The sequence below is a fragment of the Homalodisca vitripennis genome, chromosome X, assembly GCF_021130785.1.
Source record: "Homalodisca vitripennis isolate AUS2020 chromosome X, UT_GWSS_2.1, whole genome shotgun sequence".
Classification (NCBI taxonomy): Eukaryota; Metazoa; Arthropoda; class Insecta; order Hemiptera; family Cicadellidae; genus Homalodisca; species Homalodisca vitripennis.
In genome coordinates, this window is record NC_060215.1 from 110,231,792 (window position 1) to 110,301,391 (window position 69,600).

The following is a 69,600-nucleotide window of genomic DNA, read 5'->3' on the forward strand; positions in this document are numbered from 1 at the left end:
AAGATTTGATTTGTATTTTGCAAACTAATATTTGCATTACAGTGCGTTTTCCTGCTTCTCTTCTATCAAGAGTAGTTTCCTCTGTTATGACTAATTTGAGACTTATACGGCATTTTACCTTTGTGATGAAAATGTGTACCAAGCTGCAGTGAATACAAAATTTCACCAGTAAAATTATTATATTCAGATCTCTAATTTTTCTGTCCTTAATGTCAGATTTTGAGTCAATATTTTTTATAATATTTTTCTTCAATCGGTGACTTTGGAGCTAGCAGCTATTCATCTTGTTGCGTCAGCTATTCCTCCTTCATTATTGTTTAATGGTACTTCTTTTTATGTTTCCATTGTAAACAATTATTGAAAAATCCATAAATAATCATAAAATGAATCAAATAACACACTATAAGTGAAACATGAACTTTACCTACAAATAGTTTTCAACTTAAATGCAAATTGATGAAATGAAAAATAATTTTAAGCAAATACGATTTTCCTAAGTTACTAATTTTTAAGCAAAATCCAGAAAAATGTCATTTTGAGCAAAATAGTTTTGGTTATGATCCATGCTAAAACAGTTTTGGGAAACAATTTTAAAAATTGGCGAACAGCCATAGGGTTAAGATGAGAATATTTTTAAGACCACTTGATTTGAGATGATAGACTGACATCAAGAGTGTAAGGTTTTTTTGAAGCTTTTTTGTAATGTAATAAGAGTCCACCCGTGTAGGGGTTGTCATGGAATATTTTTAATATTTCTTGTGTTTGTTTTTGGGGCATAGCCAATAAGTTTCTAGTTTCTCGTCCGTTGAAAGTTTTGAAATATAACAATCCATCTATTTCTTCGTAATGTCTTGAAGCCCGTCTGATTTTTTTATTTACCGCCTCAGGTGAGGTCATCGCAAGGCGTATTTGTTTCAAATAACTGTCTTGAGCTTGTAGTAGGGGTAGATTTGTCTGTATTAAAGTATTGACAGTTAAACACACGTCTGTAAATTCTTCATCCAAAGGTTGTTCTAAAGGATTTCTGCTTAAGGCGTCTGCTAACACGTTTGTAGCGCCACGTTTATGTTTTACTACAATGTCGTAGTCTGTTAATGACAGTGCTAATCTGTTTAATCTAGTGGAAGTGTGCTTAAAATTTTTATAAAACTGTAATGCGGCACAGTCCGTATAAACTGTTGTTTGTCTACCAAGCGTGAATTCTCTGAAGTAGTTCACAGCATAGGTTAGCGCTAGCATTTCACGTTCAGCATTGCTGTAACGCATTTGGGTATTTGAATATATTTTTTGCATGTAATAAATTGGGTACATTCTATTATTTTCTTCATCTAACTGTACTAACGCTGCTCCGCATCCAATCAAACTGCCATCTACATAAATGTGTGCTTCCCTGTTGTCCTTCCAATGTGATAGTAATGGTGGGTTTGTCAAAATTTGTTTGATTTTTATAAAAGCCTGTTCACATAGGTCCGTCCATTTAAATGCTATGTTTTTATTTGAATCTTTTATTATCTCAGTAAGGGGTTGTGCTATTTTGGCATAATTTTGGATGAATCTGCGGAAGAATCCTGAGCATCCAAAAAATTGTCTCACTTGCCTTACACAAGTTGGTCTTTTAAATTCGGTGATAGCTTCTACTGACTGTTTTTGGGGTAAAATGCCTTCCCCTGATACCTCGTGTCCTAAAATGTTTACACTTTTGTAGAGAAAGTTACACTTTTTTGTATTTAGTTTCAAATTAGCTTTTTCTAGTTCCTCTAATATAGTTTCTAGATTATGTAAGTCATTTTCAAATGAGTCACCATAACAAATTAGGTCATCCACGTAACAGATGACTTTATTATAAGGGTGACGGTTTAATATCGCATTCAAGGCTTTACTAAATAATGTGGTTGAAGTTGAAAGTCCCATCGGCAGTCGGCAAAACTGTAGAAGTCTATCGGGTGTTTTTATGGCTATCTTCTTTCCTAACCTCCATGGAATAAAATGCATTTTTAAGGTCTAATTTTGTAAATGTGTGCGCTTTGTTCAAAGAGCTTAAAACCAGGTTTACTGAAGGAATGGGGTGGGCATCTGTTTTCAACTGTGCATTAACCTTCCTGAGATCCGCTACCATTCTGTCGCTTCCATCTTTATTTTTCACTAAAAATACTGGGCTTGGATATTCTGTGTAATCCTGACATTCCTCTAATATTTTGGCTTGTACTAAATCGTCCAATAATTTGTTTAATTTTTCCCTTTCTGTTTTACTCTGTCTATACGGTGGTGAGTTTACAGGTTTCGTATTCGGTTTTAATTCGAGTTTAACAGGAGGTATGTTTGCAGGAGTTAAATCGATTACCTTTGTTGTAAATATGTGTCTGTATTTTTGTAAAACGTCAAGGACTTTTTTGTGTTCTTGGAGGGTTAAATGTGGTGAGATATCAAATACTATGCCGTCCTTATCTGTCAATATTGTTTTTCCTGTGTCACTAGTAGTGGGATGGTGTTCCAGGGTAGGCTGTGCTTCAAGAGTTGGGTAATGTATATGTCCTATCGTAGTATGTGCGGGTATCCTTTTTGGGAAATTTGATGCATTATAAATATTTACAATTGTATCTGTACCATCTTCCCCTTCTGAAAGATATGCATGACATTTCTTTTTCATTCTTAGATTCCTATCTGTTTCGATGGCTGTTCGAGACTCTATACCTTTTAAGGAGCTAATCCTAATATGCTGATGTGGTGCTATAATTATGTCTTGTGGGGCTGTTATTTGCTGTACTTCTAACTCCTGTGTGTTTTTAAAATTCTTGATGTCTAACTGCCACTGTTCATTCATAGGTATTATATGTTCAATCTGATATTTGGTAATTTTTATTGTTTTATTTTTATAGTTTAACTCCACGCAGTTCTGAAATAGGAATATGTTTCCTACCAATAATGGGCTGTTTAGATCAGGTGTCACATAAAACGTGTCTTCAAGTATTACTTTGCCAATTTTTATGGCGATCTTTGTTGAACCCAAAACTGTTAATGGTATACCGTTAGCCGATATCAACGAGGGTTTTTTGGTAGTATTTAATTTTGTTTCACAAACTAGGTCTGCTCTAATAATGTTTATGTTACATCCTGTATCTATAATGCAGGGTACTGGATGTCGAGGGTTTGTGGTCAAGGCTACGTCTATTGTTAGGACAGGTATCTTCTTCGTGGTTTTATTTTCACAATTAAATATGAGTTCAAAAATATCCTCTAATAATAATGTTTTATTTTTCCTCGGTCTGTGTATCCTGTCGCGTTATTTCTTGCAAGTTAGTACAATCTATCATATTCTGTTTCTTCTGTTGCTCTATGTGATTTAAAATCTGTATAGTGTCTATGTCAATGGTTTCTTCCAATCCAGTATGTGTCTTTACCTCCCCCATTGTACTACAATCTGGGTCCTGTTTTACGTGCGCTACTCCCTTTAATATGCTAGGTTGTATCTGTCGTGTGACATTTTCTGAGACTGCAAGGTTTCTTGTAAAGCTGGGTTTATTTATTTTTGTTGCCCCCGTGGGGTTTGGTTCGCTTAGGGTTGAGGTTGGATTGAACACAGATTGAAGTTTTATGGTGTGTATAGGCTTTTGCATAATAGGTTGTTCAATTTCTTCCATCTTCTTTAAGGGTGGAAATTTTTGATTATAATCTATGGCTTTAAATATCACTTCTGAACTGGTCTTTCCAGGGGTTGATAGTGGTAGTACTTTGGGGTTAGTTGGAGTAAATGTCATAGATTTTATAGATTTGTAAGTTTGTCGATTCCTTTGGTTAAGATCTATGGCGTTATTTGTTTTCGCTTTTGGTAAGGGGGAAGTTCGGTAAGGGATAGTGTGACCTCCCCCTATTTCCCGTTTTTTTGTTGATTCTGTTTATAATAATTAGACTTGTAACATGATTCGATATTGTGGTTTGTTCGCTTGCAGTACCTGCAGAACAGCTCTTGTGTATTGTTGGTTTTAGGTGCCAAGCGGTTACTTTGGGGTTAAGAAGTTAATGAACGTTGCTTGAACCAGCATTGTTCAGTGTTACGGTTGTCTTTACGGCAAATAGTGCAATACCTATTTTGTCTAGCAGGTTGTGTTTGGGAATGATTTTGTCTTCTCCTATCACGGAAGGTAACGTGTTTAACCATAGGTGGCCTTTGGGTTTGTTTGGGGTAGTTTGGGCTTTCCATATATCTATTCTGGTGAGGACTAGGTGTTCTATCATATCTTGGCTTATATTTTGAGTTTTCATACGGGGATGTAGACCTTTCGTACTTGTGGTTATGATTTGAAATTTGGTTTGTACTTAGGGTAGCTACTAAATTGGTTAGGGTGTTAACTTCTGTTTGTAGTTTATGGATGATGTTTAGTTCATATAAGGGTGTACTATAGGGTCTGTTTGCTGCAACCCTATTGTACTTTTCTTTGTTTTTCATTTGTGTTAGAACTAGCTGTTCTGTAATTTTTAAATTAGTCTCTAGATCACTTAAGGTGTCGTTTTTCAGGCCTATAACTCGTTCACAGATTTCTGGTTTTAGTCCCTGTATGATAAAATGTATAATTTGCTTTTCCTGTATTGTAGGGTCATATTTTCGGCATGTTGTTAATATATCTAAAAAATAGGTTAGTGTTGGCTCGTTCTCTCCCTGTATTTTGTGTTCTAAAATAATTTGTAGACTCTGGTTTTGTGTTAATGGAGTGAAAGCCTCTATGAAATTTTTAGCAAGTTGATCCCATTGTATGGCTTCCCCTCGTTGTTTTTGCTTGTAGTGTTTGAACCAAGTTAGTGCTGTGCCTGATAAATGCGCTGGGAATAAATTAACTTTAGTGTTATCTGCCCAACTGTTTGAAGTTGCTGCCACTAGGAATTTGTCTAAAAAATCTTGTGGATTTTCGCTCTGGAGACCTGTGTAAGTCCCAGCTGATATTAGCGGTATGTTTTCCCCCATGGTTGCTGTGTTAGTTCTGTCAGGTAGTGTGAGTGGCTCGTAATGTTGTGCTAAGGTTGGGGGTGCTTGTGTCTTGATGTCCGCCTCAGGGTTATGTACTGTGTCATATAAATTAGTTCTCTGCGCTAGAAAATCCTCGATTGTAGCTAGATCCTTATAGTTTTCCCTGTCCTCTTCACTAAGGTGAGTCTTTCGTGTAGTTAAATTATTAAAGATGGTTTTAATATTAGGGTGACTTGCGCTTATACGTGTTAAGTTCTTAAGTGCCGCTAGGATAGGTCTGAGGTCCGCTACAGTGTTTGTGTCTCTAGATTGTATTCCATTTTTATTTAATATTTTTACTATGTCACTTTTGGAAGTTCTGTATGTGTCTAATAGTATTAAATCTTCATGTAGTATGGTTTCCATTTAATTATACATGTCCATTGACGTATCTAGTTAGTTTACTTGGCGTTACTCTCATTACGGGTTTGAAAATATTTTAGAGTTATTGGAAATTTAATTTGTCTTTTAGGTAAATGAGTGGTTTGTCACTGAAGTAGGCTATTTTAGTTAAATACTTTCTTAAGAATATTATTTAGTTCTAATTTATACCTAGCCTATGAAACTATGTGCTTGCCCATGTGAGGAATTTGAATGCCAATCGAGTTTTAGCGCCTCCACCATATAATGTTTTTGAGTTTGGTTTAGTTTAAGATTAAGGTTGTGACATATTATGAGCAAGGGTTGCTGTGAGAGGATTTAATAATAGGTTAGATTGACAGTACAATACCCTCAAATGAACCAACACATATTTTATTTGTGACAACATCTCATTAAATTGATTAAACATTTTAATTAACAACTGATTGCGTCAACCGACATATTAAGCACAAATTTTAATACCTTAATACTTTGAAGACATATTTAATATTAAATTATTCATTACAATTTATTTTTAATGTAATTCATTATAACATTTACTAGTAATTTTGTAGTGTTGCAATAATTATGAGTTCATGGACTAACGTGAGAAACTTCCTTTTAAAACTCGTAGCTAAACATTTACATGAATTTACATTTTCGAAATTGTGAACATTTAAATAGATATGGAATTGTAAATGATTAATGAACCCTAATATATACTAAGTTCCTAAAATTACTTACATTTTATTCCACTACACACTTATTACGCCTAGAGATATTTTTCCGCACACGAACACAAGCACTAGCACTCCCGAACGTCGCTTTTCGAATTCCCGTCCTCGACTTCCTCCTCTCCTTCTTGTTCTTCAGTTTTGATGTTATTCTCCCGCCAGGTCATGACCACGCCTCTGTCAAATCTCTCCATCATAATTGGTGAGTACCAATTTTTCATATCAGCATGGCTGCCCCTTACATCGTCGCACGGTTTTTTTATATATAAGCATTTCCTGTTTGTTCATCATCGGTGTCTGGGCGGATGTGCGTATCCACTTACATCCGGAGGATGTTTGTATCGAATTGTAATACAAGACTTCCTTTCCAGCAACTATCTGTCCATTGGTTCTATGAATTTTATTTTACTAATAATTACATATGTCTTACAAGAGCTACATACACAGCATTAATTGAATACAGTATTATACCAAAAATTGCAAATTTGATTACTTGAAAACAGTTTGACACCACCAACACGATTGTTATTTGTTGCAGGTGAACTGGCTATGGAGAAGATGAGATACAACTGGGATCAGCCATCTACTAGGTGGTGCATGGTCCAACTACCCCTATAATGAAGATCACCGTAAAATGCCAATTTAAACAGTATCACATATAAAAGTTTTGGTCTAGACAAGAAAGAAAATAACATTGTTTCCTTTAATGATATATCAACATTTGTGTTATGACTACACACAATACAATATGTATTTGTATATAAGTACCAAATATATGGAAGTGAGGTGAATTGTTTTGTTTAGTAAGCCCTACTATTTTACAAATAAATTCATATTTATACATTTTATGAGTACTGCCATTTAATAATAATGTCGGGAAAGTGTTTGGAATGTAATGTGGAGTTTGGGTCCGGCGATATAGTAGCTAAATGCGACGAGTGTGGTGCGTCATTTCATATGGCGTGCACGCAGGCTGGCTCTGCACAAAACTTTACAAAGCTTAAATGGAGGTCGTGGAGGTGTGATGTGTGTAAGGACGAGTCATCGTCGCAGCGGAGCACCGAGGATTCTTCAGATATCAAACGCTTTTTTACCGAGGCGCTAACTTCAATAAAGGATTAAATAAATTCTGTTTTAAATAAGAAACTCGGTGAAGTTCAGAGTGCCGTAACGTCACTAACTGCTGAATTTAAGACACTGTCGAAGAAGTTGGTTGCTTTGGAGAATGAGCAGCAAGAGTTGAATAAACGCTGCGACAGCCTAGACAAGGCGACACTAAGCGGCGAGGTGCGGGAGCTGAGGCAGCAACTGCGTGACGCTGACCAGCAATCGCGGGCCGCCAACCTGGAGATCGTGGAGTTGCCTGTCACACACCCCGAGGTGCGGGAGCTGAGGCAACAACTGCGTGACTCTGACCAGCAATCGCGAGCCGCCAACCTGGAGATCGTGGGGTTGCCTGTCACGTATGGCGAGAACATCTACGACCGTCTACAGAAGGTCGCCGCCATTGTCCAGGTTCCATTCAAGAGGGAGGATATCTCCAAAGCACACCGCCTGCGACTCTTCTCCAAGAAACACGCTCATCGTTCAGTTTGTTTCACCAAGCATCAAGGAGTCGTGGCTTGCGGGTGCCCGGACCAAGAGGAATCTCGACCCCAGGGATATCTCTCCATCTCTTCAGCCGAGCCGAGTTTACATCATCGATCATCTGACGAGCTTAATTAAATAAGACGCTACTGGGACGTGCACGCAGACTGGTCCGCAGAGGAGAGAATACACTTTGCACGCTACTTTAATGGCTAGGTGTTGATCAGGCCTAAGGAGGGTAAGAGTATTGGAGATGGATGACCTGGACCAGTTTGACCGCCAGGGTTGAGGTGGAATGCACTATCAGTATGTATTAATATATCGGAGTTACATAGGCTTTTATAAATTTCATTCTTTTTTTATATATACGACCATTATTTTTGTTACATTCTTGCATCAGAAAGTTAAATGTTATTTTAACTTTGTTTTAATTGGCCAGAAATGTTATGTTTCATTAAAAAGTGTTTTAATTTCATATTAATAGAATTACAGTAAAATATAAATAAAAATACATTTATTTTATTATACTCATTTAAATTCATACTGCAAGAATCCATGAATACATGCTAAAGTATCTAAATGACCAGAAATTTTACGTTTTTATTAAAAAAGTGTTTTAAATTTATATTGATATTGTAGAGTAAAATACAGATATAAATACATTATTTTATAGAACTCATTTAAAGGCATATAGATTAACAACTTAGTTGGTCCAGGAAAGGAAGAAAAATAACACTGTGAAACATTTCGAAGTTTTAAGTGCATTTAATATTTAGTATCCCATATTGTATTTTTGGTCTAGACAGGTAAGATAATAAACATTATATAATGCTTTTACACTTGAACTTCATTAATTATATGTTTTAAATAGTATCTAAAACTGGCCAGTGACATTAACAGAAATGCTGGAGCAAACATTATCATTTATTAAAGCTTTAGCGTAGAAAAATAACTTTAGTATATAGAAAAAGTGTACAAGAGAACAATCGTACTGTATATGAAGTAACTAATTATATATTGTGAAGTCAACAGTGTTACCCTTATAAAATTCTACCAGTTTGTAAATTCTGTTTACAATTGTATAATGTACATGAAAGTGGTACAAGAAAATGAAGGGTTGGACGGTAAATGTGAGCAATACTACGTATTGTATATTTGGACCTGAACAGAAAGAAAATTAAAATTTTTTGTGGTCTGGTTAAATGCCTTGCAACAATAACTATAATGCAATGAAAATTGGGATATTACACTTAAAATTATGTAATGAATGCGCAAAGGCTATGGAAACTGTATATCTTTTATCACTTAGACGTAGTTTTCAGTTTTACAATACATTTAGAAGTAAACAGTTAAATATTTTACCTGTCAAGACTAATTCTATTTTAAAAGCAAAACAAGCAATTTCGATAATACCATATGTGGGTAAACAGCATTTAAAGTAACATTGGTGTAAAAATATTTAATTTTGAAATCTGTTTAAAACTTGCTTTGCAGTGATTTCTCTCTGGGAAGATATAACTGCAAATACTTTCTCAGTTGTGGTTAAGAGATGTAGAGAGCAATCTGAAGCAATTAGACATTTCACATTCAAAAATGTATTTCTTTATAACACAGCAATAAAAAAGATTATAGAAAGCATGAAGTTTATTTTGTAAACTATAATAATATATAGATTTCAATGAAAAATATAACTTCTCTCCTTCAAAATGGATATAACTGTAGCCTAGTAATGATTTTAAAATCGTATATCCATTGTTAACTGCATTTTGGTAAAATTCACGATTTTACTAATATGTTGTTTTATTTTTATCAATGATTTTATGATGATTTTTAAGGCAAACCCCTATTTAATTCATGGTTTTTTAAAACATCTTTTTCAAAATAAAAAATAAATTAGATTATTCACAACATGTGATGCTAACATGGTTGTTAACTTTTAAAACTGGAAGCAGCTTTAGTGTACATTTTGCTGGTAATATGTTGTTACGCCTCATTATAAAAATAAGTGCATTTGTAAAGATATATTAAGTGCTATTGTGCCTTGTAAAAAATTTTTATATTGATATTTTATTGTGCTAAATCTAAATATAAACTTGAAGGAAGTGTTATTGTATAGAATAATACACAGTTATTTTATTATAAATGTCAAAAGAATAAATGAGAACGATGTAGTTTGAATGGAAAGCTAATTTGCTCTCTGTTCTATGTAAAACAATTTTGCAGTTGCTTCTGTGGCGTGAAACTAGACATATTAACAACATTCACTATAATTGGACAAAATTTGTTATAGAAATGAAATTCTATATGTATTATTTTGTTATAGATAACGAAATATAATTCATTTGTACATGTTATAGACTGTGTAACCCACGTTATAACATTCTTCTGTAAGTAACAAGCTTCCAACTTAAACTGTACATAAAGTTAATAATAATGTAATGTAATGTAATAAATACTCAATAGAAATGTACTAGAATCATTAAATTTTATCATCTTGAGTACAAGTACGCGTATATAGATGAAATAAGAGAGGATTTATATGCTTGCCATCTAATTATAAACGCGTGCGTGCGTGCGTGCGTGCGTGCGTGTGTGTGTGTGTGTGTGTGTGTGTGTGTGTGTGTGTGTGTGTGTGTGTGTGTATTCTTTCTGTTGCTGTCTTCTTCTGAAGTCTACTGTACATATTTAGCAGATATAGAGTAGATATATAAAAATATTCCCTCAAGTGCTGCAGAGTGATTGCAACGATCCCCTGTTACCCCTCGTTAAAAGAAACCCGTGAGTCGGACAGTGGGTCCCAGGCCGGGACCGTGGACCCACTGTCCACCCCTTAAGAAGTAGGTAATAAATGGTCCCGACAGTTTTATTATGTGGACCTACAGTCTATTTACGTACCATGTAAAACATGTATTCTTCCCATCACAACTAAGTAATAATGCTCATTGTTAGAAAACGCTCTCTCTGTAAAAGTTTCTGGCTGGCTGCTCAACAGATCTCAGGCAACTTCAAACAGGAAGCATTATATTGGGGCGTGAATTATATTACGATAAGAGAAATATCGATGTATTTCATCTTATTACGTACAGTATTATTCGTCAATCTTTGCGCCAATCTTTCCATGGATAATTTAGAGGCCGGTTTAGTGCCCATAATAAAGATGAAAGTCCCTATGAATATATATATATATATATATATATATATATATATATATATATATATATATATATATATAGATCAGTTATTAGAGTATCTAACTGTTATATATGTTTTAATAATGGTGTATTCAATTGTTAAAAATAATACAACATTGATTGGTGTTTAAACTGTACTTTAAAAAGACTTTGGCTTTGTTGAGCAAAACATACTGATAAAAAACTAAACCATTATGGTATAGCAGGTAATGAGATATAGTTTGTTATACCATTTCTGTGATTGTAGAAAACAAGTTGTCAAAATTAATGATTGCATATGTAAGATATATAACATGTAAGAATGAAAATGTTCAGTAGCGAATAGTGGAGTTATGTTGCTGTAGTGGGTATATTTTATGGTTATGATCTATTGAAATCTAATTTTAATTTTAGTACTTATCTATGAATATTATAATACGTTATTATGTGAGGAAGCCCGCAGCGATAGTGGTAGGATTCTTAAAAAGATTTATTTGAGTGGACAACTCATTCTAATATTGGCTGGAATCGCTACAGAGTTTAAAACGACTATAAAGCACTGGACGAGGTCTTGGATTTTATTTTATTTTAAAATGTCTACTCTGTAACCAAAGTGACTTTCTATGGGAGTGTATTTCCATCATAGCACTAAAAAGGAAGGTAAGAGAGAGATTTTTATTGGAATAAATGTAGTACTATTCAAAACGCTGGTGATTTCTACTTCATAAAGACGATAATATCAGTAACACTGACAAAAGGCTGTCTGGATTCAAATTCAAAACAACAACTAAATAACTATTCGGAATGTCAAGTGTTATTTTGACCTACAAACGATAATTGTAGTCAACAGCTGTTAGTTTAAAAATGAATAATAAAGTACATATTTCGATGCTACCTTTATTACGAAATTATAAACTCAATCTCTTTCGTCCTAATTACATATCAACAATTTAAACGCTATTGATATGTGTAAAATAATATTACTTAATTATTTAACTAATTGTTTTGTTCTATATTTTGTTTTTTAAGGAGAGGCCGATCCCCTTTTAAGCCTTATTCTGTCCGCCCTCATGGGCCACTGGTCTGTGCGAGGATTTTATCAATCATAATAAGGGGGAGAGTCGATATAGTATAAGGTCAATGGTACTGATAAAAAGTGCAATGGTCAGAGACAGGATTTGAACCTGCGTTATCTCTAACTCAGACCCAAAGTCCAACGACTTAGACCACTCGGCCATCGGCACTCCCGATATGTTATTTACTTTATAACAGATTTAACATAGTTTAAATTAATTTCTTCAGATCCAGTAGCACTCTCGTGCCTTGAATTTTGCAGTGATGAACAGAACAACGTTCACAGCCAATCCAAGAATGATGTCAGGACATCCTCTGATTTCTTTGACATATTAGAGATTTACAATAAGGTAGAGAAGGGAGATGGTCCTAGACTACTGCAGGGTTTTCAGCAAGCCAAATTCAAGGTGTGAGGTCTCAAAGGACTTTCTCCAAGGATCAAAGGGAGCCGTCTCTGCTGCCGCTCTTTACTTTGCTGAGAATCCACTTTTAACTTTGAATAGAATTCCTGATTTTATTGGTTTATAGCCCTTCCGTTCGCCAAATAGCCGAGGGTATCGCTACCTACCCTATGATGGAAGGGAGTGCAAAAAGGAGCAAGGCAAGTTCTTTCAAAGGGGGCTTCCAGACGCTTCCTTACACTGCTGCACATGTAAGTGACCTGTACTATGATTTTTGGAAAAGTGTCATTCAGATAATTAGCACATACAATTTGCCATTGATTGTTTAATTGCAATAGACACATTATTTTACCAGTTTTAACACCATCCACATTTTAATAACTTTTATTGAAAGACTATTATACAACAGTTAAATAAGAACGAGATCATACAGAAACTTCCAGTAATTTGGGAACATTTTTGAAAATAGCATAACCTCGCTCTAATAATAAAGTAATTTTTAATTATTTCTTTCTAAATCCCAATTATTGAGATCAAAGAAAATCTTGTATCTGTCAGACTTACAGAGAAGAGGCGCGGAGGCCCCCACCCCCCCCCCCCCCCACCCCCCCCCCCCCCCACCCCCCCCCCCCCCCACCCCCCCCCCCCCCCACCCCCCCCCCCCCCCACCCCCCCCCCCCCCAGAATTTAGTCTTCGCACAATACCAGCCATTTCAGCCTCATCGACAGGGGTCAAGATCAGAGACGATACCTGTTCTCTACCAAAAGACAATCCAATATGGCTGCCAGCCAACAATCTCAGTGAAAGTGCTCCAGTAATAAGTTATAGTTTTAGTGGTAAAAGTACAAAACAACACCTAACTTGTGCAAACTAACGACTGTCAAGTACTGTGAGTATTTCCATTTTTAAAAATCAAGAAAACAAGTTCAATAACAACAACTTTACTTACTGCAAGAATCCTAAGCATATGACATCAACAAAAGAACACTCAAGTAACCAATACCAAGCTTAACAATACAAAAATTTATGTATATTTTACATATTAAACAACACTATTACTGACAAAGGAGAAGCTCTGTTTAATTTAAAATAACATTTGTAGGAATAATCTGGTACCATATGGTAACCACTGGAAGCAGTGCTGATAATGCTGACATCTCACATTCCACACCTGACCTACTACACAACAGCTGAATCATGTACACAAGTGTCAGCAATCTACAGCCTTATTTCTAAATTGACAAAATCTTAAACATCTTGACATATAAGAAACATTAACCACAGTTTCTAACTTTGACACCTAAATTTTTACTAACCAGGAGGAGTCTGACAAAACTCGTCATAAAAACAGTTTAAAAATACACTTAAATACCTTGAAGAGAGGAGAATTCAAAAAGACATGGTAGCACAAATCAAGTAAATAACTGTAACCAATTTACTCAAGAAAATATTGAATCATAAAGAAATAGTCACCAAATCAATTTACAATTGATTTATATTTTACTCTCTGCTACATGACACTGCTTTTAAACTGTAATTTTACCATTTAGTAATATGTTACTAATGTCACAAAATAACAACCAAATGTGTAAGATTGAACAGTGACGTCATAGCCAACTCACGGCTACTAAAAGCATGTAACTTCCAACACGACAGTGACACTATCTACAATGCCACCTGTTAGAGGCAGATAGAAGCAGAGAAGCAGCTGGCTGACGGCTGGTGCACTGCCCTACACCTCTGCTGACAGTGCGTCTAGGAAACTGATCACACTCAACTCGGCCTCTACCCAATGGCTTTTGTGTAGTGTCAATTGTATACAACAATCAGGTCTACTACACAGTTCCAGACACAAATACAAGTTCACATTCTTTATTTATTATTTTACTATGTTTAACTAATTAACTATTGAACATGTCTGTCAAGTCTAGGGCAATTGTGACTTCTCAGTGGGGGACTATGTCTTAGAGGAAATAGAGGATATAGCTACTGGCCAGCAGTTATTAAAGATATACTAAATGTTGACAAAAATCCCAAATACATAGTAGGTTTTTTGGGGGACAAATCCACTGCAAAGGTGAAAAGTGGACCTGTGCACGTATGCAAATAATCTATCATCTCACGGTCAGCCAAAAACAGACAGTTTTAAAAATAAAGCCTTCAATGAAGCTCTCAAAGAAGCTGAAAAATCCTATACACATATATTGTTGGAACAACAAACATAAGATACAGCAGATAAATTGCTGGATGACACTACCTTAACCTCTACCCCCTGGGCAGACCTTCACTCAAAAATCAAAAAGCATGGTAAATCTGAAGAAGACCTAGAAACCTCTTTAACACTAGCCGCAGAAGCAGGAACTGCTCTCCTTAGTGAAAACATCCAGCTCAAGGATGACCTAAAAGAACTTGCAGCACAAAATGCCAGACTCACAGCGAAAGTCATGAATCTTGAGGCAAAAATAGAGACTATGGAAACAGAAGAAAAGAAATATTTGGATAACATAGAAACTCTATACAATAACATTGAAGAATGCCAGGGACAGTTGGAAAAGGGAAAAAAACACCAACTAGAACTAAAGCAGATCTACGAAGACGATGATAACTCACAGAACCAAATTATTAATGACCACATACGTAAAATAGATAATCTTGAAAAAAATATATCAAGGCTCCAGCATGATGCAAAACTATATGAAGAGAATAACGCTACGAATAAAACATACCAAAACGGGGAAACAGACACACACCACCGAACCACCCCAGGCCATACCAGCTCTCATGATGGCACTATCTCTTCTAAAGGAAAGGCAGGATAGTCTGGAGCGTGCTGTTAACTACCTACAGGAACAAAATAAGCCACAAACCATACCGAGCTCCAAAGATGAAACTTCTCGGGAGGCAGGCACAAAAAAACAGTCCTGCCACCCCAAAGTTACATGCAAACCATCCTACCTGGCCCCAATCTAGACACAACTCCTCAAGAAAAAAAGTAAAAAACCCAGAAATTCTAAAAATCATTTTAGCATCTCACTCCAGATGGTGCATTTTAAAAACCGATCAAAAATACATGAAACACATGGAAACGTTGACATGGCTGTAGAACCGAGCTTTAAGCCTAAAAACCGAGACCCTGACACTGACACAGGGGTAGACCACCAAACCCAGACATCTGTGACCAAAACTAAACTAGAGGGAGACAGCCAAACCCAGACAACTGTGACCAAAACTAAACTAGAAGGAGACAGCCAAACCCTGACTAAAAAACTGACACCAGAAGCAAACCAGAGGGAGGCAGCCAAACCCTGACTAAAAAACTGACACCTGAAACAAAACCAGAGGGAGACAGCCAAACCCTGACTAAAAAACTGATACCCAAAACCAAACCAGAGGAAGACAGCAAAACCATAACTGGAAAACTGGAACCAAAAAAACCATAAAGCAATAGAAATCTCGGAAACAGGCAGGCTTAACAAAACTAAGCCCACCCCCTTGGACGAAGATGATCATGAAACGTATGAAACGAGATCCCCAAGCTATAAGCACATAAGACACACAGCTGTTGACATAAACAATGGCCTAATATCTTAAATCGTGGAGGAAGACCATGCCAATGTTGAAAAAATAAAAACTTTTTCCTTCCCACCAGAAGAAACTCCATTACTTACAACACAACATAAGCAAGATAAGGACCTCCCATGAACATGTGGCATTCATTTCCTAGACATCGAATACCAGAACAAGCCCACCTAGCTCTAACAATGCAGAAATAGTAACAGTACAATAGAGACTCAGAGACAGAAAAGTATCCTTCAACAACTTCATCACATCACAAGATGCCAAAGGAAATACACAAATTATAATATGCTTCTCATCTAAATACATGAACTGGAAGAAGAAACTATTGCAATTCATGGGACTTGCAAACGAATGTATCAAGTTCCCTATACTCTTCTCCATCAACTTAGAGGAGGTCATGAAGGCAATAAACCTAACCGAGGCAAGTGTAAGGGAGCTCCTGCAAGTTTTTCTACAGTTTTCATGCAATGCATATCTTCACTGAATCAGAATGTACATACGGACAAAAAAACTTAAAACAATAATTGACGATATTCTTGACAACACCATGAATAAAAATCAGAGAAATATTTCAAAAGTATCCCCAACAAGACAGGAAGCCATATACAACCTGTGGAGAGTTACCCAAGGATCTCTTGCCTCACCAAATCCTTATGACCCCCCTCGACCTTCGGCAACTCCTGACAAAACCACTTTTATTCAAGCAGCTATGCATGAACAAAAAGAACTGTGGAAAGCTTAAGAGAAAATTATCCTCCAGGAACTCAGTTCGGTGTACAAAGAATATGAAATAAACCACTTAAGTGGAAGAAATAAGATACAAGAGTTTAGGGAAAAAACAAAAAATAAATATGCCATCATTGACCTATGTACTGGAGAACATCTAACAAACCAAGTAGCAAACAAAGAGTATCAATTTGGCTTTGATGGAGCCCGATTGATTGAACTTAAAGTAGATGAAAATGGTAAATACACACTTGCCCCAAATAACATCACTATCAATTCCAACATACTTGTATTAGATGACACTCAACTGCTAAATGACTTGCGCCTCCTCAACAGCGTTAAAAACATAAAAATCGATAGCGTTGGCAAAATTAATCTAAACCTCGTCCAAGGTGTACCAGGGTGTGGGAAAACAACCTACATTCTTAACAATTACAAACAAGGTGACCTTATTCTCTTTCCAACTAGAGACTCTGTTCAAGATTTTAGAAGAAGGTTTAGAAACACACACCCAAACATCAACAACACTAAAACTAATGACACATTCCGAACGGTTCACTCATTTATAATAAACTTGACACAACATTTAAAACAGGGACAAAAATATGAAAGGCTTATAGTAAATGAAGCCCTAATGCTGCATGCTGGTGAAATAATATATGCGGCTGTGCTTGCAGGAGCAAAAGAAACTATGCTCGTTGGGGACTTAAATCAAATCCCGTACATCAATAGAACAGAATCCCTCGAAGTTAAGTTCCATAACATCGCTGAAATAGCAACAATATCTGACACACTGAGTACAACCCATAGATGCACATTAAACACGGCAGCGGTACTTTCAAAATTTTATCCTCAAAGAATTAACAAAACAAACAAAATCTCAAACGCTGCAGTCTTTTGATGGACCACAAAGTCTTGAAAAAAACCCAGCAAACCCTCCACATACCTACCTTGTCTTCAAACAATCAGAAAAAACACTACCTCATCAGTCTAGGCTACAAAAACACTTCCACCATTCATGAATTTCAAGGAAGACAAGCAGAAAACGTAATCGTGATTCGTACCTCAATCAAACAGGAAGATATCTACAACTCACAAGCGCACTGCATTGTTGCTATTTCAAGAAACACCAAATCTTTTCTTTACATCACTGCATGTCAAAATGACAGAGTAAGCAAGTGGATCAAACAAGCCAATACCCTGAGTAAAGAATAGCTCCTCAAATACACAAAGAACTCATGCACTGAAAATCCACAGCAACAAACAACCTCAGCTGCAACCACGGACAAAGACAAAATACAAACAAACCTACATCCTGAGCCGCAAATACTGGAACACCATTTTTTAGTTCAAAGTCCTGCTCCCAAAGAGAGACACAAGCCGAAAATAAAACACAAAACTCGGACCCTCTGGAACTCGGCCCTCAGGAAAATCAAACACATAGCAACCATAACATCATAAAAATAATACATCAAAATATAAACTGGCTAAGTAATAAACTAGATAGACTCGCCCATCTCTTAAACAGCGAAAAACCAGACTTGTTAATAGTAACTGAACACGGACTATCACAAGAAAACCTTGCTACAACCTGCCTTTAAGGCTACTCACTTGCTGGAGGTTTCGCAAGGTAAGATCACATCAAGGGAGGAGTAGCTCGATACGTGAAAAAAGGACAGGAGAAGGAAATAACGCTCATTGAAACAAGCGGACCTGAATCAGAACTTGTATGTGAAACTGCCCTCTTTGAAATAAAGAAAAAAAAGATAAATATACAAGTACTGGGCGTCTACAGACCTCCAAGGGCAAAATTAGACAGTTCAATTGAAGTCCTAACCGAACAACTACATCGAATCATGAGCTCAAGCAAACAAACAATACTCATGGGAGATATTAATGTGGACAATCTCACGGAAAATAATGACAACACAAAACTTCAAGAACTTCTTGCTACATATGACATTGTGAGAATGAATCTCCCTCCTACGCGAATCACTAGTGAAACTAAAAAATCAATAGACTGGATCTGCACTAACATAGACCCTGAGAGAATAAAAACATCCATCATCCTGACAGGCTTATCTGACCATACAGCACAAATATTTTCCCTTAAAACATCAAAAATAATCAAAAAAACCGTTAAGGAAAGAAAAAGACTATTTACCAATAGAGAACTAACACGGTTCAAGGAAAAACTACAAACACAAACTTGGGATCAGATCTTAATGGAAGAAGATGTCAACCATGCCTATAACTCCTTTCACAGTGCACTACAACTTATACTAAATAAAACAGGCCCTCTGAAACTAGTCAAAGGAAGACAAAATAAAAAAAGACAGGTCTGGGATGACGAATGCAACCAACTGAAAAATGCGTACATCAGTGCTTTAGAAATAGAACAGCGTACAGGCCTAGCAAAACATAAAGCACAAACAGTGGAGAGAAAAAGAGAATATGAGACTGAAACACTTAAGGTGAGAACAAACTACAGCACACATTAACCAAGCAGAAAATAAATCAAAAGCGCTGTGGCAGGCAATAAATAATGAAAGAAAAGCAACTACTAACACAAATGATCAGCTAAGTCTTCAGCTAAATGGAAAAAAAACAACAAAGGACCCATACGAAATAGCAAACTCCCTTCATGTATATTTTGCAACAATAGCAGAAAACACACTCCAAACAAACAGTAGCAACACTAATCCTGCAAACCCTGACCCAGCTCCAGTCACAAATGAGAAATTACAGTTCTACTTAACAACAAGTGAAGAAGTAAAAAAAGCTATAGACTCCTTAAAGCCTAAAACATCGTCTGGTATTGATGAAATATCCGCAAAACTAGTTAAAAGATGTAAAGAAGAACTGATAATACCACTAACTAATATAATAAATAAATCCCTACAGCAAGGTATCTTCCCAACTGTTCTGAAGACCGCCAAAATATATCCAAAATATAAAAAAGACCACGAAGTGAACCTGGCAGCTACAGGCCAATATCACTCACCCCAACATTCTCCAAAATAATTGAGAAAATTGTCCTTACCAGACTCCTAAACTATCTCGAACAGCATAATCTACTTACAAACAAACAGCATGGGTTCCTTAGAGATAGGTCAACAACAACAGCCCTGGTACAGCTGACAGAACACATCATAGACCAACTAGAGGAAGGATGTTCAGTAACTAGTTCCTTGACTTTAGTAAAGCTTTCGACTGCCTCAATCACGATCAGCTACTACAAAAACTAAGAGCCCTAGGCGTAGGAGGTAAAGAAGCAAATTGGTTTAAACGCTACCTCAAGGGAAGAAAACAACTGGTAGAAATAAATCACACCCAAAATTATACAAACTATAAAATTCAATCAGCAACAACTGAAGTGAGAAGAGGGGTGCCTCAAGGATCCGTGCTCGGGCCGGTGCTCTTCCTCCTCCTCACGAATGATATGCCAAACTGCCTGGATGATGCCTGTTCTACTATAATGTATGCAGATGACACTGTGCTTACCATTTCTAATAAAGTCAATGAAATGGTCGCAATAAACACGACTGCATGCTTCAACCAAACTAAACAATATTGCACAAATAATTACCTAGTATTAAATGAAAATAAAACCGTACAAATAGTTTTCAACACAAAAAACAAAATTACAAACTTAGCACCTCTCCCGGACCTGGAAGTAAGCAATGTGACCAAATATCTAGGCATCACAATTGACTTGAAATTGTCATGGAAGCCTCACATAGACCAACTAAGTAAGAAACTCTCCTCAAGTATCTATGTAATTCGCAGAATTAAACAAGTATGTAGCATGGAGGTAGCCAAAGTTGCCTACTTCACTCTTTTCGAATAGTATCATGGAGAGGAACATCAGCGTCCAACATGGGAAAGATTCTTATTCTACAAAAAAAGAGCAATTAGATGCCTAGCAAGGACTACATCACCAAGAAAGTTGCCGGGAATCTTTTAAACAACTAAAAATTCTCACAACAATCTCACTCTACATCCGGGAAACCATTCTGCATGCAGTCACTTCACAGCAGTTAAGACATCAGGAACTACATCCATATAACACAAGAAATGCCACAAACTTCGCCCTACCCTTAAGCCTCTCTGAAACCCTCATACCAAGGAGCGCTGTTTTTCAACCACCTGCCCGATCATCTAAGAAATCAGCCACCTCAGTGTTTCGTGAACCAACTAACAAAATGGCTGCAAGAAAGGCCCTACTATTCAGAGTCCAAATTCTTGAGCACCTGACACAGTGTAGCGCAAGACAAGAGCTTCCTCTGGACATCAAAAAAACAACTTTGTATTATATAACTATGACACAAAAACTTTTTACATTGTATAAATTTTACCAATCACAACTTTTGTTTTATGACGCATGTACTATTCTCTATGAATATGTAAATAAAGAAAATTGTCTATTGTCTACCGAGATTGCGAGGAAGGGGTTCAGTGAAGCACGGATCATATGAACCAACAGAGGCAAAATACCTTTTAAATTCTTCAGCAATTCTTCAATTCTTCTTTTGATGGTCATCTACAAGTTGGTTTTCAACGAGTAGTGAACATTGTTTTGAATTTTGTATTGGATGTTCTTGTTTTATGGGTTCACGAATTATTTTCCATGCTGTTTTTGAAAACTTCTCTGTATTCTTTAATATTTTATTCAAGTCATAGGCTTTAGAAGCTTTTATAACCTTCTTACATATTCTTCTATATTTTTTTTTAATCTTTGGAAATTTTCATTGTTTGTGTTAATAAAAATTTGAGTTTTTCACAAGATGTGAAAATACCTTGTTTATACAACACCAATACCTTGTTCCAAGTATTCTTATGTCGCTTACTGTGTACTTTTAATTTTCTGTAAGGACATGAAATATTTAAGTAATAGAGAAAGCGTTCATTAAAAGCACTGTACATTTCATTTGGACACTGAATGTTTAAAAAGTTCCAACTTTTTCGCTAGAGGTCATAAATTAACTCTTTAATATATTAAGAGTTTAGAGCTCTTTTGACCGTAACTTCGGCAACCTCAGTCACTGGATCAGATTCCAGGAGACAAGTCTGAGACAGCGTCAGATACCAGATGCTGCAATAAAAGGAAGGTGAACAGGAGCTAAAATCAACATTCAAATATCACATATTGTTAGTTTTGTCAAGGAATTATCTTCAATAGTGTTATGAGATACTGAAACAGTACATACGAGTTTAAGAGCTGATTCACATATAATTCTCTTGCATAATATTACAGCTGCTGCTAGTGAGATATTCCAGTCATTATAATTTTAATATTATTTAAACTCCAATTTAATTTTTAAAAGACTAAATACTTTCTTCACAATCTGGTTGGTTTGATCCATACAAAGACCAAGTTTTAAAATCTTCATGTACTTGTTTGAAAGTGTTTTAAAATGAACACACTGAGATTTGGGGTCATTTTTAGCCCCTGCACATGTGAAACCAAACATATGATATTTGCTATTTTATTGGATCTAGACCCTCTTGTCAATAAGATATGTACCTCACTATAGCTGCAACTTTTTCTAATAGTCTACCACAAGACTCGCCTTTGTTAGCACAATCCTCAGCATGGGATAATAATCAGTTGTCATTCATAATACCTACAACATAAGACATATGGGATCTAAACCCTCCTGCCAATAAGAAATGTACCTCACTATAACTGCGACTTTTTCTAATAGTCTGCCACAAGACTCGCCTTTGTTAGCACAATCCTCAGCATGGGATAATCATCGGTCTTCCACTTTCTTATTTCCTGCATGTATATTTCTTGTATACTACCACTTATGTGTGTATATTTATTGGTGTATAAGTACCTCTGGATTAGTTTTTTTTAAGTTATCAGTTGTTTTTTTTTTAAGATGAAGGTCTTCAGCCTACTTATCATAAATGCTTTCTAATTGTAGAAGGTTAAAACCAAATGCTAAAAACATAATATGTTAACTAAAAGATCGTTTCGATCCTAAAACGATATGGCCTTCTTAAGAAACATCTAATGAAGGTGGGTCTATGGTCAAGACTGATGAATGCAGACTCTGCAGAGAGGCAGAAGAATTAGCAGAACACGTATGGCTAAACTGTCCTGCTATTTGTAAAACCAGGAAAGAATTACAATGAGCTTATTTCCTGAGTCCAAAAGACATCAGAAAACAGGAGCCTTCAAATCTCATAGGTTTCTAAAAAAACCTCAGTTTTTAGGGTTAGCAAAAAATTAAATAAAGAAGGCACGAAGGTCCTTGAACTAAGTGCAAAGACTTAGGCTCTTTTCATTCATAAAAAAATTCATGTTGAAATAGTACAATACTTGTTTGTACACATTATGAAATAAACATTGTAAATGCAAATATTCTCAAATTATACAATCTCAATGACATGTTTACTAAGAGTAAACATCATGAGACTAATGTTGCAGCAGGTTTCAAAACATGCTAAATAACAGTAAATGCTGATAAGCCTTTGTAAAAGTGTGAGTGGCTCTTAAACAAGCTTAGTAGGATATGTTTGGAATGCTGTTTCAAAATGCTGAAGGTAAGAAACCTATTTTATTTTTTCCAAACTTTTGTGGCAAGTTGCTCCTTTAATTTTGAATACAAGGGTCATTCACAAAGAAGTGGCCAAGGCATCTGATCGTTGAATGAGTGGGGCTAGCGGTGTGATCTAATTGAAACTGTGGACATACATTGAGTGCGTAACAGTCATAGTGATTAAGTGTCTCCATCATTCCTAAGTGCTCTAAACAAGTGTTTAAAATGGCCACTACAATCATCATAGAACAAATCAATCATAAGGTTAGGGAAGATCAAAGATTCACAATCCCAGATACTTCAAAGCATTTTCACGGATTTCTAGAACTCTTTAAATGTCTTGAGTTTTTTGCCTGACCGGGACCCAAAATCTTGACTGATGAATTGAAAACAAAGAATGAGACCAGCTTCCAAACTTTCTTATCTGGTACCATGAAGGTATCTTAACCACATGGTCATTGGTGAAGAAACACCAATGAGTATTTTTATATACATATACAGGAAAAAGCCATATAAAAAGCATTTCCAACCAACTTCCTTAAATATGCCTCTGGGTGTTCATCGGCAAGTTTATTTTTGGTTCACTTTCTAGCATACTTAACATATTGTTTTATAGTGAAAGGCCAAAAGGAGAAAGGAATAAAACATGAACAATTCAAGTTAACCCTGAATTGTAATAAATTTACTCTAAATAATATGATAGCTAAATACTGTATCTTACTGAAGTAAATGTTCAAGTTCCTTCTTGATGCGTGTTACCCGAGGAGGGCCATGATAGGTGAACGCTGTGTATAGTTGGATGAGACTGGCTCCAGCCAAAATTTTTTGTATGCATCTTCTCCAGTAAATATACTGCCAACCCCTATAATTGATATTTTACCTACAACAAAACATGGCCAAATAATATATGACAGAATTTAATAGATACAGTCAAACCTCAATATATAAAGAACCTCAAGGGACCGGACAGAACATTCGTTATATCGAGTATTTTGTTATAATGAGGTAGGTTAGGTACAATTTTGCTACAACGAGGTTCACAGACCAGCGGCTCGGTCATGATAAAACGTTGTGAAATTGTATGCTGTACTCTATTTAAATAGTGTGTAAAACGAAATAAAAATGCATTTAATTTTGAACAATGAAACTTCATTTTTATTTTCTTGTTTCAATTAAGAATACAGTATGTAAAACAGAAAAACTGTAATACAGTAGCTATGCACTTTAAAAACACATAAAGAAAGTTTTCTTTTAAAACTTTCTTAAAAAAAGTACTTTCTTTTAAAAGAAAGTTGTAAAGCATATATGACCTGAACAAAACTTAAAAATCTTACGCTACGGATAGTAAAAAAATACAGTACAATAAAATACAGTACTCGTACTGTACAGTATTACTAAACTGACGAATTGTTAAAGGTTAAATGGCCTAATCTACATTCTGTATTTAAATGTGATTTTATTGATGCTGTATTTGCTCTGTTTGTTAGAGAAAAAGTCAGTAATACTCGTAGTAGTCTGATTACGTGATGTGACGATAATATCTAATGAACAATCAAATTCAGTTATAGATGTTACCACACTTTCACTCAAACCACCCTTTTTAAGAAAAAAACATTTTAGAACACCAATGGCTTCACGAGCCCCTTTTAAATTTGGGTCGGACATTACACAATCTAGTTCATCGTCATCATCATCTTCGGCAGCCACATTTTCGTCTGGAACAGTGGTCACAGAAATGATGTCAGCATCCTTTAACTCCCCACACACAGCCAGTTGTCATCAAAAGTAACAAAGTCTTCGAACTCTGCATCCTTCTCTAGCTCTAATGCTTCTTTGACTGTTTCCCAATCCTCTGCAGTGTCAATTTCTGGTGTAGGAGGCTGGTCTGAATTTTCCTCCTGAGTTGTGACAGTGAATCCACTCTTTTTGAAACAATTACAAATTGTGGTTTCTGTAACTTTACTCCACGCTTTTGTGATCACCCACAAGGCGTCGAAGACATTGATATTTGTAGGTAACCGGCTTTCCATGTCTCTAAGGAACTGTTGTATGACCTCTTTTCTATAATTTACTTTAAAACTTCGGATGATGCCCTGGTCAAGCAGTTGCAGTTTGGAGGTTGTGTTTGTAGGAAGATACTCGAGCTTAATGTTACTCAGCCTAGGAATGTCTCCTTGAGCCGTGCAGTTATCAACAAAGATGGGAATTTTCTTCTTTTTCTTATTCATATCTTTAACACTTTGAAGCCATGCACTGAAAGCGTCACGATTCATCCAAGCCTTTGTATTCTCCATGTAGTCTAGGAAGTTCATTCACATTTTTGAAACAACATGGTTTTTTTCGCTTTTCCAATTACTAAAGGCCTTAATGTATGAGTCCCTGTGCAGTTTGCTCCCAGCATAACTGTTAAACAATATTTACTATTTTTTCCACCATGGCATTTATCACCCTTAAATGACAATGTTTTGTCAGGTAAACATTTGAAAAACGATCCAGTTTCATCTGCCTTATCGATGTTTTCTGGTTCATATCCCTCGGTTAGCTCGGGGAGTTTATCTTTCCACTCAGTACAAACACCATCATCAACTTTTGCACTTTCACCGCACACTTATTCATTTAGTTTTTTACAGTTTGGCAACCATCCATTGCTAGCTCGGAAGTTCTCATGTCCCGGTTCAAAAGCAAACTGTTGGGCTTTTCCTTGAAGTAATAGGTCCACTTATTGCAATATTTTTGTCTCGGCACTGCTTCAACTATTTAAGCACACACTCCTCTACATCCTTCAGCTCACACGACTATCTTTCTGATTTTAGAACACAGTACAATTCCGTCATTGAACTTCTCTTTCTTTTTTTAAATTGTAGCTAAAGTGCTGGGCAGAATGCCAAATTCTTTCGCTATGTCCAATTTTATTTCGTTGGATTGTCTTCAATGCATTTGATAATTTTTCGTCTACACTCTACGCTTACAGCGCACCGTTTCTTTTCGTTATTGGCGTCCATCGTCACTAAACTACTGTAACTTAATTCCAAAGTACCGCACAATCCAAACTGAATAAACTAGTCTAGCAATTCTGACCTAAGTGACTATGACTAAGCTTTCATGTCGAGACACGATTGTTTGTTTGTTGTCCTTTGTTGCCGTTGTGACGTTTGTTTACGTTCGTTATAACAAGGTGTAGTCGTGGAAAATTCGCTTCAAGAGGTTCTAACAAAAAATTCACTGTACCAAGGGTGATTTATTTTTTCCAGGATTACTAAAAATTCGTTATATCGAGGTTGTGAGTATGCTTTATTCGTTATGTTGAGGTGAAATTTGCATTGATTCTTATGGAGACTTCTAGGGGATTTAAAAAAATTCGTTATATCAAGGAATTTGTTATACTGAGGTTCGTTATGTAGAGGTTTGACTGAATGTCTATATTAGAAATGTAAGTATTAACATCTTTTCAATAGAAAAATCTTTATTTAAGTATGTTTTAATACAGTCTAATTAATTGGAGTCTTAATTAAAATAATACTTTTCTGTCATATCTTTGTAATGATTTGTATTTTTACTGCCTCACTCATTTAAATTTAAACATTTTAAAGTGTGATCTATAGACTTTACACAATTAATCCTATAAAACACAAAGAGAAATAATAACATGTACATTTAACCCATATTATGGAGTTGTTGCCACTGTCGCTATATTTGTTCAGGCAACAAGTTCATAACCTACACTTCAAACAGAAAAAATTTGCTGTAACACTTTTCAATTACACTGAGTTTTAATATTCCCAAAATAAAGGTAAAACTTTGCATAGTGAAAGCGAATAAGAAAGTGGATATTAACAATGTTATTAAAAAGTACAATATATGTTAGATTGAATTTAAATAAATATAATGTTAATATTTTTTAATACCAAGGAATTATGAAATAAAATTGCTGGTTTGCGAAAATTTTAGTTTGTTGCCCAAGTAAATTTTGTAAGCAAGAAGTTGTAGATGAAAATTAAATTTAGTCTTTTATTTAAGGAATTGTTCTCACATGTCCAGCTTTTTCAAAAATCTTAATAGAGAGTGTGAGACTGTCTAGATACTCATGTTAAAACCCAAGCATCTGATCGTTGTGGCATGCTCAAGTTTTGTGTTTTCTGTTACTTGATTACTGCATTTAAATAGTATATAAAGATAGGGAAAATATGATGAATTATTACTTGCCATTAATTTTAGTCAAATCAGTAAACTGATAATTGTTATTTTATGTTAAAAAATATAATATACCAAAAGATTATATACGGTACCATTAATTATTACAGTCTATAATAAGTAACATTTTTAAGTAGAGTTCATAGAAATTTTCCTATTTCAATTTGTCCTCATGACAGAATTTCTGGGAGATTATTTTATATTTTTTCAGATCATGTCAATCCAAACCGATACTTTTCTATATATACTGTGTTATTATAAAAATCTATTATTCTTTTTTTTCAATATCTAAAGGTTTCATGATGGCAGCCATTCAAAGTTTGTAAAAGGAATAATTATGGACCAGTTACTCCTCTTCGGCTCACTGGCAGCTGTACCCCCAGCCCCCATAGGTGAATGTTTCAAGTTCGAGGATATGAGGATTTATGTAATAAGTTGAATTTGGAGATGGGGTTTGCCAGGGAGTTAAAATTTAGACTGTAGTGTTTACTAATTTTCTGGATAAAAAAAGCTTTTACTTTGACGGCATTTTGGAAAAGGGATGTTAGAAAAAGGTACATGTTAGACCTGCCAAGGACCAGGCTTGAACAAACAAAAGGTAGTTATATCTATATGAAAATAAAACTACTTAATAAATTACCAAAGGGAGGATGGATTGTAAATATAAATAGGTTTAACCCATTGCGGATCGTATTGTTTAGGCACGCGGGCACCAGCGGGCACGAATTAATTTATGGTCAGCGGCCGCACGAACAGCAATGGTGCGCCACAGTATCGCTCGCTATCGTATACTAGAAAATTCACTGTGAAGGTATTCGTTCAGATGGAACATGGGCCTGCTGGGGTATCCGTGATGTAGGAACGATAACACGCGAGCAAGGTTCCGGGGTAGCAGGGATGATGTGTGAATCATAGTCTAAATAAAGCGGCTCGGGTGAAGCGATTACAACATCCGGGCCATTGTTTAGACTAAACCCGCCAACATGTACATCTGCGTCTTTTCGTTGTGTCACTAACCTCAAAAGTATTATAATAACAACTGAGGAAAACACCCAATCAGAAGCGCTAAAAAGCAGAGAGTAAACTCATATGAATGATTTTTCAACTTCAACATACAACTGCGATCTGTAGGATATTTATAAAACTGTTGAAAACTCTAAACGTAGACCGTTGTTAAATACTCTTAGTTGACAAGTGAAGACGATCGCCCGATCTATCAGACATTAAAAGAACTATTTGGAGGGAAATTTAAAAGCAGACCGCTTTTGCGACCTGAGCTCGTCATCGTGCCGTGCCGTTAGGCCCGGTCGCTGCGTGACGAGCCCAGCTCGTCCGTGATCCGCAATGGGTTAAAAAAAGTTGTAGGCAAATGGTTTAAAGAAAAGGCATTTTACTCTGTGAATGAATATTTGGCCTATGTATGATAATAGTTCCTTAAATTTTTAATTTTATCTTGTTAAGTTTTTAACTTTTGTTTTATAGTTTTGAGATTTTAAGTTTTAACCACCTGATTTACATATTTTAAATATTTATATTATTGCTATATTTTTCATTGGTTTTAATTGTACATGTTCTTTGTGTTTCTTATTAAATTTGTGTTTTTGATATTTCTTTTACCATACAATGCTTTTAGTATTACTTAAATAATTTTCTATGACTACCCTCTATTTATACAAGTTAGTAGTTTTGTAAGTTCTTATGACTTTTGCAACGTTTTTGTTAATTTTAAAAGAAGTCTCTTGTTCTAAAATTATGATTTTTTACTTATTACTGCCCAATATTTTGACGAAGTCTATTGTAACTTGTTATGTTGCTTAATGACTAATAAAGACATCTTGAACAGTGAAACTGATTTGTGTATGAAAAATAAAATCAGAGAGGTATCTTTAATATAATGATTAAAAAATATTAAATCAATATTCGATACAAAATAATAATTAATATAGGTTAGAGAAAATAAATCTTCTAAGATGAATTTGCCAACTAGAGAGGATTTTTTTTTTAAATATAATAACATATAGATTTATAAACAGTGTATTAGAAATATGACAAAATCATTGAAAAAGAGGTTTCATAACAATGTTAATTTAAAGCTCAGGAAATGTATAACAAGTAAAATATAATAGTTGGCATTTGATTCTGTTTATATAAACTTTGGTCTCATATTTTCCACTTACACACTATACCCCAAACACTCTTCAACTCAATTCACTATTTCACAGGCAACATGTCATAAAATACCATCCATGGGCTTTTGCTAACCTACCTATTCAAAATGTTGTATAAACTTATTTTACCTTAATGATTTCTGTAAAAAACTTGTTGAGATTTTTTTAACAGGTTTTCCTAGTTGGGTGACCACCCTCCTAATAAACGTAACAATGGGTTACCTTTAGTAGCAGTGTACATTTCAGAGATAAGTTGAGTAGAGAGGTTAGACAATGGTCGTCCACTGAGGCCACCTGTCTCTTGAGCATGAGGTCCAGACAGATCAGGCGAGCGACCTACTGTGGTGTTGCAGATTATCAGACCATCCACATGGCACTTGACAAAAAAGAACAGTACTAGGATTAGATTTTGTGCAAGAATACTTTCAGCCCAGTCCACCTGTTTCACGAGCATGAGACCTTTGGTTTGCAACACTGAGAGGGTATTTAGCGGATTCCCCTCACTGGCTTTAAGGTGAAATTAGAAATGCACTTGATTCACAAGAAACCCTACTTTGGAATTATATTACTTTTTTTGTTAATGTAATAATGCTGACACTTATATTTTGGTTTACTTTATGGTTAGGTTTTAAAATTACAAATTCAACTTTTTATTACACAATTTAAATATGAAAATAATGTATAGTGAGTATAACATTTTTAAATCAACTGTGAATCAACCACAGTGCCTACTACCCAATTTTAATTCTAAATATAAAAAATGCTTTGGAACACATGCTCTTTTTAGTTAGAAAGAATTTTAGAACATAATCACAATTTACATGCATAATACTGAATAAAAGCTTGTTTTATAATGAAATAGCTTTATTAACTACAAGTAACTTTAAAGTATATCTGCTATCCATGGGCTATTGCTATAGCACACCTCCCCTCCCCAAACTGATGACCACCATAGGCTCCCTCTTAGTCTATCAATTTTGATAATGTAACAAGTCTACGAGACTATAGGTCATCAAATGTTATAATCTGTAGCCACCTAAAACATTTAGTTTGTGGTAAACAAAAGAAATGGAATGATAAATACATTACAGAAAAGTATCAAACATTTTATATTGATTACACTCTAACAATAATGGTGTACCTATTCACAAATCACCTAACAGAATTGCTATAACCACTGCTATAATTCTGCCACACAATCCCTTTCTGTATATAACCTTTGATCATAACTTTTTACACATAACTGCACAGTGCCATCTCGTGAAGCTTTATACAAATGATTGTTAGACAGGGATTGTGTGTGTGTGTGTGTGTGTGTGTGTGTGTGCGCGCGTGCGTGCGTGCGTATGTCCACCGCAGTCAATGTGTTAAACTATGATACATCTCTAGATATATGAATGGTGTTAACACCTTCAAGGCAACAAGTGTTATATATCTACTTTAGGACAGCCAGGAAAGTATGATATATCTCTTGCTATATTTATGTTGTTAACACCTTCAAGGCAACAAGTGTCATATATCTACTTTAGGACAGCCAGGAAAGTAGCAACGTGTGTCCGCCGCAGTCAATGTGTTAAACTATGATACATATCTAGCTATATGAACGGTGTTAACACCTTCAAGGCAACATGTGTCATACTGTACATCTACTTTAGGACAGCCAGGAAAGTAGCAACATGTGTCCGCCGCAGTCATTGTGTTAAACTATGATACATCTCTAGCTATATGTATGGTGTTAACACCTTCAAGGCAACATATGTCATACTGTGCATCTACTTTAGGACAGCCAGGAAAGTAGCAACGTGTGCCCGCCGCAGTCATTGTGTTAAAGTATGATACATCTCTAGGTATATTTATGTTCTTAACGCCTTCATTGCAATGATGAACAACGCCGTCCTGGTAAAAAAAAATGTCAGTATTGTCTTGACATTGCTTCAACTTGTCTTGCTTTTTTTGGTCTTTTCTCATCGCGAGTCTTCCAGCTCTCGGACAGTCAATCGAGATTTATTTATTTTTATTTATTAAGAAACACGTTCAACATTTTCAGCGTTTCTTGCCATTGAAGGCCTGCCAGATTGGTCATCACTCTCCACTGATATGCGGCCATTTTTAAACCGCCTAAACCACTCTTTTATTTTTGTATCTCCCATAGACACATCACCATAAACTTTCCGTATCATAGTAATTGTTTCTGATGCTGAATGGCCAAGTTTTTGGCAAAATTTAATGCAAATGCGCTGCTCAACACGTTCAGTCATTTTGAAATGCGATGCACACGGCAGTACTGTACGGAACAGTGCTGTGACTCACTGAGTGACCGGATCGTATTCAATGCCTAATATGGGAAGGAGTATGCTCGCCCCTACCCTCCAATAACCGGTTCGAGCCGATCGGTTAGGCTGTGGCCGCGTACTAATCGGCGGTCGGATACTTTTTGGACAGACCTTGTATGACACGTTGCAGTGAAGGTGTTAACAACATACATATAGCTAGATATGTATCATAGTTTAGCACAATGACTGTGGCGGACACACATTGCTACTATCCTGGCTGTCCTAAAGTAGATGTATGACACATGTTGCCTTGAAGGTGTTAACAACATAAATATAGCTAGAGATGTATCATAGGAGGGTCCACTTCTGGCTGGTTTATACCTTCCAGTACAGTTTAACCTACACTGGGTTCAGCAAAATATGATGTCACTTAAACCTTGTGAACCCTATGGATGTCCTGGAGCCGCACATCACGTCAAGATATTGGGGTATAGGGGTAGATCAACAGATCTAGTCTAATGCAGGATATGACTGTTGGGGCTCCCAAAGTGTTAAAGGCACTTGCTTGCCTAAATATAGAGCGTGCCACCCCCTGTCCGCTTAAACTGGAGAGGCTATTACAGAGTCAGCCTTCTCTTCTTCCAAGGAGACATGACTGAGATTAATACCCATAATCCTACCCGTAGATCTCGACAGGAAGTGGCCCCTACCAACTTTACCCATCCAGAATACCCTGTCACTCTGAAAGCAGGTCCATTTTGGACTATATGCAATTTTTAAGCTTCTCTTTAGAGAACAAAAAATTATTCTATGTAAGGAAACATACTACTTAAAAAAAATACATTGATTATTAAGAGAACACAAACGTTTATAGTCACAAAATATGATCCAAGTTACTTTTTTGCAATTGTGATTATTGTAGAATGCACAGCAGTGGTGGTGACCGACAGGACCAGTGACATCAGTCGAGCCCCCTAGGTAATCATCATAGAGATCGTTGCATAGATTTAGCAAAATTCTGACATCTTTGTGGCAATTGCATAGTATGCATTGTATTGTAGAGTTAATATAGAAATCGTTTCAATGGCCTCACATAAAACAGAACCTATCAATCTTTCTCAATGACTCTTTTCATAATTTGTAATTTTAAGTCAATTCATTTTTCTTCAGAGGAACAACACAATATAATGTACAGTAGCCAGCATAAGGATGGTTATCAAAACCCTATTTTAATGTAGAAATGATAATAGTAAATGAATTGTTGTAATTCTCTTTCCTACAATTTGCCACCCACCAAAATCTGCTGCCCCAGGCTATAGCCCTTTAAGCATATGTAAATGCAGCCCTGTGTATATTCTTGTATTAACAAGAACCACAACAAGTGTCCATGTCGCATCCTGATATCCCTTATCCTTTGTGAACAAGCAAATGCCATTTGAAATCTGTATATAGCCTATACAGTTACAGTATATCTTCAAAATGTTCAAGATTACTGAATTTGCCCGCCACGTGTGAGATACAGTCAATTATAAGCTTTTTCAAATGCAGGAAACATACGTCTACAGATATCTATTGTCAGCTTTTCACAAAATTATAGTAATTGTTAACTTTAACCACTTTACAATATTTGTTGTTTTTTTTTTTCAAAAAGGAAATGCTTAAAAATTAATTATATAAACAACAGACATTTTTTTATAAATAACAATTACATTTTGTAAAGATTTTTGATCTCGTAAAACGTATTAGTAATTTAACACACATTTTCATTGCTGCCTCACGCTGATGGCGACGAACGAAAAACATCCCTCGAGATAGTACCGATCATTAACAGAGAGTTCAGGTTGACCATCTGTGATTACTAAAGATTAAGTGAAACAAACAAGAATTTGTGAGGACAGATTATTTGGAAACCTCTCTCTCCAAGGAATCTCCTCAAGTCTAGGCCTGTCCTGTAATACAATTATGTGATGGTATATTTCCAAAGTAATGTATTATTAAATCATAGCCAAGTTAAGACAATAACACTAATTAAGACTTTTAGTTCTAAAGGTGATAAATGTGTTTTTCGTAATATTTAGTTAGAAATAAAGACTCATATACATATTATTAGTAATTGTAGGCCATATTACATATTCATATTTTTTCACACAAAATAATTTTTTATAGTTTTAGCAAAATTTTTCCTTTATTAACTACCATATTTACGTATCCATCATAACAGTCATCAACATATAGATTGGGTAAATAAAATTGTATTGTATATTATTTTATTATAATATCAAAAACATAATAAGAAATTTAGATCAAAGAATGAAATCAGAATCAAAATTGTACTAAATGGATTTTATTTTCTTAATGTACTTATTTTTAATGAAAGTCTATTTATTTTTGTTTTATATGTAGTTACTCTGTTACAGAATATCTAAATAAATATTTGTTACATAAGGATATGTTTTTCAGATCCTTCTTACCTCTGGTTTTGTTAAAACTTCCACAATATCCTTCTTCTCTTGTGAACTTAAATCTGGGGCTAATTTGAGCAGGAGAGGAGGTTTGACCACATCACTTAATGAGTTTCTAGCAACTAACACTTTCCTCAGAAGTTCCTCAAGCTGCTCCTTCCTCTACCAATCTCGGAGCCCTGGAGTGTTAGGGCTGAATATAAAACATGCCTCTATGTTACACTTACAGTTATTTTATTAATATTACGGTACCCTTTAATTCAAATAAATAAATTTATGAATCTTATATAAAGAAGCTGTAGTTATTTAGGCCTATAAATAATATGGACACTTAATAGTTATTTTTTTATTACTATACAAATAAATTTATTGTAATCCTGTCTTCAACTATATAGCTTACTGTATCAGTTATCAAGAGACCATTACATCGCTCTGGATTCCAGATACTATGATGTTGTGTAGTAAAAAATACACTGTCATCACACAGCCATTTCAAGATATTAAATTAACCTTATTCAAGGTTTTAAAGAACGATCCGTGGTCCGAACAACAACACTTGTCACTGAAACATGTTGGTTCATAGGTCAAGACTGTTCGTTTAGTAAAAGCAGTTTTGGAACATAAAGTCAAGGCTGACAATCTCCTTAAATGGAGAAAACAAGAGCATATATATTTTTTTTATCATACTCTCATACTGACTGTATAACTGAGGGTATTAAGGAGCCATTTATAAGTGTTTTGCAGTTTTTAAGCCTCTGTGGTTTTAATGAAATTTATTAATTTAAAGTATAAGTTGTTATGTGTTGTGATTTAATTTTAAAAAAGTACAGTATTTTACTAGTGAAAAATCCATAAGTTAATGTTTTTAACAAATCTTTTCAGTGATTGTTTACAATTAAAAGTGTACTTACATTCAGGCTCTGTAACATATGTTTTGTCTGAGCACATATATTGAACTTGCAGAGAGTAGATGTTTTGTATAGTGCTGCTGTTATTAAGAGTTATTCCTTTTGAGAACTGTTTACTCACTATAAAATAAATTAAATAAGTAGAATTGAATAAATAAAATAGAAATACTTTATTCAGCTATAACTGGTTATTCTGCCAACATCAAGCTAAAACTTGCCAAAACAGCTGATTGCCAGTGTCATTCAGTTTGTGATTTAAACCATTGGACAACTATCACTCTGACTCATCTGGCCATAGACTGGTGACAACAATCAAACCCCATATGACATTGACCTTGAACATATAAACAGGTTCATGCTTAAACTACTTTCTGACAAGATTATCACCAGTTACATTTTTACTGATTAACTTTGCTTGTACATATATTTTATAAATTTGTAATTTTGTATATAATATCCTGTCTATATATTTGGTTTATATTTTATTGTTTGTAACTTGGCACAAATTAAGCTGGGTAAAGTATATATTGATTGATTTTAACTGTGAAATTTAACATCTACAATGGCTACCCCAATGAGAAATATATAATATTCCATTCTAATATATTTTTTTAAATTAGCATCAATTTTATTATTTTCATTACATAAGGAAATGTGGAAAATTATATTTTAAACAATTGAATCTGATTTTCCAAAATGATAAAATCCAAAGCAAGCACCCCTAAATACCCATGTGGTCTCTGTGGGATCGGAGTAAAATATTCTGAAATTAAATGCACTGGTCCCTGCTGTAACTGGTACCATGCGGGATGTGCAAATCTTTCAGACAAGCGTCTTAAGGAACTGAAAATAGAGGGTGCTAATGTCTGGACCTGCAATGTCTGCACTGTTTCCACAGGGCAGCAGCAAGAGGTATCACAAAGGCAAGAAATCAGCCTACATAGTGAACTTGAAGAAATCCGTTCTGCTGACTCTCCACTTAAGTCATACATGAGTAACAGGCCTCAAAATTTCCCCCACCTACATAATAGAACAAATTCTTTCAACAACTCATTAGCGGACATAGAAAATAGTCTAGTTGAAAGTAATTTCCTGGAAGACATAACAAATAAAGAGGACAAACTGGAAATGGCTGCCAAGATAGGAGCAAGTCTTTTGGAAAAAATTAAGCTTTTGGAGGAAAAAAAATCTTAGATTGGTTGCCACAATAGCTAGGACAGAAGAAAAGTTAGAAGAATTGGAGGAAAATGAAAAGAACCACATTAACAAGATAGAATCACTCAGCCAAGAACTGAGAGACTCTGAACTCCAACTTAATAAAGAAAAGGAATTTCAACTGGAACTGCAGAACCTTTTTGAAGAACAAGACATAAAATCTCAAAAACGTATTGATTTGAATTTAAAAAAAATTAAAAATTTGGAAATGACTATTTTGACACTTCAGAAGAGTACTAAATTTGAAAATAACGATCTTGAGTCAACTAAATCTGCTTCCACACAAACTTCTGATGACAGCAACTCCCCTTTAGTAGCACAATCCTCATCAGTGTACTTGGAAATTCTGCTTCTAAAGAAACGACAAGACCAAATGGAGCAAACAATTCAGAAACTGTCAGACTGTATTCACCATCAATGTTGTAACAACTTTGAAAACATTATGCCTACAAAACACTCTTCACCTTGCATTCCCCGAAGTGGTCACAGGGACAGTTCTTCTGGCAAGACCCACTTCCATGTGAAAAAATCTAGCACAGATTCAAAAAATAAAACCAAAAGAAAGAATCTGTTTAGTATATCCCTTCAGGCAGCAAACAATCGGGAAGCCAGACTTAAGTGTCAGACGCTTGACATCAACAAGATATCTCATGATGCAATGAAATCAACTGATGATGATGGCGATAAACCAACAACTCACTTAGTAGCTCCCATTATACACACTTATGAAGATGGAACCTTTCTGATTCAAATAAGAAAAAAGTCACGTGGAAAAACTTTGAAATAAAAAATTCCCAAAATTCCCACTCAGGTAGTGAGAAAATAAAGCATCCTGTGAACACACTTTATGATTTAATAGAGTTAGACAAACCTACAGAGAACAAACACAAAACTCATCTGTCGGAAGCGCATGGCAAGGAAATGAAGTCACCTCCATTTACTGCACAGGTGCTTAGAGAGGGAGAAACTTACGAGGAGTTTTTTTATTGATAATATCGACAAGCTTCATGTTTTATCCAACCAGACTACATATGATAATCTTAACCAAACCGCCACTGAGGGAGCCAGCCAAACCCTGTCTAAAAAACTGAATGTCACGGTGGATCCAAAATTATGCCGTCAACCTGTACTAACAATTAAATCACCACTCCAAAATTCAAACTCTTCAGAAACCCAGACTTTTTTAGACCCAACTCAAAGAAGCAAAACTCGATGCAGAATCTTCCTGAATTCAAATTTAAAGACAAGATTCAAATCTTCCATCAGAACATAGATTGGCTGTGCAATAAAATCGATAGATTAAATCACTTTTTACACATCCACAAGCCCGATTTAGTTGTCCTCACAGAACATGGACTAAGTGAATTAACTTTGAAAAATGTATGCTTGGTGGACTACTGTCTGGTAACTGCATTTTGCAGAGAGAGTCACAGGAAAGGTGGTGTTGCCATCTACAAGCACACTGACATGGCTAATGAGATGGAGAGTGTTAATATTGCTGACCATTCAGAAGAACTCGTATGTGAAATATCTTCAATCAGGATAACATTCGACAGGAAATCATGTTTATACATTCTTGGGATATATCTACCACCCAGTGCTCCTCTTGATAATGCCTTGGCCCTGTTAACTGATACCCTCAGCTTACTTCCTTGTGACAACTGTGGAATTTGTATTGTTGGTGATATCAATGTAAATTGCTTGCTTCCATCAAGAGAAAATGTAGCATTATGCGAAGCACTCGCCACCTTCGATGTAACCAGAATACCGTTGCCTCCTACAAGAGTCACTAATACCTCTGCTACTTCCATTGACATTGTCTGCACCAATCTTAACACTGACAGAGTAAAAGTCATAGTGGAAAATACGGGCCTTTCAGATCATATGGGACAGCTTTGCTACGTTGACGCCCCAATAAAGAAAAATGAAGCTTTTAGAACTACTCACAGACAATTTAATCCTGACAACCTCCAGCACTTCAAGGACATCCTGTCACTTCAATCATGGGACAGAGTCTATCAGGCAGCCACAGCAGACGAGGCTTACATGAACTTTATTGATACCCTGACAATAACCCTTGACATCACATGTCCACGTAAAATTTGCATACCGAAAAAAAAATAGAGGAAAACTTCTAGCCCTACACAACCCAGAAGCTAACAGCCTTAGAAAAGAGTTCATCCTGGCGCTTGACAAATATAAAAAAACTGGAAGTTAGCAAGACAAAGTGGATGCGTTTAACAAGAAAAAAATGTATGATCTTAAACTAAAAACTCTAAGACGGGAAGAAAATGAAAGCCTTATTGCTGAGTCAAGTAATAAATCTAAAGCCATCTGGAATGTCATCAATAGTGAGAGAATTTCAAGAAAAGACAGTGCAGGGGCAAGATGGCAGATTGATGTTGGAGGAAAGGTAGAAGAAGACCCAGACAAATTGTGTGAACACTTTAATATCTTTTTTTCCAATATAGCCGAGCAAACTCTACTGCAAAACAATCAATCAAGAGCCATTGTTATAAGTGATACTTCTTTTCTTGGAACTTCACTTATGGAATGGAGACTCACTTCCTTCAGTGAAGTTTTTAACACTATAATGTCACTGAAGTCAACATCTTCTTCAGGTATCGATGACGTGAGCTCTAAGCTGCTAAAGTTTTGCATTGATGAAGTATTTTTACCCATTACAGATATAATCAACAAGTCTTTGTCTCAGGGGATTTTTCCTAGCAAACTCAAAATATCTAAAGTTTATCCCCTTCATAAGCAGGGAAGCAAAAAGGAGCTACAAAATTTCAGGCCGATATCCCTAATCCCAACTATTTCAAAAATCATAGAAAAAATAATTTTAACCAGAATTCAAAACCACCTTAAACTCAACAATCTCCTGCCTGATAGACAACATGGGTTTATCCCTTGAAGATCAACCACAAGTGCTTTTACCAATTTAATAGAACACATCATTGACAACTTGGAGGAAGGGAACACAGTTACAAGTGTTTTCCTTGATTTAAGTAAGGTGTTTGACTGTTTGGGCCATAGTTTAATTATCAACAAAATTAAATCTCTTGGTTTTGGAGGAACTACAGTCAAGTGGTTTGAGTTACTAAACAGGAAGAGAACAGGTCGTTGAAATAAAACAAAACCTGGATGGAACAGAGAGGACTGCAAGATCTGGGCCCTTGGCTGTTACAAGAGGTGTTCCCCAGGGTTCAGTGTTGGGCCCAGTTCTGTTTGTTCTTTTTACTGCAGACCTACCTAAGTATTTGGGTAATATAAGCTACCCAGTCATGTTTGCTGATGACACCATTCTTGTAACGAGTGGCAATGCCGTTGAGGACCTGGACATTCGTACCTTCATATCAGTCAGTATGGCACAACAATATTGCTCAAATAACGACCTAGTTTTTAACGTTGCAAAGACAAAATATCTCGCTTCTGGACGATTAAAAGAATGCTTGACTGAGCCCCCAGATCTTCAGAGAGTTGACAACACAAAACACTTAGGCCTAACTCTGGATCAAGGCCTCTCCTGGAGTAATCACACCGACCAACTGTGTTCAAGGCTTAGCTCTGCAATCTTTGCAATGAAGAGGATTAAATCCATTGGTACCTCTATCGCTTTGAAAGCCGCGTATCACGCTCTGTTCGAATCACATGTTCGATATGGAATAACTCTGTGGGGAAGTTCATCTGCCGGCAACCTTCATCGTGTCCTGGTATTACAGAAGCGGGTTATGCGGATCATGGCAGGACTACAGCCACAAGAATCTTGTAGAGAGGCTTTTAAATCTTTTGAGATACTCACAGTAGTGTCCATATACATCATCGAGGTAATCACCCACGCCTCAAGAGAAAGATTACCAAGGGTTGGTGACGTCAACAGCTACACAACAAGACGGGCAAATGATATATCCCTTCCAGCGCATAGAACAACCCTTTACACCAAGAAACCTTCCTATAGCGGTGCAAGACTCTTTAACATGCTTCCAGAAAACTTCAAAACATGTGACTCTAAAACTCTGAAGAAAAGACTGCACAGCCTGTTGATAAACTCTACAATTTATAGTTTGAATGAGTTTTTTAATTCTGTTAATGCTATTATTTAAGACATGTATGTGTATGTATATGCATTCATATACAGGGTGTACATAAAGTCCTGCACGGGTATAATATTTTCTGAACGATAACAGATAAAGAAACAAGATTTGGTACATCAATACTACACCTAAAAATCTACTTTTTGAAGGAACTATCAGTTTTCTGTAATATCATGGGGACGTCCCGCAAGGAGTCAGAAGGAAATCTTAAATAGGAGCATAGGTCAATATGGACATCATTTTAAAGGGCTTATCTAGCAGAGTTTAATGCCGCAAACCGCACTCAAAAAGATTGATCCAGTACAAAATGGCGGCTGTTCAAAGATTTTACTTGGTTACATTTTATTAGTAGCCATAACCCCAGTAAAGCAAAACTGCAACCAAACGAATACTGCAGCTAACTACTACATTATGCTTGTCAGTTGTACAAAAGTGAATTATGACATTAGTTATCCTCAAGGGTTACAAATTTGGTCCTAATATATTGATAACGGGGAAAACCTGATAACAGTAACAATTAGAAATCTCAGCGAACTATGACGATCGGAAACACTTCCTGTTTTCATAAAGTGTTGAACAGTTCTCCCTACAGTTGTTCTAGAAATTGGCTGCCTCTCGTGAAAGTAGTCATTAAATAAATGGCATGCTTCCTCGTATGATCGTCTGTTATTTCCCCAACCATCATAAGAAGTGTTATACGTTCACGTTCGTCAAGCGACATAGTGTAGTTGAGAACTACAAGCAATACGACAAACTCTTTTGTACTAAAGCGCACTGATAAAATGGATGGACAGCACTACTAAAACAAGAAAACTAGAATAGCCTACTATGAATAGACTGGCTAATAGGAAAGTCCTAACTGCGACCCAAAGATAAGAGATTTCTAATTGTTACTGTTATCAGGTTTTCCCCGTTATCAATATATTAGGACCAAATCTGTAACCCTTGAGGATAACTAATGTCATAATTCACTTCTGTACAACTGACAAGCATAATGTAGTAGTTAGCTGCAGTATTCGTTTGGTTGCAGTTTTGCTTTACTGGGGTTATGGCTACTAATAAAATGTAACCAAGTAAAATCTTTGAACAGCCGCCATTTATGTACTGGATCAATCTTTTTGAGTGCGGTTTGCGGCATTAAACTCTGCTAGATAAGCCCTTTAAAATGATGTCCATATTGACCTATGCTCCTATTTAAGATTTCCTTCTGACTCCTTGCGGGACGTCCCCATGATATTACAGAAAACTGATAGTTCCTTCAAAAAGTAGATTTTTAGGTGTAGTATTGATGTACCAAATCTTGTTTCTTTATCTGTTATCGTTCAGAAAATATTATACCCGTGCAGGACTTTATGTACACCCTGTATTTTCTCCTCATATATATTTTATTTTACAGAAATGTTAGTTAATATCAAATTTTAAAGATATTTTCTCTTTGCATTTATAATGGTTTTAAACTAGTTTACCTACTTCTTGATGACATCAATTTTTACTGCATGTGTTGACTCTGTAACCATTCTTGATGAATGTGTGAATAAAGATATTATTGAATTGAATTGAATTGAATATTATTGAATTGAATTATACATTTTAATTTAAATGCTTCATTTCATATTAATTTATAATAATATTATTATCTGTGCCTTTGTGGCAATCTAAAAAACTGAACAAATGCAAATAATAACAGTGTACTATATAACTCCTGAAAATTTATATTAAATGAAATATTTTCATAGTTTGATATGTGACATAAAAGATTCAACAACATACCAGATAGGCATTGGATTACTAGAATAAAGTAGCAGCATTATTGTGCGTTCTTGATCAAATTTAAAATCAATTTTCAAACATGTTAAAGTCAATTTATCTTTCTTGATATATGGTGTATTGTTATTTTTATTAATTATGTAATGTTAAAGATTGCTATTTACATTGTTACTTTATAAATTAGTTTTATTTTCATTTTATTTAAATTTAATATTAGTTTTTTTTCTTATCATAAGAGTACTGTTGAATTGTAAAACTTTGTATATTACCATGAGCGATAACAGTTTTAGTGTTACAAATGCTTTGAAAGAGTCAGATGTAAGCTCTTTCCTGTATGCAAACCTCTAGTTTTTGCAGAAATTTGTTATGATTTCTATTTGTATTCTTAGCCATTTATATACTTTATAAATCTGACTCGTTGATACAAAAATCCATATTTATATTATGTTTTTAATCAAATGATTTCAGCATTACAATAATTATAAGTGTTAAATATCAAAATATGACTACTTTATGATAAAAAGCCAAAATTTCTTTCTGAAATGTAAATCAGATAACAAAATACATAAACAACAGAAATATAAATAATTCACTTACCTTGAAATATGAATGACAATGTAATCAGCAACATGTCCAAATTTTTCAATACCTTTAATATAATCATCAACTGGATCTATCGAGTCTTTATTTTTTCCCAAATTAACACCAATGACTACTCTAAACGACTCATTTTGTTTCAAAGATTGTAGTCTCTCATACACTTTGTCATGCCCATCACTGTTAAATCCATACCTAAAACATATTCAAATTATAAACACGATAATCACATTATGTAGCATAACGCACAAAAGCATCATTGAATAATTCAATTATAAGATTAAATTAAGTCATAATTTACTCTATAGATTAAAATGTTCCAAAACATTTATCCATTACAAACCAGTAAACTGTTATAATCTGCACAATAAAACCGCAGAACTTTTGTATCTGTGATCTGTAGGAACCACATGACAAAATTTGATGTAAGACAACTTGTTATTACATTGTTAAAAATTTATTCATTATGTATACTTGGAGATCTAGGGTTGCCATTTGGTAATGTGGGAAAAGAGGAAATTTTAGCTACAAAGCCTCTGTAGTGATTTAAATGTTACATGAAGCTTTATTTCTATATGGGGAACAATCAGTTCGATGATGGTGCATGTCAATCCATGAGATTCGGCTGAGCATTAGCAAATTTTTTACATTGGTCAACAATGTTGACTATCTTAACCCTCTCCCACTCGCAAGGCATGAATCAGCACGGCCACCACATAGCCACTGCAGCTTAAACGACACAGATTGGCACGCACTGCTTTATCCACAAAAGCCGATAAGTGCTGCTCTCGAGTAGCAATATTTTGTACTACTACGGGTTGTTTGCTATCAGGAGACCATTTACTTTACTTTTACAGTAGATTTATTCCATTATTTTGCTATTTATATTAGTTAAGCGGAAACAATGGCGGGTTGTAGTCGTACACTTCGTGACAGTGAAATCGATCTCGTTATTAGTAGTGATTGCGACGATTCAAGTGAGTGTAGTGATGTACCAGAGCCTTGTGAAGTAGTTGGTGGCATTGAGGATGTAGTTCGGAGTGATCACAGTGGCAGTGGCAGTGACGACGAGCCAGACAATGACCTTCACCAAGTAACTGCGCAACAAACAACCCCGCGCCCAGCTGTCCGTGTCCCCCCTCCCTGGTATCGTACAATCAACTTCATTGAACCAATATATAGTAAAATAATTAATATATATATAATTATAGTTAATTACAATGACAGAACGTGTGTAGTTATAAAATACGCGCGTATTTTGACCGAGCGCGACCGGCAGAGCGAATTAATTGAGGTTAGAAGCACCGTGAGCGCCTGGAAACAATGCGAGCGGGAGAGGGTTAATAACGATGGCAGCGAGCAGATAAATTAATTTGAAAAAAAAGCTGAGTACAATCATAAGAGGTTTTAACATATGAAAGATTAATACATGTAGCTTATTTAAACAGTACAAAAAATGAATAGAGTGGAAAGTCGGTGACAAGATTTGATTTCACAGCACTCTTGCATTGTAGTACCCTCCCTAGCTCACAACAACTGTTATTATTATTATAAATAGTGGTATGACAGCGTCGGTGACAAGATTTGATTTCAGAGCACTCTTGCATTGTAGTACCCTCCCTAGCTCACAACAGTTATTATTATTATAAATAGTGGTATGACAGCGTCGGTGACAAGATTTGATTTCAGAGCACTCTTGCATTGTAGTACCCTCCCTAGCTCACAGAGACTGTTATTATTATTATAAATAGTGGTATGACAGCTCAATGAACAGAAATGTCAATGTATCACATGACAAGATATCTTGGGAAAAAAATCATAAGTAAACTTTAAATATTGTATGAAACTTCATTCCTACAGACAAGATTAAGTTCTATGATGGTGCATGTGAAAACCTGGAATTTGGCTGAGCATCATTTAAGCCTATCACTCAATAGGCTTGTGTTTCTCTACAGATTATATGTTCATCCTTAACCCTCGAGCTGGCAGTTGAAATGTCCTCAAGTGGCAGGCCATTTTGAGGTGTTTTGCAGTAGTATCGGTTTTTAATTTTTTTTTAATATAATTTGATTATAAACCTATATGTATTATATCTCATTGTTTTCACAAGAAAATTTATTTTTTATTTATGCGAAAAAACCCCAAAATATAAAAAATGTATCACTCTTTTACTAAGTTTATTTTCAAAAAATAAAAAATGTATGTAAAAGTGGTGGGGGTGCACCTATAAAAGACATATTGTGTGAAAAAAATATTTCCAAAATACCCAAAATGTTGAAAATTTTTTATAGTTTTAGAAAATGTATAGTTTACTACATTTTTTTATTAAAACAATTATGAAATACTCTAAACTGAAGAAAGTACAATATGGCTAAATTCGTTGCTATGGATACGACTGTGTTATAAAATTCATCAAAACCTTATTTATTACTCGAAAAATTCATAAAATACACTAAAAGTAAGCCTATAAAAATAAATAAAGAAGTTTTATATCATGATCATTGCATATGAAAATTATCCTAAAGCTAACTAAAACTATCACAACACTGCACATAGCCTAGAATACAAAAGTTCACTAATATATTTTTCACATATATTTCTTCATAACATTACAAAATAAACTGATAAAACACAATCTATGAGAATTTATACGCATAAATAAACACACTTATTACATAAATCACTTATTTCATGTAATAAACTTACGTTTTAGATGGAAAAGAATAACACGACCAGGTACCAATACAACAACAATGGCCGACTGTTTACAAACAACTCTCGTTTTCAATACATCATAGTATTTCATGACCCTATTTCTGTTCTTAATGAACACGTAATAAAGAAATTTGTCTATTGTCTATTGTCTATAGTTACATCATGGCATACAAAACAAAACAAAATACATCGATCAAATCAGCAACTATTTCTGATTCCAGTGGTATATGAATCATTGCAGTTTAGTTCGTGTATTGATTATAACAGATGTCAAACGGGCACGTGTCAAATCGACTGATTTTCAGGCGACTGCCACTACAGAAACATTAATTATCAACTGATAATCAGGCGACTGCCAGTTGTAGAGTTAAAATACTCTGGGGAAATTTGGAGATATAATAACCCTATAATGTATGTAACTTCATCAGTTTGGAGTAACCCTTTTAAAAAGGTTGTTTTTTTACAATAAAGTTAGTGAAAAGGAAACTAATTTATTTAATAACAAGGGAAAGTATGGACAAATAATGAACATAATATTGTTATTCTTGTTCTCAATAATGTTAATAAGGTTGTAAAAAACTATCCTGTCAATGATTAAAGTCCAGAAAACAACATTTTAATTTCATTCATTGTAGTTCAATTAAGTATATGCATTTTTATATTAACATGAATTTATCCACATTTGTATAACAAACTAAGGATATTTCAAACTTTTAGATGTTACTTTTAAAATTAAATTAAAGATCAAATTAACATTTCCTGGTGGTCTGAGCACCTGAGACTAACTAGCAATTGATTCCAAATGTCTGGCTTGTGTGTGTGAGAGAGAGAGAGAGAGAGAGAGAGAGAGAGAGAGAGAGAGAGAATTTTCTTTATTCCAAAACATACATTGAGCTACATTAAATGTAAACATCAACTGTACATGAATAGCGTCAATAACTATAAAAATCTAAAACTAAAACTAAAACTAATACTAAAACTTATATTAAAACTAACACTAACATTTACAATTATTTTTAAGCAGTTTTCTGCTAATTGTTTGATAATAATTCTCCAATTGAGTATAAAGCTTTATTTGTGAAATATTTTTTTACTTCACTATCAAACGTTTTGCCATTGTAATCTTTTATTTCTTTGGGTAAACAGTTGAAACATTTTTTCCCCATATATTCTGTTTTCATTTCATAGAATGTCAAGTTATGTTTGTCAGTGCTGATTTTATTACGTGTATTGTAGTCATGCTTCACTGTTAAAAATTTTGTAGAATTACTTTTAACATATTTAATGACCTCCGTAGCATAAAGACAATAAATTGTTGGAATTTTGAGCTCACTAAACAGGTGTTTTGCTGAATCTCATCTGTTTAGGTTTAATATTATTCTAACTGCTTTTTTTTGCATTTTTAGTATCTTGTCAAGATTTTGTTTGGCTTTTGCTCCATAGATACTTATTCCGTATGCTAAATGTGAATGAATGAGTGCGTAGTAAATTTTTTTAGAGCACTTTGGTCGCATAACTTTGACATACGCCGTAAGGCGTAGATTCCTGATGAAATTTTATTTAATACATTGTTAACATGTTTATTCCAAGAAAGGTGTTCATCTATGATTAAACCTAAAAATTTGGTACAATTTGCTTGTGCTATGAGATCATTGCCAATTATAAGTGATGGTTGAATTTTGTGCCGATTTTGTTTTGTCGAGAACGTTATGAAATTGGATTTTTTTAAATTCAATAACAGATTATGATTTTTTAAGAATTCTTCAATGGCTGCTAGCTCAATATAGGCAGAAATCTCTATCTCTTCGTTTGAATTGCCCGTTACTACCATATTAGTGTCATCTGCATATATACACATTTTACTTTGAATTATATTTTTGGTTATCCCTCCAAGATAACAAATAAAAAGTAAGGGTCCCAATATTGAGCCTTGGGGAACGCCATACTTGATTGTTTGCTGGGCTGAGACGACCTTTCTTAAATAAGTGTTGCCCTTGATATTTTCTGTGAACTGTGTTTCCACGTATTGTTGCATATTGTTAAGATAGGAAGTAAACCAATTTAGTTCTTTTTTTACTATTCCTAAATTTTTGAGTTTGTTTAACAACAGCGCATGGGATACACTGTCAAAGGCACGTGATAAATCAAGGAAAATACCTATAACTTTTTTTCTGGCATCAACTGAGTTTATAATATTTTCAATGAATTCTATACTTGCTATAATAGTTGATTTGCCTGGTAAAAACCCATGCTGTTCTTCATCTAATAATTTATTTGATTGTAAAAATTTAAGTAATTGGTTATAAACAATACGTTCAAAGATTTTTGAGAAGGAGGGTAGAATTGACACTGGTCTATAACAAGAAACTTCTTTTGTATCATCTTTTTTAAAGATTGGGATGATTTTCGATATTTTTAATTTTGAGGGAAAATGTCCCGAAAAAATAGAAGAGTTAATTAGATGTGTTAAAGGTTTCTTGATGAATTCTACTGAACCTTTAATTACTGTCATTGGAATTTCATCTACACCGGCAGAGTACTTATTTTCAAAAGAGAGAAAGATCTTTTCTACTTCTTTTTCAGTTACTGGTTTGAAGGAAAATGTCTTTTTCATATTGTAATTGAAGTTTTGTTGGGCTTGACTAATCTTTTGTGGCTTTATATTTGGTACTATTAATTTGTCAACTGTAATTATAAAGAAATCATTAAAAAATTCACAAATTGCTCTTGGATTACTGATTAGCAACCCTTCTTTGCACAGTGTTATGTTGTTATTTTCTGTTGTGATTCTCTCAAATATAAGTTAACTATACTCCAAGTGGTTTTGGCTTTATTTGAGGATCTTAAAATTTTGTTACTCATAATATTTTTTTGTGTGCTGGTAATGTCTTGATTCAGTGATCTCCTATTTTCATCAATGATTGGTTTAAGACTTAAGTTTTTTGAGGATCTAAACTTTTTTCTAGTTCCACTAATTCAGTTTTTTTATTCCTCAGATCATTTGCTAACCAATTTTGAGTTTTGAATGGTTTTTCTGTAACTGTTACTTTTGGGAAACTTACATCAAAATAATAGAAAAATGTGTTATGAAATATGTCATATTTGTTTTCTACAGGGGCCTGATAGACTTCCAACCACTCTTCAGCTTTGAGATATTTGAAAAATAATTCATAATTGCATTTATCAAACTTTCTACATACTGTTTTAGTGTTATTTCTATGACTACTGTGAATGTCCATTATCTTAAGATATTGAGCATCGTAATCCACAATTTTGGTTACTAAACCACCTGCTAATAACTTATTACTTTTAATATTTGTAATAAAATTATCTATGGCTGACTTTGAATTGTGAGTTACTCTAGTTGGAAAATCTATTTTGTAATCCATATTGTACATTTTAAGAATATTGCAAAACTTATGGTAAATATTATCTTTTTTTAACACATTTATGTTTAGATCTCCGGTAATTATGACACTGATGTATTTATTACAAAGAGTATCAATGAGGGTTTCTAATTTGTTCAGAAAAGAGTTTACATAACAATAGTCAGGGGACCGATATATACAAGCCAAAACAAAAAAATAATTCCTAATTTTAAATTCTGTTACACAACATTCAAACTCTTTTTCTGTTACCATTTCCTGCACCTCGAAGACCAAGACAATCTTGCTAGTAATATTTTTTGAGCCAAAATTATAACCCCACCACCAAGAGCACCTTTACAAGAAAAAAATGACCTCACTGTGTAATTTTCTATGTTGAGATATACTAAGTCTGCTTCGGTCATTTTATGTTCTGATAATGCCAATATGTCAGGTTTAATTTCCTCTAAATTGATTTGTAACTGATCTAGGCAAGATGGTAAGTGTTGAATATTATGGTGTAAAATTAAAATATTTTTAGAATTTTAAAATTTGTTCTTACTATTTATGTAATAATCATGTATTTTGTTGCCCACTTTTGTTTTTACATGTGATCTCTGATCTTGTGATCCTGCAGTGCAAGAAATAATATCAGGTTTTTTAACAATAGTTTTTTTTTACATCAGTTTTTTACAATAGTTTTTTTTTAAGATTGTCAGAAAATGACTTTGATTTGATTGTTAACCCATTGAAGACATTGGACGGGCAGTTTCCGTCCTTCACTTCGCGTGGCCCAACGACTAAAGACGGGCAGCGCCCGTCCGCTAGACACGTCATCGACGTAGTTGAATATATTGCCGATAGATCGCAGAGGCATTCACATTTGCTGCATATTTTGTTCTAAATATTCTGGTCTATGTTTTTCTTCTTCTTTCTTGCTGAAAATCATCTGATATTGCCTCAAATCATCTTGGCAAAACAGCTTTCTTTCGTTTGTAACCAGTCAAGATGGCGTCTTGCAACCGGAATGATGTGTTCGTAAATTCGGATGATTTTGCGGCTTACGTTGCTAATGTTTTAGATGAAAGTGGTGATGAGGAAAGTGACAGTGAACAAGATGACATGGTACATGAAAATAATGAAATGTCAGATTGTACAAACGACGACAGCAGTGATAATAAAAGTGACGATAACCCACCGGCTAGGCCTTGTGATTTTGCGTGGAGTGTTGGACCAAATACTGTTAGTACAATGAGTTTTATAATAAAATCATGGAAATAAATCCTATCATTTCGAGGCAGTTAGGAGAAAACTGCACTTAATCAGATGTGTTTAATCACTTCTGTGACAAAACCTTTTAGGCTCAGGTAACCCTTTGGTAGGCCTCCCGCTTGTGGAGAATCACCACTGCGCCTTCAAGGAAATTTTTGAGGGCATTTTATTGAAAAGATACCTCCAACCACCAAAGCCAGGCCCTCAAGAAAATGTAAAGTTTGTGCCTCACAGGGGAAAAGAAGTGAAACGTGTACCAATGTAGTAAAAAGTGTCATGTTCCACTTCATCTGGAAACATGTTTTGAGGTGTTTCAAACCCAAACCAACTTCTAAAGAAGTACAATAAAAATTTGTAAATAGTGTAAATATATGTATATTTAAAAAAACTAACATTTTGTGTTCATACAATTACAAGCAATAACTAAGGTACATTTATAATATTCATAGCATGTTATACAGTAAATGTTATGCAAAGTGCACCTGTTCTTACACGAAAGCACGGAAAATATCCAATTCTGTAGTCCAAAAATTATAGTAATTTATTCAGTCACGAATGGGTTAAAACTAGACCTTTCTTCTATGTTTTGGAACTCTAAACATGGTACTATACTGTACTTATAAATGGAATTGTGTAACTACACAATAAGATATTGTATACTAATTATATTATATATCACATGACATATTACTCACCTATTTATAATTGCTGAATTTTCTACAAGCCTAAAAACTCTAGCTTTTTCATTTCCAAGTTGTGGATTAGGGGTCACGGAACCAATTTCAACAAATCCAAAACCAATGTCATGCAAACCTTCCACTGCTTCTCCTTGTTTATCAAAACCATCTGCCATACCAACTGGTTTTTGAACTTCAGACCCCAAACTTCAGTTGTCTAATTAACAGTATAAAACTTTAAAATACAATACATAGGTAACGGTAATCAAACTCTTCAATAAAATTAGTGGTATTTATCACAGAAATGTTATGCAAAACCATAAAGATTAAAATCTGAACTGATGAACATATCATTGAAGAAGGAGCTCTTTTTATTGGAAAATCTACTGTAGTAAAAGAAACATGCAATTAACCAATAATTTTAAATTTAACTCAAAGAGCAAGTGTTCAGCAGTATAAACTTTGTGCAAGATAGATACCAACAATCTTAACAGGAACCATTAAAAATGCTGCTTCATTGACATTTTTGGATACTAATGAAAAAGATGATGACTCGTTGCTCGTTCAAATCATTACAGGAAACGAGATTTGGGTAAAACACGTGAATTCTAAAACTAAATTACTGTCTATAAAGTGGGGGCACACACATTCTCCAAAAAACGAAGGAAATGCATGCAAACATTGTTGGCAGGGAATATTATGGCAACTATTTTTTGGAATAGGAAAGGAGTTCTTGTTGATATCTTAGAAATTGCCACAACCATAAATTCTGTGAGGTATTGTGAAACCAAGTAAATGTTAGGAAGATCAATACAAAACAAGCGTAGAGGAAATTTAAGTTCAAAAATGTTGTTTTTGGGTGACAACGCCCAACCACACACAGCAAATTGGAATCGAGAAGTCCTAATGGTTTAAAGTGGGAAAAGTTTCCATATCCATAAATTTATATGGTGGACTATATAGAAAAACACAAACAGACACACAAAATATATAATTTATTATTGAAGATGTTTTGAACACATAACTTACCAATATTTGAGTACTAGTCTTCATAAGGAGGGTTTCTTGTATTTCTTATTATGTTAAATCTGTAAATTACACATAATTAAGAATTAATATTGAACAATAAATTTGGGCCCTTGTAAGTTTATATAATCTGAATGTCTCGTAAATTGTATCCAGCACACTTATTATTAAGCTAAACAATTAAGCATAATAATTCATCTTCTCTAATGTTCTTTATTAATTTATTTTAAATCAAAATAATTTCCCCCTTCTTTTAGTGCTAACATCTGATTACACAGACATCCATTTAAAAGTGCAAGAGTCAGCGTTCAACTAAACGGACAAGCAAAAAAAAAACGAAAAAACAAAACAAAACGTGGTTGAAAGGTCACAATTTTGTTTTATTTATACATTTATACATACCGTAACCAACCTTACAAAAACTGTGGTCAAATGTATTTTTATCATATTAGTATTAAAAATGAAACAAAATACATGTAGCAGTGGCTATTGTTGATCTGCTGTCATCAATTTTGCCATTTGCCCCAAGTTATTAATTGTAATTTAGTTACTTACATGGATTATTATTCAAAAGTGAAGTGTAATTTTTTATCTATCAGTGAAAATACAGTAACAAAATACTTGGAAAATGAGTGATTATTCAATGAGTGGTTTAAGTGAAGAGTCTTCTAGCGTAGGTTTCTAAAACACAAACAGTGAACTGGACCCTAATCTCCTTTCATATCAAATACTTGTAGGTCTACACTAGATCACTTGTTATTTATAACTGTATATAGATAACTTTTAAACTTAAGAACAGTTACAGGTACAATTTGTAGTGATACGTGGGTCATTACATGTCGAATCAACCAATAGTCTGGACCTTTACCACTCAGATCTTTTGTGTGGAAGTTGTACCTACCAACACTAGTTATAAAGCAAAATTTTACATTTTTCTGCTTTTGGGTTTTGATTTACAGGCTTTTAAAACCCCATACAAAGGCAGTTTTTGGTTATATCTCACATTTTCTAATCACCATAGCTATTAAAGTTAAAGAGCTCTAATTTGTGGCAATTGTTTCTATTTTAATAGCTCTTTAATTTGGTGTATCACATGACTATGTTGTTTTATGTTTTTAATTTTTTAACTCTCCCATAACCAACTTTTGAAGCCAAAACATGTTGTCTTCATTTGTTTGAAAAAATATATGTTATTAACACTATAACTGACTACATATATGCCAAATTTCAGAACGGGACTTAAATTGGTTCTTATTTAAACAATTATTTTGCCACTGGAGTACACAGCGGTTTAATGTGAGCAGCCATTGCTATGTACATTAAGTAAGGTACAAATCAGCAATCAGTTAGGTGAGAAACTATCTCCCTTTTCTAAATAATGTTTTACTTCTAATTTGGTTAATACTTCTAAATTTACATATGGAAACATTTTTTTTAGTTAATCTCTTAATGTTTAATCAATAGTTTTTATTTTGACAATATAACTAGTTTATGTATGAATGTAGTATTGCTGAAGCACAATTTTTCAATATTACCTTTTGTAATCCTTTAAAAGGTACTGTATTCAATTATACAGACAGACTGGATTCTAAAAAGTAGAAAGTGACAGCCTGTCCTTAAGTATTTTGAACAATTCTAATGACGTTAGTAGAATGGTGCCTGGTAAAACAGATAATCATCACCATTAGAAATAAAGATGGAAAGGTGCAGCAATAAAAGAGATTAGTTTTAGCAAATTTCAGAGAAATCTATCGCTTATTTAAAGAAAGATTCCCAAGTCAAATTAATTTTTCAAAGGTTTGTAAGCTTAGGCCTAAGGACTACATCCTTCCTGGACAAAATGAAAAACATAAGATGTGTCTTTCTGCACATTGTACCAGAACGTAAAATTAATGATTATGAGCAAAACTACAAAATTTTGTCCTGGATGATGAATATCTGGATTTGAAATCCAGTCAAGACAATGTACAATCCACCTTCCCAGCACTGTTACATCAATGTGTGTGTGAAGAATACCAGGTGTTAGTGAATTACAAGACTAACTGTATAACAAATTCAATAATGAAATAATAGATAATGGTATGTATACAAAAAATACTTTACTTATGTTTGCATAAGCAAGTTTTGGGTGGCAGTTATTTGCACATCTCATTTCAGTCCGGACAAATCCCTTGAATGTATCATATCTGTTTACCAAGTAACACCAACTGGTTCAGAATATATCACTTCTGGTTTTGTGACAGCAGCAAATAAAAATTATTAAAGGCTGGGATATAGTCAATTGAGATCAAAAATAACATGTATAAACATTTACATGAACACCATACCAAGTGCCTACCAAGAGATGTATTTGAGGTTCCAGGATACACTCTTTAATTAATGTGAAGGATTCAACAAATTTAATTTTATTGTTTCCATAAGAGAAAAAGCGTATTGTAATAGAAGCTTTGAAGAATTCAAGAATAGCACTTTATTTAAACATTTATTATTAAAATTTATCAAAATGTTTTCCCACGTAATTTATAAGTATTAAACAAATGGATTAAAATCATTGACTATTAAAGGGAGATAATTTCACACCTGACAAACTGATTGCAGAACACAATAACTTACTTAATTTACATTAGCAATGGCTGCTCACACCAAACCACTGTGTACTCCAGTAACAAAATATTTAAAAAAATAAGAAACCATTCATTAACATATTATTCTTTATAGCCTATCTCCCTTACATATTAAAAAGCCCATTCTGAAATTTAGCATATATGGAGCCAGTTATAGTGTAAATAACATATATATCTTTTCAAAATAAATTGAAGAGGATGTATTTTTGGTTTTGCAAAAACAGTTTTTGGGAGAATTCAAAACATAAAAGTCACGTGATATATCAAATTAGACCAATTAAAATGGAAAAGAATACCACAAATTTGAGCTATTTAGCTTTAATAGTTTATTAATCACAGTGTTTAGAAAATACTGAGACATGTTCAAAAACTTAAAAGTAGAAAAATGTAAAATTTTGCATTTTAACTAGTCTTAGTGGTACAAATTTCATTTAAAAACTCACAAAAATCGGAGAGGTCAAAGTACAAAATTATTTTTTTCATAGGTTAATTTGAAATGGAATGACCCATGTGCAAAAAACAAAGTTCGCAAAATTTAAAAACCAATTATAAAAACTTGATTTTTGTAGCTAAATGTTTAATTTATATATGTTTGTATGTTATATATACATACATATTAAAACTATATGGACTTAAAAAAGACTCAATTGACGCTGTGAAAAATTTTTCGAATCATGATTATTGATTATAAATGTCGAAGCGTTACTTACGCATTATATCGACCACAAGTCTATTGTGGGCGTGGGCGGTTACCTTAACAACAACCATGCTTCTAAATTACCAAATATGTTGATGTTTTAAAATAATAATAGTGTGGTCGATATAATACGTAAGTACCGTCGAAGCAATGGAATACAACATTTGACCTATAGATATTCTAAATGAATCATTGCCAGCTGATTGTATTTCATTTATGTACTGAGTAGGCTAATGACATCGGCAACAACAATAGTGATGAACATACCATTATTTTTCAAAATGTATTGTTAAACAATGAACAATATTTTGCTTGGTTACAAGAATATTACCTTGCTCCTTTAAATGTGAAGAGTCCAGTTTGTAGTGAGGAGAAAAAAAACTATAATATAAAGGTGGATATCAAATAGTATTTCACTGTGAGAAAAGTCGGAACACAACAATGAAGTGAGACTTGAAAAGACTGGTAATTCTAAGCAATATATGGGTCAACCTCGATTTTTCTCATATTACAATATAATGTTACAATAGTCAATTAGAAAAGGAAATGACTAGAATTTCTTGCCGGAAAGCAGTTATAGGGAGCAGGCAACCGCCAGACGGTCATATATTGCTTAGAGTTACCTATTAGTGATCAGGGGCACTGACGTGATCTGGGCTTCAAATTTGGAACTACTCGAGTTAATTTTTTTCCTAAAAGAGCAAGCAGCGCGAAGCGCTGCGCAGCGGGCAGGCATCGTGCGTGATCCTTTTTTTTATTGTTATTACATATTACAATATAATGCAGGTAATGTATGTAAAACAATTTTAAACACATAATTACATGCTGGAAAGCAAAGTAAACCAATATAATCCGCCCAATACAAAATTTCCGTAAAAATCTGGTAAAGGAATCTGTGTCTGAATCAATTCAGTATATACGAAGATCACGCACGATGCTTGCCCGCTGCGCAGCGCTTCGCGCTGCTTGCTCTTCTAGAAAAAAAATTAACTCGAGTAGTTCCAAATTTGAAGCCCAGATCATGTCAGTGCCCCTGATCACTAATAGGTAATTCTCGCCGTTGCCTGCTCCTTATAACTGCTGTCCAGCAAGAAATTCTAGTCATTTCCTTTTCTAATTGACTATTGGAACATTATATTGTAATATGAGTTGCCTGCTCCCTATAACTGCTTTCCGGCAAGAAATTCTAGTCATTTCCTTTTCTAATTGACTATTGGAACATTATATTGTAATATGAGAAAAATCGAGGTTGACCCATATATTGCTTAGAATTACCAAAAGACTTTTTTAAACATTCTAAATTTGGTATTATGAATATATTGAAAATCATGTACTATTTTAGTTGGAATCAAACAAACTAAGAATTTTTAATTAATAAATGTAGTTTTGACTGCATCAGAACCGTAATCGTAAGTACTATGCTGCTCAAAGTTTTTTTTTTTCTTTTATATAAAAGTATGGCTTCAATATAATACGATTTTAAAACCTATTATTCAGTTCGACATTATTGCTCCAAATTAATTCAAAGTGAAATCATGTGGTTGGCATTTGACTATTGACAACAAGCACAATGTGTGTTCTTTGTGTCACAATGATTCAGGTACAGTCATCTATGAAAATAGTAAAAAGTAAGTAAATGTTACATTGTTTTGTTGGGTAGGGTACAATAAGCGGACCCGGTTTTTTATATCGCAATTATCAAACGGTATTTGATTATTATACCCATGGATATAAAAAACAAATAGTAATTAATTTGAATGATTACCAAATCATCTGCAACAACTGTAGACACTTTTTCATATTCTAAACATATTTTGTTCAATGTAACTTAATTTTTAAATAAAAAATATAGTTAAGTTTAGAAAACTGTACAAAATAACACTACAAGATGATTTATTATGTCTTTGTTGGTTTCAAGATATTTGTTTTATTATTATGTTTTCTTTATTATTTAAATCGCATGTTTTCTTTCGCCTGTCTTAATTTTTTGTTTGATTAATGTTTATGGGTTTTTATTATTTATGACATTATGTAATTGTTTAAACCATTTTTATTGATTTGAAACTGCTATTCTGCTATTTGATATATAAAGTATCCATAATTGTAATAAGCAATATAAAAACCGGGTCCGCTTATCCTACTCTGCCCGTTTTGTTTGTAACATTTTATAAATACAGATAGCACAGAAGGTTTTTTTATCATTAATAAATATTTCTTTAAGATTTAAAACCAGCAGATTTAAAACTATGTTATTTGAAATACCGGAAATTATAAGATAAAAGGCAGAGCACACACCATCCTTCTAAGAGCTTATGTGTGTGACAACAAGTGCCAATTATATACTGTGTTAATCAAGTTCATTGTAGTGTTTTAGAAAGAAAAGTGTAAAGGGTGTTTTGGCTAAGTATTTAAATAATTTTGAGATAGTAAATTTTACTCCATAAATTTAAGTATTAGGGATAAATAACATTGTAAAAAACTCACCTATACAGTTCACTCAATCACATGTTTTGTGACTGTTGGATTAACTGTGGTTTATTATTTAAAAAGCTTAGTGTTGTGAAAATCACTGCAAGTAGTCAAGATTTTATTAAAAACTAACACTCCTTCCAGTGTCTTCAATAAGGAAATAGTAATATTAACAATCTCTTAGTTTTATTTTTGACAAGAAGTTATAACCTGCATTTGATAACTGTGGTAGTTTCCTGTCTGAGACTATTCCATCCCCAACCACAGCACAACCGAACTTTGACATTGACAATTGATAAAGCTTTGACTATTATCTTGATTGTGTTGACCTTGAAACTTGACTGAGGTTGTTTAATGCATCTTGTGTTATCTGATAACGAACAAGTTTGATTACTTGCAATCCTTAACTATTATTCCTAACTAACTTAATATTTATTCCCAAGTATTTCTTTTCTGACAGAAATATTATGACAATAATATATCAATAACTCTTCAATATCTTCAATAACTTGACATCCTTCACAACCAGAGCACCAGACTACTACCACTCTAAGCTAAAGTGTAAGCCAAACTCTGTAAAATATTTTTATTCAACAAACAACAATGAAACATTTTTAATTAATTTCAGACATTTAGTTGTCATTAAACCTTACATTGGAACCTGTTAGATTTTTTGATAATACTTACTAAAAACTTAAGTCAAAGATGTTACCAACAAAATCCAAAGCCACCAAAAATCCCTGTGGTTTTTGCAGTATAGGAGTAAAATACTCTGCAATTCTCTGTACTGGTCATTGTAACAAATGGTTTCATGCAGGCTGTATCAATATTACTGAAAAACAGCTGAAACTATTTTCAAAAGAGGAAATAGAGTCATGGACCTGTGAAATGTGCATTATAAAAAGAGAATCCAAAAACTCCAACTCTAAAATTGAAGATGTAAAAGACAAAATTATTAACACTGAAAATCTGGGAGATAACGACCTTGAAACTTCCTTGTCATTGGCAGCAGAGGCTGGAAATGCTCTTTTAATGGAAAATCAAGAATTAAAACAACAAATAATGGAGCTAAATATACAAAACTCTGAACTATTATTAGAACTTTGTGAATTAAAAAACATCAAAAGTAGCCATTTAAACTATCAGCTTCAAGTAGAAGAACTAGAAAACCAAAAGGATATCATGCTAGATAAACACAACACACTGATAGACAAATTTTTCCAAATTGAAAATCAACTGTTAAAAGAAAAACAAATGAGATATGACTTAGAAAAAATGTTCATTGAACAAGACAGAGACAGAGAAGAAATCATCTCTGAAGACAAAATTAAGATTAAAAACCTTCAAAACAGTATTGAACTTCTCAAAAAAGACAATGATAAGCTAAAACAAGTTCCTAAGTCACTAAAAACTACTGAAACACAAACTAATGATGAAAAATTAAGCTTAGATGGCATTACCCTCTGTAATCCTATTTTGACTGAGTTGACTAAAATAAGGAGAAGACAGGAGCACATGGATGACTCTTTGAAATGCCTACACGAACAATTCGTAATTATATCAAACTCTGCATACAAGGACAAGCCGACAAAAGATTGTCAGTATATTCACCAGGACACCTCAGAGACAATCCAAGAAGAATTCCCAGGAGTCAGTCAAACCTGGAGCCAAAAACAGAAAAACACAATGCAGACAACTCTAAGGACATCAAGCGAAGAAACTGTGCGGGAGGATCTCGACATTGTGTGTTCGGGACCAAGCAAAACAACTTTACAGCTCCCCCATAACTCTCCAAAGCAAAAACAAAATTTTAAAGTCCATAGTAAAAATTCCCCCCGCAGCACCGACGGCAACAAGATAAGAAATTTGTTTAGCGTCTCCCTTCAGATTGCCAAAAGAAAATCAAGCTCAATTACCCATGTCACATCCACCCAGCGAATTGCCAGAGCAGAACAAGACGCAACTAAAAATACACAAGAAATTGACCGGGAACAGTTTCCTGCAGGAAATGCCTTCAAGGTGCACAAAGGACCACCTTGCACTGCAAAAATCCTTCTGCCCGGTGAAAACTTTGAAGACTTTTTCAATAAGAATATTAATACCATTTCTTTTTTAGAGCTGGCACATCGAAAAGAAAAAAACACCATACCCAACCCCAAATAAGCAATACAATATCCATCCTTCACCAGAACACAGATAGGGTCTCCAATAAAATAGACTGTCTTAACACCCTTCTGGACAGTTTACAACCAGACCTAGTTATTCTAACAGAACATGGACAAAGAAAGGAGACAATAAAAAATACAAGGCTAATTGGATATGAGTTAACAGCTGAATACTGTAGGAAACGTCATCTTAAGGGAGGAGTTGCAATCTTTGCAAAAGATAATTTGAAACACAACGTTGACATGGTCGATATGTATAGTCTGTGCGAAGAACTAGTCTGTGAGATTGCAGTAATTAAAGTAAAACTTGGTAAGTCATGTATGTACCTTGTTGGAGTTTACAGAAATCAAGGAAACACTGAAATAAGCCTAGAAATACTCTCACAGGTGTTAGAAAGTATTCCTACAGACAAAATTGTAATGATAATGGGGGATATTAATATTGACAGCTTAGTAAAGAAGAATGACTACACCCTAATGAAAGATATATTAAGTGGACATAATATACAGAGACTAGACCTCCCACCAACACGAATAACATCAACCTCTGCGACCTCAATAGACTGTGTTTGCACTAACATCCAGCCCAAAGACGTTAACGTAGAGGTAATAAACACAGGAATATCTGATCATACTGGGCAGGTCTGTACTATAAATTGTGAGAGTAAAAGAACCCCCTTACCTATTAGTGAGCGAAGAAACATGAGTAATAATAATCTCCTTGAATTAAAGCGGTTCCTTGGCCAGCAAGATTGGGCGATAATCTATAACACAAATGATGTAGAGGAATCCTACAACAACCTAAACAGGACTATGTCACACGCAATAAATATCACGTGTCCGCTAATTCGACAAAGAAACAAAAAGCCCAAGCACATTCTAACAGACCAGACCGCAATGCAAATAAAGAGAGAATTCCTTAAAGCTCAAGAGTTATATAATACTACGGGAAGTGAAAACTATAAAAGAATTGCAGCACAGCTCAAAAAAGAGTATGATCTGAGGCTGAAACAACTAAGGCGGCAAGATCACATAGATGCAATATCAAAAGCTGATAACAAATCAAAAGCACTATGGCAGATTATAAATTCTGAAAGAAATTCAAAAGAAGAAAAAACCCTACCCTCTTCTCTAGACATTAATGGACAAGAAATCAAAAACCCAAGACTGATTGCAGACCACCTTAACACCTTCTTTACAAATGTTGCCAATGAAACGCTTCAATTGAGTGGACAACTTGACGAACGAAAGATATTGCCAGCTGAAAACCTGAACATTCCAACCCTAATACTACATCCCACCAATAGACAGGAACTAGCAAAACTCATCCAATCTCTAAAGCCAAAAAGCTCCGCTGGCTACGACAATATCTCCACAAAACTTTTGAAAACATGTAAAGAAGAACTGATTGATCCCCTAATGGATATTATCAACAAATCATTCAATTCAGGAATTTTCCCATCTGCACTAAAAATAGCCAAAGTTTATCCAAAATACAAGCAGGGACCCACTACTCAAACAGCCAACTACCGCCCGATATCATTGATACCCACCTTCTCAAAATTAATTGAAAAACTTGTGCTGTCCAGACTCATACACCACCTATCAATTAACCAGCTACTGACACCTGAACAACATGGTTTCCTGCCAGGCAAATCAACAATAACAGCACTGATAGGTCTAGTGGAGTTTTTGGCTGACCAATTGGAAGACGGAAACACATCCACTGCCATCTTGCTTGACTATAGTAAAGCTTTCGACTGCCTTAGCCATGACCATCTCCTATCAAAATTGACTACTCTTGGGATACAAGGACAAGCTCTTAACTGGTTCAGAAGTTATCTCACCGGACGAAGACAGATGACTGAGGTGAAGTACACAACCAGGGGTTTAACACGCCAAACAACATCAGGGCTGCAAACCGTCACCCGAGGAGTGCCCCAGGGATCTGTGCTCGGGCCAGTCCTTTTCATTCTGTACACCAATGACTTCCCCCGATACATGGAAAACTACAGCAGCACAGTAATGTATGCTGATGACACTGTGCTCCTACTGAGTAAAAAACAACAAGAAGACCTTGAAATAGCTGCTTATACTGCCGTCAACATGGCAGTACAATACTGTCATGGTAATGACCTTGTCGTGAATGAGAAAAAGACGAAGCAGCTAGTTCTAGGAAGGCATAAAGACACAACTGGAAGACTGCCTGAAGTGGAGGAGAGCAGTACTTCAAAATATCTCGGGGTGGTAATTGATGACACACTGGCATGGACCCAACACATAGACTTTCTTTGCAAAAAGCTCAGTGCGGGACTATATGTAATACGCAGGATGAAACACATCAGTGACACCGTAACAGCTAAAACTGCCTACTATGCTCTCTATGAGACTCATCTCCGATATGGAATAGTAGTCTGGGGAGGCACCACAAGGGGCAATATGCAGCGGGTACTTGTCCATCAAAAAAGAGTCATCCGCATCCTTGCAAATTTACAAGCAAGAGAATCCTGCAGGCAGGCTTTCCAGGACTTGAAGATTCTCACCATAGTTAATCTCTATATCCTGGAGACTGTCACGCAAATACACCTCAAATTCCCTGAGTCTATTGCAACTGGAGCAGACTATCACAACTACAACACCCGCCACGCCTTGAATTATTGCCTCCCTGTACATCATCTCACATCCACAGAGAAGAAGCCGACATATGCAGGGGCAAAGCTCTGGAATGCCCTCCCAGAAGAACTGAAGAAGACAGAACGACAGCAGTTTGGACGGCAACTGAAGCACTGGCTCCGAGAACACCCTTACTACACCCTCAAGGAATACTTTGAAAGAACTGACGACTAACAGATTGCTTTTCTGTCTTGTTTTCTTATTTATGTATTGACGCATGTACTATTCTCTAAGATTATGTAACAATAAAGAACAATTATTATTAATTATTATTAGTGGCAAATCACGAATTTGACGTTATCAACGCACTCTGCTCATCCTCCTGAAAAAAAATATAATGGTTTTAGGGAGGTGCAAATGACAAATAACATGATTTTAGAGGGCATATACATAAATAGTTATGTTCTTAATGTTTTACTGTTCTGTTTGTGTGCTGTGTCTGGATATCTGTAAAGATTATCTGCGGGTGGGATTGATAGCGTATCTGTTATCTGAACGCTCCGGGGCAGAAGTCGGTGCTTCACTAGATATTACGTAATGTAGTTTGGATCAAGTGAGTGCGAGACGATCATGGATCAACCATCCACTAGTTGGACCAATCGTAGTGAATTGGTGTGTCAGAGTGTTTTGTCGGACATCTTAAGAGTTTACGTTTCGAAGGAAACGAGATTATTTAGTTTCTTTACATTCTATGGAACACACTAATGGTAAGTGTTCTCTATTAATGTCCATTTATATACGTATTCATGTTAGGGGCATTCATGATTTATTACGTTTTTTACACGGTACATAATTGCCTTTCCATTACAATTCAATTTATATTTCTGATCAGCCTCTCTAGAATTAGATATTTTACTGATAGGTACTATCTCGAGGGATGTTTTTCTTTCGCTGATGGCCAGAGGCACTCGTCTCAACTTGATAACAACAAATTAATTTGTAGCTTGAAATTTAAGAAAAACATTGTTCATTTGGATAAAAATTCTGCTCATTTAAGTATTATTTTTCATTTACGTTTAGTTACGATAGCGCCGCAGCCGATGACGTTATCACGAGGCTGAATCATAGTCACAAAAGGTCACGTGATGCCCGATGTGGATGTAGAACATGAAAATATTGCTCTGCGCTTGAACAGTTGTTCCATTTTTGATGTTCTAGAACTTCGTTATTTCTCATTTCCACCTCGTCAAACCCTGTATTGTTTTGTTCTGTAGGATGATTCCAATAAGGTAATAACGCGAAACTTGCATTTTGCCGCTCCGGCCGTTAATGTGACAATTACCAAAATACCTATCAGATAATTACATTCCACAATTTGTTTTCAGTATTTTTAGATTGTTGTAAATATCACTGAGTCAATTAAGGTAGTGGCCTCTTAAATGTCAGAGGTTTAATAAACAACAAATAAAATAACAGCATATTGGAGCACAAATAATACAGAATTCAGCCAAAATTGTCATATTGTTATGCAGGAGGGTGTAAATGAGGTAAAATCAGTAACAAGGATGAGTAAGTTTAACTCATGTACATTTATGTTGCAAATTCGATTATCCAGGAGGGGTTTGGTTTCAATTATTCTGTAATATTAATGTTCTGCTACAAGTAAAAACATCATACACATCTCTATTTATTCCTTACCTTTGTGTGTTTATGGTTGTGCTGATCCAGAAACTTTTGTAATACAAAATGATGACCATCGGTAGATACACTGAGTCGCAGGTAAAAAGGGCATCCTGTCCTAAAAGTGCTGAAACAAAACATCACAACTCAAAATAAAATTATGCATATATTTATTAGTTTTCATAAAAATATGTACGGTAGTATATATATATATATATATATATATATATATATATATATATATATATATATATATATAAATGTCTGTGTGTGTGTGTAAGGTTTCTAAAAAACAATTTCTACTTTACTCTTCTAAAAATGTTTTCTAGTGTTAAATCTCACACGTGCGCACGCGCACACACACACACACACACACAGTTACTTGCAATTTAGTGACGTTAGTTCAGTACCAACATGATGTTAATATTGGAAATGGATTGGCTGGTAAAAGGTTACTGGAACGTAATACCACTTGACTATGTATTTTGGTAATACGTTAAAGGCAAATAACAGAATTTCCCATCTCTAATGGCAATTACTCAAATACCATACACATGATTTTACTTTGTTCGGACGAATGTAGAATAATAATGTTGAACTGAGTAACGTTATAGGATTGTACTAAACAATATTGTTATTCTGTAAAATAAAATCAGCTGGAAATTATTAATTATGAATATCTATAGGTCAAATGTATTTATATTATATAGTTTAAATATTTCTAATAGATTTTAAAAGCCTATAAGTTAACGTAATTCAGTTTGACATTATTGTTTCAAATTCAAAGTAAAATCAAGTGCTTGGTATTTGAGTAATGACCACAAGTATGATTGAGGTGTATGTGTATTTGTATCACAAGGAATCAGACATGTTTTTCCTTGTAATATTAAAAAGTAAATGTTACATTGTTTGTTTTTGTAACATTAAAAAAATACATAGCCTAGATAGTTTTTTTATTTATCGTTACTAGATTAATTTTGACGTGACAACGTCTTAAATTAGGTTGCGGCTCGGAGTCACTCATGAAAAAGTGTAACACCCGGTAACGTTACGATGCCCATCCAGTGGGTCCGCCGCACGGGATCCGCACGGGATAAAGCAGATAACTATGTTTATTCGTGAAAATGTGGAGTGCTTAGATTCGTCATTTACAACAACTACAACAATAAAGGTAAATAATTGTACACTGATATTTCATTATCGTAAACTTTGATTAATTGATTAATTGTTAGATTGACACAAAAGTTGAGAAACTGAGTTTATAGGTTATGTCATAGTATTGACAAATGTTGATAGTGTTAAGTAAATTATTAGTTTAAATCACTCTGCAATCAATCGTAATTCAGTCGATTGAGAAGAAACAGCGCGTATTGCTAGTCAAACATTTAAAATAACAAATTATAACCTCTAACCTGTCATAACAGTGCGACCAAACAAACGAACTAAACCGACCAATCACCACGCGCGGAGTTAGAATTTAACTGTGTTTAGCAAGAATTTCAAATTCCAATTTTAGTAAATGTTTTATTCAACTTTACCATTTACAATAACAAATTTTAATTAATTTCAAATTATGTACAATGTTTTAGTAAACAAAATATATTTCTATAGTTAAAATTTGTGCAATTCTTATTTTCATTCAATTCCTTGTTCCTATTGTGCAATTTAATAATATTCATATCAATAAATATTCTACCGAGAAAAAGACGTTGTCACGTAAAATCTTCGCCCGTAAAACCGACTTTACAGGCAACCATAATGTTTTTTTTTAAGACATAAAATCAGCAGAGTTAGGCTACAGTGTTAATTGAAATATTTTTTACATAATTTGGTTTGACATATTGTTTTCAGCATTTTGAGATATCCTATTCATGAACATCGAGTACATTCAATACTTATGAATATTGATGATTCAATGGGTAGGGTACGATAAGCGGATCCGGTTTGTTATATCGAAGAATGTTATCATCAATACCTAATATTCGCATCTCAAATCCTGGACTATCAATAGATATAAAATTAGGAAAACTGAAGACGACCATATTTGTTGCCCTTACAGTTACAGTTGTTTCTTTCCCACAAATTTCACATGATGGGTTTTTCTGTACGAGTCCATGTTAAAGCCACAAAAAACATATCATCTTTCAAAGCAATGTCATGCAGTTTTCTATAATTGACTTCCATTTTAATAATCAAATGTTACTTATGTAACATTGAAATATTACCCTAGGTGTATTATTTGAAAATGTTTACTGTTCAAAATAATTAATCAGTATCAATTGATTATATCGATGGTTATGTATAAGTAATATCGTTTGCCAATTTCGATATAAAAAACCGGGTCCACTTATTGTACCCTACCAGATTCAATTGTCATGGTGGCCACTTAGAATACAGCAGCCTGTATCCTACCTATTGTAACTATATTGAAAGCACTTAATTTTGCATAATACAAAGAATAGATAAAGGATTGCTTTTTGTTTTCTTCACACCTGAATTACTATTTCGTCTTTCTATCACCTGTTATTGGGTCAAATATTATAAGACTTACTAATGTTCACTTTGTAATATAGCCTATTTCAAAAGAATAAAACTGAAAGTGATATTGTAATAGAAGTAGAAATACCAAATGGGTTTGTATTATGTCTCTGGCCAGCACTGATGAGTAATGAAATACACTGTAAGTTAGCGCGTACTTATCAGAAACATATCAAAATTGTGGTCACAAATGCTTGAGACAAAAATTAATACAAAATCTAATTATAATCTAGTAACTAATATTACTGTTATAAAAAACAGTCAACTGGTTATTTCACATAGGCCTAGTTGTAAGTAATGTAGGTAAACCAAATCATATTGAAATTATGTAGTAACATCTTAAAAATAAGGGTGTAAGTGTTTTGGGGTTCAACATTGACCTTATCCTGAGGAAAAGATTACAACTTATCTCACACTTTTTACTTGGCTATAGACTTCATAATTGTCTAGATTACAGTTAAAATAATAAACAAAGTCTACGTTCTCTTACCTTTGACCAGGGCGCTGACCAGTTGTTTGCTGATTCTTTGTCCACTATGGATACATCTGTAGGCTACGTAATTTCATAATATTTTAATTGTTCATTAATAAATCTTATAATACCACGTTTACGAGCGCACGCAATTGTTCTCGAATCACTGATTCTTAATTGAATATGGTCCGTATTTTCTTTATTATTGATAAAAGTTTTCAACTGGTCAAAAGAACTAAACTTTCTACAACCCGCAATTTTAATTTAATAATAATGCACTGTGCTAGAGGTAGAGCTACTTCAAAACCTATAGCGTCACAGTCTGTAACGTCATAGTCTTTTTTTTTTTTTTTTTTTTTTTTTTTTTTTATCTCTTTTTTTAAGCCTCAGCTTTCAAGCTATGCTGGCTTCGATGTACACTGATTTATTTCACTGGTATTTATTTTTGCAAAGTACTCTAATTTATTATTACACTGGTATTTTGCAAAGTACTCTATCATTCATGTCTTTGCCTGATTGGACCTCCCCGGGATTCGAACCCGTGATCTCTCAGTTAGAGAGCCGAGACTATAACCATTAGTCTGCGGAGGAGGACAAACGTCATAGTCGTTCCCGTTCTTTGAAACCAAGACAGGTGAACGGGCATATATATAGCTACTCCGAATATTTTTTTTCCCCCTCTTTTTGCCTGTTGGCTGGCCTTTATAATCTTATTTGTTGAACTTACAAAGAGCCAGGTTAGCCAACGTAGCGAAATATAAAGTAACATTAGTGAGCTTGAATGCAATATAACAGTACTATAACAGCTGTAGGGCACTTGAAAGAACCGTTTGAGAATTGAAGTGACAAAATGATCTTCAGAACTTCTATCCTACATAGTCTGATATATTTGTAACAACACTTGTATCACATTTATGGCACCAACTAATAAGGATGTTTGCCCTCACTGCAAGAGGTTGGTTATCAATCGGGGTATTCAATGTGACGGTGATTGTTCTCGGTGGTTTCATCCCGAATGTGTTGGGTTGAATAAAACAGAATATTCCGCATATGCCAACGATGTTAATAAAAAATGGAATTGCGACAGAGTGGACTGCTACCCTCTTAATCAAGATCCCTTACTAGAGATTTCGGCAAACGTCGCCACTCTGCTGGCGAAGGTTTCGACTCTAGCCACCAAGGACGAATTCAAAACTGAATTTGAAGAGGTAAAAAGGAATATTGCGTCTCTGTCTACTCAGATTGCTGATTTTGAACCTCGTTTAAGCACAGTTGAAGCTAAAATCTCTGCTCTCGAACAAAAAACCGAAAAAGTTGGTTCAAACTCCAATCCGGCTAATTATGAGAACGTCATAGCGGAAATTAATGATCGCAGTTTCAGAGCAAGAAATGTAATTTTCTTTAAGGTCCCAGAGTCGCCCAGTCGCGATGTTCAGGCAAAGAAAACCCATGACAAGACGCTGATTGAAAGTATCTTGGCAGCCAGTAATCTTGAAGAAGAAGATTTGGTAACTTTTCACCGCCTGGGAAAAACTACAGACACTAATCATCGTCCCCTGAAAGTTGTCCTGGTGAGCAAAGAAAAGGCAATCAAGCTCCTTAGAAATTTCAAGCGATATGTTGTTGTTAAAGTTAATGCCTCACTATCTGAAATGTCCATCTCTTCTGACAAGACTCCTGCAAAGCGTAGTTTTCTGGCGGATTTGCGATCAGAGTTAAACGATCGCATTGGAAAGGGTGAAACTGGGCTTACCATCAAGTTTTTTAACGGCACACCTAAGATTGTTCAAACGAAAAAACTATTAAACTTCAACGGGAAATACAATATATCTATTTATTATCAAAATGTGAACGGACTGAGGACTAAGTTAAATGATCTAAGATTATTGTTAGCTACATGTACTTATAATATAGTAATGCTTACTGAGACTAACCTCACTTCAGACTTTCAAGATTGTGAACTTGGCTTTGTTAATTATAACTATTCAGATGTGACAGATCTCCAGAGTCCAGTGACAAATCCAGTGGTGGAGGTGTCCTAGTGGCAGTGGACAAGGACCTCTCCTCTCGTCAAATTGTTACTCCAACATATGGCCCTTTTGAAACACAATTTTTGTCTATTACGTTGAATGGTAATATGAAGCTTCTGTTGAACTGTGTATATATACCGCCAAGTAAACCCCTCGGTGTGTATAATGATTATTGTCGCAGTTGAGGATGTCATGTCTACTGAGTGTGAATTTCATGGAATCAGTCCTCATTGGGGACTTCAATATGCCTCGCATTGATTGGCATCTTGATTATTCTGCTGGTCTTACTGCCTCTGCCAGGGCTATCAAGGATTTGGCAGGCATGTTTGGGCTATTTGCAAAATAACCATGTATTAAACTCTAGGGGAGTTCTCCTTGATCTTGTATTTGCCTCCAC

General features: G+C 34.6%; 1 protein-coding gene across 1 annotated transcript; it reads right to left on the reverse strand.

Annotated features, from left to right (window-relative positions):
• Positions 1-23,842: 23,842 nt before the first annotated feature.
• On the reverse strand, positions 23,843-55,307 carry LOC124369559 (dihydroorotate dehydrogenase (quinone), mitochondrial-like). The gene is given in 7 exon segments (XM_046827587.1): positions 23,843-24,000; positions 24,003-24,062; positions 29,764-29,917; positions 34,286-34,469; positions 42,861-43,055; positions 50,908-51,096; positions 55,246-55,307. Coding segments are annotated over 7 exon segments (945 nt in total). The 3' UTR covers positions 23,843-23,899.
• Between the last annotated feature and the right edge of the window lie 14,293 nt (positions 55,308-69,600).